Here is a 72,089-nt window from a genome sequence, read left to right as displayed (position 1 = left end):
TATTTTTCAGTGAGCCCGTGAATCGGTTTACAGCATAAAAGTCTCGACAAAGACTGGTTGGAAATGAAGTTTCTACCACTTTGTACGTTATGGTCACTTTTGGTTGCAAGTGATAAGTGGGAAAGAAGCATTGATTACCAAAAAAAAAAAAAAAAAAAAAACCCGACAGCAATTTCTGCAGACACACGACCATAAAAAAGGATATAGGGCGGTGCGTTGGCGGTGAGTTGGCTCAGTCGGTAGCGCGTCTGCCTCACGATCACGCGGCCCGGGTTCGAACCCGAGTCTGGACTGAGCAATGTTGTGTGTAAACATAACGTCCCCTCTAGCAAGAGGCAAAACACTCTGTCCCTCGGATAGGACATAAAATGGAGGTCCCGTGTATGAGAGAGTCACAGCTCATGCACGTAAAAGATCCCGCTTCATTCATTCATCGCAAAGAGCAGGGTGTTTAACCCGGTGAAGTGGTCCCCACCTCACATCCAACTGGACCCCATGGAAGACCAGCTTAGTGTAGCTGAATATGGGCTATCCAGCCATCTTCACAGATGGAAAATGAACAACAAGAACTGTAACCAACACTTTTACTTTAAACTTCTAAAGCATTAACAGAGTTTATGAAACCATAGATACCATCTATGGTCATAATGTATAATTATTAGACTAATAAGTACCGTACATGTACTGGTAATTATGTCATTTAATGCTTCAAAGCTCAAACGCTTACCCCTCTTCCAACGAGGATATAAAACTCCGTAATGACTTTATACATGAGTCACTGGGTCCCCGCTTGTAGTGGGTTAAAGATCTTGATTTCCCATTACTGTCTATATCGCAACATCTCTATGGCTGCTCTCAGGGTCCAAGTTGTATTGATTCTACCAAAGGCAGAATCATTCAGATGAATATGGTTTCGATGGAAGTCATATGAAGGAGCGATCTGGAGTATCGCAAGGTTATTAACTGGAAAGGGCTTGAAGCCCTTTTTACACTTGTGTTTCTTAACCCCGGACTTTCTCTGACCCAGGACTATCGTTAGTCCCGTACCAATTTTTTCAGCTTTTTACACTGGCCAATTAGTCCTGTACTATCTCTTGTCCGGGGCTAAGGAGAAAACTGACCCTTTTACACTCGTATTTCTTAGTCCGGTACTTTCCAAACCACATAAATATTCATGATAACGCTGTGTTCTGTAAACGTACACGCACGCACCGGCAGCACTTGATTACCTCGTTTCTGATTGGTCAGTGAGGGTCGGACTTCGTCTCCGTCGCTTAGCCCACGATTATTTTTTCGCTCTGTTTACACTCACTTGCTTGGCACCGCAATTGCGGTGCTAACCCTGCTATTTTGAGGGCTTTTTACACTTGTAAATTTTGGCTTAGTCCCGTACCAACGGTGGGGCTAAGGGGGGGGGGGGGGGCCTTAGCCCCACCGTTGGTACGGGACTATCCTTAGCCCACTTTCTGTTTACACTCGTTTTTGCCAAAGTGGGCTAGCCCCACCGACAGTCCGGTACTATCTGGCCTTGCAAAATAGCAGGGTTAGCACCGCAATTGCGGTGCCAAGCAAGTGAGTGTAAACAGAACGAAAAAATAATCCTGGGCTAAGCGACGGAGACGAAGTCCGACCCTCACTGACCAATCAGAAACGAGGTAATCAAGTGCTGCCGGTGCGTGCGTGTACGTGTACAGTACACAGCGTAATCATGAATATTCATGTGGTTTGGAAAGTCTGGGGCTAAGAAATACGAGTGTAAAAAGGTCAGTTTTCTCCTTAGCCCCGGACAAGAGATTGTACGGGACTAATTGGCCAGTGTAAAAAGCTGAAAAAATTGGTACGGGACTAACGATAGTCCTGGGTCAGAGAAAGTCCGGGGTTAAGGAACACAAGTGTAAAAAGGGCTTTGCAGTGCCAGATAGTACCGGACTATCGGTGGGGCTAGCCCACTTTGGCAAAAACCAGTGTAAACAGAAAGTGGGCTAAGGATAGTCCCGTACAAACGGTGGGGCTAAGGGGGGGGGGGGGCTTAGCCCGTTGGTACGGGACTAAGCAAAAATTTACAAGTGTAAAAAGCCCTTTAGTGTGCTTCTTGAGTTCAAGGGGTTCATGTGCCTGGCATGTGTCAGGGTGCATCATCAACACGTGATCGATCAATGGAATGTCAAATTTTGACTCCTGTATAGTGATCCGATATCATGAATACCTATTCATTGCGTTTAAGACCTCGCAATGACTATGATTTTTTTTCTCTCATTTTATTGTTCTTCTCCTCCAAAGTATATTCTCTTTCCTATAGTTTTTTCTGTTTTCTGGTCTTTTTTTCCATCTAATCCTTTCTTCTTTTTTTCCTTTCTCTCTCTCCATCCGCTTCTACTTATTGCGATTCTAACTGTTCTTCCTTTTGTGTTCTTCCCTTTACAACCGATATTCTTGTTTCCTTCGTCTTCTTTTTCCTGTTTTGACATCATTTCTAACACGCATGTGATATAGAAATCATGTACGTGGCCTTTCATCCATTTGAAAATGACCTCGTCAATAGCTGTTATGACACAAGTGCGCTATTGGCATTTACCTGTATTACCATCCATTCATCGCTACTCACAAAATACCCGCAAGGTGACTCTTTGTATTTCGATATAGCTTTCTCTACTCCTTGGGAAAAGAAAAAAAACAGGGTTGCAAAAGGCGACTGGTAATCGGCCAAATAATATTGTACATGTACTGTGTAAAGTCATGAATCGGCGTCGCCGTCTCTGTGATGTCATTGATATACTTAGCCTATCTCATCATCCACGCAGGACAATATCTATATTGCCACGGAGCCGATATCATCATACAAAGTTGCTGCTGGGTGGAGTCACGATTCTCCGGAGGAAGAGAACTGAAGTATCTTGAGCATTTCAGACATTACTGATCTCTACTGACTTCATGTAGAAGAGGACGAAAAAGAAGAAAGGTTACAACATTAAAAGAGATGATTTTGCTGAATTCTTTGCTGGTCGCATATGTTCAAATTCAGATTCAAATTCAAATTCAAATAATTCTATTTCCATGGTAATGCAAAGAATCATACATAATGCTTACATGAGTAAATATCTTCTTTTTTTGTGCAGAATTTCAAATAACATGAGCTTTAACAATTACCAATCATCTTTGTATTTGGATAAATTAACAGATAAGAAACTACAATTTTATCTTTAACTGTATACAATCAACAGAAATTAACAATTAAAGAACAGAGTGTAAATTTTGTAAATTACTCTAGGAGAAAAGGACATCTCAATATCCGCCAAGGAATCCGTGTATGAAAACGTGATATTCTTCTCCACACCTTTGACTCTGATAATAATAATGACAACAACAGCAATAACAATAATTATAATAATGACGTGCCTCCTCTTCGTGATAACGACTTGGAAACGTGGAAATAATGTTATAACTTATTATAGAAAAACTTTTGATTCCAGTTTATCATTGTTTTTATCATTATAATTATTGTTATTGTTGTTATTAATAGTATTATCATTATTATCATTATTATCACTATTATCACTCTTATTATCATCATCATCATTATCATTATTGACGATAGGGGATCAAATTAATCTTTTAATTGTCTCGCGAAGAACATCGTGGTAAGGTGTACGACGTTTCGCTCATTACTGGTCACTGGCTATACTACTGAGCTTCGTCAGGTACAAAGCTCAGCAGCAGCAAACGAAAAGTTGTGCACCTTACTACGATTTTCTTCGCGAGACAAAAGTTGTTCCCCCTATCGTCGTAGAATTCACCGCGATGATCAATCTTTTCCTCACAAGAATCATCATTATTGTTATTTTTTTAATTATCTTACCATTCGGCGCTCCCAAAGAGCAATATGACAATAATCATAAAATACCACCAAAAAAGATATACCAAAGCAGTACAAGATCAGGCCTCCCCATTGTTTCATGGCCCCTGGGCCTTTTCAACCAACATAAATGTTCCCTGAAATACAAATGCATCTTAATTTGTGTTGATTTACTATAACAGCAGTGCGATTCCTTTTTTTTTTTTTTTTGGCAATTCAAATGTCGCATAGTCAAATAAGTATCCAAATGATTGGAGCAATGTCCCGCAAGGGAGATCAAATGTGGCATAACGATATTAAATATCCATAGTCTTTAATAGTGTTTACTTGAACCACATAAAACCGTAACTTGCACACATAGACACGTTCTTCAGTAATTTCTTCAAAACTGATGTTCAGGGTATCATAAATCAGAGATCAGTATGCAAAACTTTGTATTTCAGGGAGCCTTTAAGGAAGCACATCAGGGAATATCTAAAACATAGAAAACTGTTTGAATGTTCTCATAACCACAGTTTCTATTGTATCTTGTACGATAATACCTCAAATATGGTTATATTGCCAAAATGAGTGAACTACCGGGAAAAAAAAATCGCTCAACCGTAACAATTATAATTGTCGTAATCATTATTCGGTCTGTCACTGTAGAGTGGTGCCGATGACGTCATCCGAAGTGCGCGGCTGCTTTGAGCTTATAATCATTCGTCTCCTACTTCCAAAGCTGACTATCTCTGGCACGGATTTTTTTTTTAACGACTACTACTACTAGTGAGGTCATTACCCTACAAGTTCCCTGTCCTTGGTACCATTGATTGAATTGAATTGAATTGAATTGAATTGAATTAAATTGAATTGAATTGAATTGAATTGAATTGAATTGAATTGAATTGAATTGAATTAAATTGAATTGAATTGAATTGAATTGAATTGAATTGAATTGAATTGAATTGAATTTATTTGTTCAGCATTAAAAAAAAAATCAAACAATGACAATGACAAAGAATCATGACAAAGCACAATGCATAGACGGATTATATGGAATACATAATAATAATCTGAAGGAAAACGGCCGATGAGGAATTAAAGTTTCCTTAAGATCATGCCGACCCAGGTAAGCAGTGAAAAAAAAAAACACATTGGCGGTAATCATTTTCACGTTGTTTTGTTTTTTAAACAAAGAGATGAACCAATATACAGATAGAAGAACAGAACAACAACAGCAAATGATATACAGCCTACACAAGTACTGCATTTACATTACAGAGACAGTACAAAAACAAAGTGATTTATAATCATTACATGAAATACATGTAATGCTAGCAACAACAACAAAAACAAAAATAAAATGTCGAGAAGTTATGAATGATAATTAATTTTTGTTACGGGCAAACCAGTGTTCTCTATCCAGGATGACTTGTACAGACTGAGGTGACACGGGCTAAGCTCGCTTAAAGTCCGCCACAAATTGTTTTCATTGTATTCCAATAAACTGTATACAGCATTGTTTAGAGGAAGCCCTGAGAAGGATTCATGACTGTGGTCCAACGTAGAGAAAAAAAAATGATAAAAAAGTGAAAGCTCACAAACCCTCTCCTAAAGGAGGGCAACCAAATCAGAATATTATAAAATGCCCTGACACTTAACTTGTTTCAAAACCACCGGAAAACTGCACTGTTAAGTTGCGTGTGATATCAAAAGTATTATAAACTATTTTGGTCTGAAAGCATGTGATTACTTATAAACAACCAATACAGATTGATAAGAATAAAAGAGCAAACATTTAAGATTTTCCCCTCTGCTGACAAATTATATGGAAACTCACGTAATAGCTTAAATCAGCCTGTAAGACCTGTAACATTAAGGCTCTCAAATGAAGAAAGAATAACAGGTCTTTATAAACATCAATCGGTGATTGGCCACAATGTAATCACGTGATTAATGTAGCGAGGATCGAAATCGTTTTGCAGCGAGCAGTCACATCACGTCAGGTAATGATTATAACTCCAGAATGCGACTGACTGCAGACGGGGCTGGAATGAAAATGACGTGTATTAAGGTAGACCATACAACAGATATTGCCTTAGTTGTCTCCCATAATAATGTAATACATGTACTCGACAATCCCTTGTGAGTTTCGTTTCTCCTAAACAGAATTTTCTCTCCATTCTTAGCTTCTGGGACTCATATAAAATCTCTTGTGAGTAATAATATAATTCCCCGAATGTGTCAAGTGATATAATCATTATACCTCTGACGAGGCAATATCTGTTAAAGGTATTTTCATCCTTCATGCATACCTCCACCTTTTCATTATACAGGATAGTAACCAATATAAAAGGTGTTTTAAACCATCATTAGTGTCAATCAAACAGCTCGAGTAAAACCGTGAAAGTTATACCTTCTGGTCTTTCAAAGTAACACTGCATAAAAGACTTAAGAACAAAAGCAAAAGCAAAGAACCGAGTAAAATCTTGGGAATGTTTTCATGTACACGTAAGTACGAACCTAAGGAAAAGTTGCATCCTGGTAGAGTCTTGGATGGGCTACTTTGGGGCATTTTGAGAAATAATTGACAAATGCCAAATCACCCCGCAGTTAGATTATAAAATTGTCAAATTTTCAAACCAACCCTGAAGAATGCAATACGGATAATCGCAAGGTCAATGTCGTCTCAATAACATATGGTAGATCGATCACATTTGCGCTGATAAAATTGCATCCTTGAAAAGGTCACAATTAAAAATTAATTTCTTTTTCAGTTCATACTTTTCTGATGATGATTAATCTTATCTCTGATTTTTGTTTTTGTTATTTTTTTTTCTGATGAAAGACTATTGTCCATGATGAAATATTATTATTGGTTAGGGTATTTTCTCGGACAGCGAAATGGCGTATGATCTATCCCTCACCCCGTGCTGACATGCATCTTTCAAGGAATGTTGATTGAACAAGGTTTTATCATCTATACGCTGTGACGAATAAAAGATTCATAGTATTAATGATAGTTGTGTGTTGTTGACCATTAACTCAAGTGTGCGTGCGGTGCTTTATTCTTAATAATGATGATGATAATGATAATACTAATAATGATAATGGTTATTATTATTATTATTACCATCATTATTATTATCACTATTATATTTTATTATATTATATTGTTATATTATATCATATTATATTATATTACATCATATTATATCATATAATATTATATCATATTATATTATATTATATTATATTATATTATATTATATTATATTATATTATACAAACAGTGAATGGTCACGAGTGCAGTGGTACGAGATTTCGCACGAGGTGAAAGATAGAGGCGCTCTATTCAACGAGGCGAAGCCGAGTTGAATAGTGCGCCTCATCTTTCACCGAGTGCGAAATCTTGTTCCATTGCACGAGTAAAGACCATACACTATTTGTTTTATACAACGTCCAAGTAGATCTTTATTTGGTTGGAGGATTGTTGGGTAGGTCTAAGTAGGCCTAGAAGTCTATATATGTATGAAAAATAAAGCCATACTTACATGTGGATCCACTGCGATTCTCTTTCTGGCTTGTGCTAGATACAGGTCACAGCTAGCGATCATACACGTACACTAGCACTACGTAGGCCTACATACGCGCATGCATGTACCGCACACGTACACTGCGCTAGCTGCATGCGATCCTCAATATGCAACACACACAGTACATTCAGTACCGTACAATTTCTCGAACCGTGGAATAGAACGAAAAAATCGACCCAAGTTACACGCAAAAATAGAACCAAAATTGCACGGCGCGTTGAATGGAGTACTTATTGAATATCACGTCACCAACAATCCTCCAATCAAATTACAAGGATCTACCTGGACGTTGTATAATATACAAATAGTGAATGGTCACGAGTGCAATGGTACGAGATTTCGCACGAGGTGAAAGATAGAGGTGCTCAAGATATTCAACGAGGCGAAGCCGAGTTGAATAGTGCGTAGATACAGGTCGTGTAGATACAGGTCACAGCTAGTGCTATAGTGTGTAGATACAGGTCACAGCTAGCGCTCATACACGTACACTAGCACTATACGCGCATGCATGTACCGCACACGTACACTACGCTAGCTGCATGCGATCCTTTTATACAACGTCCAAGTAGATCCTTGTAATTCGATTGGAGGATTGTTGGTGACGTAACATTCAATAAGTACTCCATTCAACGCGCCGTGCAATTCTGGTGCTATTTTTGCGTGCAACTTGGTTCGATTTTTTCGTTCTATTCCACGGTTCGAGAAATTGTACAGTATACTGCATGTACTGTGTGTTGCATATTGAGGATCGCATGCAGCTAACGCAGTGTACGTGTGCGGTACATGCACACGCGTATGTAGTCCTATGTAGTGCTAGTGTACGTGTATGACTGTATTAGCGCTAGTGTAGCTGTGACCTGCATTTACACTGATTGCACAAGCCAGAAAGAGAATCGCAGTGGATCCACATGTAAGTATGGCTATATTTTTCATACATATATAGACTTCTAGGCCTACTTAGACCTACCCAACAATCCTCCAACCAAATAAAGATCTACTTGGACGTTGTATAAAACAAATAGTGTATGGCCTTTACTCGTGCAATGGAACGAGATTTCGCACTCGGTGAAAGATGAGGCGCACTATTCAACTCGGCTTCGCCTCGTTGAATAGAGCGCCTCTATCTTTCACCTCGTGCGAAATCTCGTACCATTGCACTCGTGACCATTCACTATTTGTATAATAATGCAACACACACAGTACATGCAGTACCGTACAATTTCTCGAACCGTGGAATAGAACGAAAAAATCGAACCACGTTGCACGCAAAAATAGAACCAAAATTGCACGGCGCGTTGAATGGAGTGCTTATTGAATATCACGTCACCAACAATCCTCCAATCAAATTACAAGGATCTGCTTGGACGTTGTATAACATACTATACTATATTACATTATATTATATTATATTATATTATATTATATTATATTATATTACATCATATCATATTATATTATATTATATTATATCATAATATACTATATTATATTACGCTAAATCCACTCTGTAGAGTGCTCAAAACGCATGCATACTATCATTACTTCAGTCACTGGATACCTTATTTCCCGCCAGCACTGACAGTGCTCACTCTCCACTCCATGTGAAGCATTCCAGCCAGTCGCCATTTTACAGGCTCGCACATGCGGATCAACCAACATAAACATTCTCATCCTACCGGGTACTCAATTATACTCCTGCAGTGGAGAGCAGCAATGTTGATAAATTACCTTGGTGAATAGCAAACGTAACCGTGTCGGGCTTCGTGAGGTTCGAACCCACGAACCTAGATTACGCTTATGTGATTCAGAAACGTGCATTCTTATCCACTCGACACGACACCTCCATATTCTTACGATAACCGTATATAATAATATGTTGCCATCATATAGGCATTGATACTTCACTGTCGACGGATATCTGCAATTCATCTTGACCTTTCCACCAAATGGCACTGAATAGGATCTCCTTTTAACTCAAATCTAATAATCATCTTTAAAGAATTGTCCAATCTCTGCCACTTTTCTGTTTCCATTGATGCTGCATCATACGCAAGTTTCCGTCTACGAAAGGAAAAGTCTCTGACACTAAACTGTTCAAACAAGATAAGTCTCCATCAAACTTAAATTTAACGTATTGTGAACCTCTAGCAATCATTTTCTTATCTGTATAGACGAGAGACATTCGTGCATATTATTATGCCATATCGGCATATCGTCTATCCATAAAGCATGGCACTGCACTGCACTGCAGTGCGTATGACTGGAGCATGCTAGGGAAACCAAAGGTATTTGACATCACACAATGCAAGCTCTCCCTGTCTTTGAGTATGTCCCTGTAAGCCTCTACTTTAACTGGTTACAGTTCGTTGTTTCGACTGTTTGTCAATCAGAAAGTACTGGAATTATATCGAAGGTTCGTTGATCCGATGGTTCATTATTCCAAAGGTTCGTTGTAACGAAAGTTCATTAATCAGAAAACGAAGTTGGATTTTCGGATTCATGGCTCTTATTTCTTTTTCGGACTAAGGAAGCTGCAGAATAACAAACGTATTTCATTGTCGGAATTACAAACCTTCAGAATAACGAGCCTTCAGGATAACGCCACGAAATGTTCGAAATATATAAGCATGTTTGTCAAGGGAATTTGCGTTTCGGAATAACCAACCTCATTTTGTTTCGGATTTACGAATCTTCTTGATAACGAACATCACCCGTTAAACTAGGTTAAATTTCACAGTCAGAATATGTGGTGATCTTTTGTTTTTTAATTTGCCTTATGTTTTGTATAACTGATCTTGGAGATACACCTATCGGAAACAGTTACAAGGGTTTATTTGTTAAATTACCTTATCGAAAGTTACATAACACATTGAACATATTTTTACATTGATTAGTCTACATTTTTGTTTTTCATATGATGGCTTTTATCATCATTTGCATTTCGCATGTTGGGAGAGAGTGGTTTGCATAGCCTGGTTCCTCCGGTGTAATTTATGTCCAAACATCTGTTGTTGTGCTGTTAATCAAGTAAACATCTAGAATTGGAGAGGCGGTTACGCACAGGCTTGTGGGTGTTAAAAACATGTGATAGTTATGATATTGTGCGTCGAGAAGCATGCAGGTAAAAAGCGTATCAGGGCAATTACCCACGAGGAAAATTACCCCCGGCAAAATACTGGTTAGTGAAAAGGATAGAGTAAAGATTAGGATTAGGTTAGGTTTAGGGTCTAGAGTTTAGATTAGAGTTAGGATAAGGTTCAGGATTAGGTTAGGGTCAAGGGAAGGGTCTGGGGTAATTGCACAGGGGGTAATTGCCATAGACCCGCAAAAAGAAGTCATAGAATGAAGAAGAAACTATATCACAGTTGTGCAGAGATCTGACAGGACAAAATATCTTCGGTATTTGGTCGAGATTGGGTGAAAAAAAGTTTTTTATTTTGGTCTGTTTCTTTATCTATTCGTTCATTACTTATATAGGCGTAAGGCTATTCTAGTTATTACAAATGAGATTGATTCTAGGTTGAAGGTTTGCTTCGATCGATTTGTTTAAACAACGCAAAACGTTACCTCTTCAAAAAGTTTCTGAGTGTAATTTAAAAAGCTAATACAACAACTGAACAAGGTATTAATTTATGTAATATAAATAGTACACAGTGAAACATCACAAAGAATATAAAGCGATTCAAAACAACGCAAAAGAAAATCAACACGAACACCCCCCCCCCCCACACACACACACAAGAATTTGATAATCAAGGTCTCCGCGATTTCCTGTATGGTACGTAGCAGCAGGCGACGAGATGGCTAAGTCAGCAAGACCAGCAATTGCATCTGAATTTGGGATATTCAGCCATCTTGTCATATTGAAAAATGAAACATTTAGTTCAAACAAACAAGTGTAACGCCTATAGAGTTATATGTTTATTGACGTTTTCCGACGTCTAGTCTGATATACATTGTATGGCATATTGTTTGAGGAGTCTCCTATATGTTGTCTGTCCGGTGTCACATGGCCCAAGCAGGAAATTCTACACTCAAACTGCGTAAGGATGCAATTAAACGGGTTTGACAAGTAGCTGTCCAAACAGCGCATCCATGGTGGTTCATGAGCGTAGGGTTTTCGTCCGGGATTCTATACCTCAATTTATCAATTTTAGTGAAAATGAGTTGTTTAGTCAAGTCTTGTGTTCGTGGTACGTGGGGACAGACCCCCTGATCTCTGTAGTCTGTCGACGGACGTGATCGTATAGTGTTTTGGAGTGTTTCGTAGCGCAGTATGGACAATTCTTTAAGGCCTGTATCGCGTCTCGCAGAATACGGTTACCAACGTACTTTTCGTATAAGGTCCTATTCCTGACCTTTAAGCACGAACTTGTCTTCCCTAACATCGTAACGATACGTTACCATAGATGAATTCGTAACGTCAATGTCTTATTAATCAGCACAGCAAAACAAGTGCTGAGAACCTAAAATTTGGGACTTTTACAAAATATCCAGCAATTGATTTATAATCAATCGCAACTTTTCAAAGTTTTGCCATTAATTCAGTCCTATAAAGTTGCCATCAATATCAATCGCAAAGTTAAGAATGACTGGGGAACTTCGATTGATCGCAACTCTTTAAATACGGGGCCCAGAATGCATGTGTATACATAATTATCATATGGAAAACTTTCGCACGATTTCGCGCATTTAGGGTTGACAGACCAGAGTGCACGTAGTCGCCGAGAGCCAACAGCCGAGTGCACTCGAGCATAACATAGGAAGGAGCGGACTCGTCCATTGTACGGGAATCGGGAGAACCGTGCGTGTGCTTACTGGAGGGACAGAATACGCCTTAGAAGAAATGCATGCATGAACATGGAAGCCATTTTTTTTTTTTTAGCTGACAGATAATAATGAAATGATATTAGTATTTTTAGTACCGGGAATCTAGATTTCCTACAACGGCATTTCCATTTCACCACACAAGTTGATCATTCACGAGCACACACACCAACGCGTACAGTATCTACATAATGTATGGGTTCACTAACCCCTGTTGATTTAATGGGACTGAACCACGGTCTGTTCAAGCACGGCTTGTTGCAACCTCAAGTCATCTCTGCAGAGCAAAATACGCATGATGATCCTTGAATTTGGCAATATTTAGCTCTGAAAGAAGTGGTAATACACTCTGCAGGATTGTCAGAATATTAATAAAGACTAATCTGTTATAATGTGGACGAAAGACGATTCCAAAGGCATGATATCCAGCGAAAATTGTGAATAACTTGAACTCTCCCGCCTTCGTTTCACAGCACAAACACAATTGTTTGTTTACGCACACTCGTCCGTTGTCCGTAAGCATTAGGGGAATTATGTACAATGGACAGCACAAAAGCTCGCACGCTTTAGCAAAGTCACAAGCAGTTTTGTAAAACATTCTTTGATTTGACAAGAAAAGTGCCCTAATTTCTCTCTGACCAATCAAAACAAGTTATACATCACTGAAGAGCCCAAACATTCTACTTCATTTTGAAGTGCGAGGGTAAACAATTCCACTAAGCTTCCGTGGTACAGCCTGTGATTTATATGGGCATGTCCGAAAATTATGGCTTATTTTGGGTACGCCGCCATAGACAAACTCAAGATTTGGTGATTTGAAGCAGAATTTCAGGGGAAAAGTGCCCTAATTTCCCCAAACCTATTTTTGGGGAAATACACAGAGTAGAAAGAGAGTACATTCTAGTTTCATTTGGAGTGCGAGGGTTTTGAATTTATAGCCATGTTTTTTGTGCAGAGCTATTTTTGTCCCAAAGGAGGGGGATATGACGCGTCTTTTCACGTGTTATAAGCACCGGTGCTCTCGCTCCGGAGCAAATGCGCGCAAGTTTTCCATATGAACATATAATAGACTTGATAGACATTTATTTAAGAGACGGATAGATAGATAGAGAGGTAGATAGGTAGATAGATAGATAAACAGACAGATTACAAATAAACAAATTAAACTGAACAGTGATGATGACGTAGGAGCCCCACATTAGTTTAGTAACGTAGCAATGGAATACCATTACAATACAAAGCGCTTAAAGCAGAAATTTATAGAGAATCTAGAAATATGACAAGTTTGATATCTACGGAAAGCTAAGAAGCTAGTTAACAAAACTGGATATCTTTTAGACGATGTAACTTTACCCCCAAACTGTTTTTGAGATTGAAAAAACACCCAATTTCCATGACCACGTAGCTCCGTTCGCTACAAGAAACATCGGATTTGAGCGACGTCACCAAATGTGTATGAGCTGATTTGCCGTATACGGCTATATGAGACCCGCTCTGGTAAAACCCGAAACTTCTCGGCAAATGTGATTTCGCGCTACAGCCCGAAAAAGGTCAAAAATATGACCTACCTCAGGGACCAAATTGACATTTTGGTATCATGTTGTAGGGTAAATTTTCTAGTTTCTGATTGATATCAACAACATTTCGAAATACATCTACAAAATGTGGAATTTCGAAGAGAAAAGTGGGATGTTAATCTCAAAAGTTGGCCAAAATCTTACGTCTAAGGAACCAAATCGCCTTCGCTTACGGCGAAAATGACTGCTCTTTTGGCGATCGTGTCTTAGATATTCTGCGTTGAACCCTGACACATTTGGTAACTACAGAAAGCTCTACCTCTGCTTATTCCAAATATTGTCATGGCATGATGTCATGCTACTCACTATCATTCATAAATTTGTCTGAAACATGCGTAAGTTTATGCAAATCGTCTCCCAGACGCGTAAACAGCCTTGTTGCTTACCAAGACACGTGATCGAAATACGTGTTCACGATTGGTCAACTGCGCCGAGGACCCCCTTGTTTACAAGCAACCTACGTGTTATACTATGGGAATCGCTGCAGCAGCGGTGCATGCTTGCATGCAACACGTGTATCGTGACTGCTGCTCAGCACGGAAATGTTGCAGTTTCCCGCTTTGTTAGACTGTTTTTTTTTTTAGCAAGTTGAGGTAGAAATTAGAATTTAAACCAACACACAAGAGGAGAAGAAGGTCACATTTATCTAACAAACCTTCATCATGCCATTTCGAAGAAGAATCAAGCTGAAATCACGGCATCAAGGAACACCTCTTCACTGCCGATTCTGCTGGTACTGTTGTGCGTACACCTGATCACGGCAATCGCGAATCTTGAGCTGATTACGGTGGGTTTTGTGCTTTTCAAACGTCGTATTTCCGTAAATTTATGGGCGTAAAAATGATTTCCAATCAATTACAGCTCTTTGACTTAGTTATCATCCTTCATGAGTATGTAAGATTACCTCAGCTATACGCAATTCCCCCACAATGATCGATTTGTTGTGTCAATAATAACAGCAAATTGTGGCTGTACGAAGGAACAGCTGATCACGACAATCGTGAATCTTGAGCTGACGATAGGTTTTGTGCTTTTAAAACTTTGTTTTTCCGTAAATTTATGGGTGTAAAAAATGATTCCAATGAACACAAACAAACAATTTCACGACGTGAATATATGGTTTTGGCGGACGATTTATTCTAGATTGACAACAAATTACACACCAATTTCCTGAAAAGTGCTCACAGTTTGCCTATAGATACGTAAATCCCACTGGGTTGCATACACATTTGGTGACGTCGCAGATTTGGCACTTCTCGTAGCCGCATCGAACTTTTTCCAGTGCTCAAATTTGGTAAAAATAAAGATTCTTATATTCAAAACAAATTAATCAAAATAACATTAAATGATGGAAAACAGTCAATTTATATGATATTATTTCCTATAAATTTCTTCTTTAACAAGTTCAACTGTGTAAAATTTATGCATGCTTCCTTCTTTTGTTCTGCTTCCTTGAGTCTCAACTCATACATTCTTGTAGTGAGGCTGCCATGTCATCATCCTTGCTCATTGCAAATTGTAATGAATTTCAAAAACATTCTTATTCTCTATCCCAATCACTATAAATTTTGAAACTCTGTACCAAGTATACCCAACTTGTAATTGTCCATATGTAAAAATCTGAAAATCATTCGGAGGTCTCCTTTAATGTTAGCATAATGTGATGTCATTTGAGTGAAACTTCCTATGTCAATGGCATTCCCATAACGAATGTTCGGGGTCGCGTATAAGTAAGGAAAGAGTCGTCGATAGCAGCTTTAACATATTTTCGTCACTGCCCACACGAACGAAGAGTGATATTAATGGTGTGATCAGATGTTACTGAAGTCCGTTCTTTGTGAGTAAGGCAGTTTAAATACATCATTTGCCTAAAGAGCGACGATATTTTACTCGCTCATTCAAGTGATTCTGATGTCGTTTCAAACTTTTGTCTCCAGTCCCATTGCGAATTCAAAATGTCCGCAAAGAAAGAGCAAAGCACGGAAACACGAAATTCGTCATCCCACAAACAAAAGAGTAATGCAAGCGAGTCTCTAATAGAATTACGCCTATGCTAATGTACATGTGCGGGGCAGACCGACAGTTGGTGGGATTTCCGTTGTTGACAAACCTGAGCACTGGAGTCCAGGCAAATATGTCGCCCTCACTTGTATCTACACGTGCCTGCGTGTCAAAGAATCAGTTGTCTGAAAATAGTTAGTGCCTATTCATTACTTGTAGCAGAAACTAGTATCTTGCATTATATCGCACAAAGCGATTTATGTTATAATGATTTTGTATTTATATCATAATATTATGCATATTAAACTGTTTTTCTGCTCAGAGTTTTCAGAGAGAACGCCAAGAGACAAGAACGAATGAAACTTCGCGCGAGGTTGATATTTAACGAATTTTCTCCCATCGGGCTGTCAAAATAAATGAATAAATAAATAAATAAATACATATTATGTATATATTACATATATATATATATATTTATTTATTTATTCATTCATAGTAATATAACTATGGTTTTCTGCTCGGAGTTTTGAAAAGACTACAAGCAAACAATCGAGTGAATGAAACTCCTCGTTGTGCTGCTGTGACTTGAATATAAATGAATTTTACGGTCAATAATGTAGGTGGCGTAGGAGCACTTGACGAAACCATCTATGGGCATATGTTCGTTAAATCTCAACCTCACACGGATTTCCATGTACTCTTCTCCCCCCCCCCCCCTCTCTCTCTCTTTCTCTATGTACCTATTGTCAGTCTACCCATATCCATCTATCGACTGATTATCTTCCAGCTATCTATCCATTGTCCGAAGTATTCATAATCAATCTATTTATTCATCTATCTATCTTGTCAATCTGCAATATTCATATTTACCCATCTATAACCTGACAATCAATCGATACATGTATCTACCTATGCATATATACATCTATCTAGCTAACTAGCTAGCTCGGTTGCTATCTATCTGTCTGTAATGTCTCTGGACATAAATATTCATTTGCTCTTCCTGGTGTCCGTGACACATTCTCGGCACAAAATGCGAGAAATCGTGAGCTGCAAAGGTCAGTAAGGACATTAACATGACAACTTTCACAGTAGCCTTGCTTCATATTCTGCTAATTTTATCCATTCAAATTTCACTGTAATCAAAAGATAAAAACTGAAAGAAGACTAGACATATCGCTGATGGCGAATGCTATGCCTCCGCCATATCGCATCGTACTTCCAATAGGTCTACAGAACATATTGCTTTATCTATGATCATCACTATTATGGTACAACTGTAATGATACACCTGTTTTTTCATCTAACCCCCCCCCCCCATTTTCAGCCACTTTCAAAATATTATGGAAAACATGTGAGATTTAAATATTTTCACTTGGCCTTTGATCCCATGTCCCAATAAACTTGCCCAACATAATCACCGTATGCGGTAATGCAAGTATACAAATTATAACTACGCTGCAAGTGTACATATTCGGTCATTTCCATGGTTTGGGGAAGCATGAAATAGACTCAGTGTATATGCAGTTTTAGCATTTCCACCTAACCTTTGGCCTCATTACCCGAAACTTCCAAGACGAATCAACGTCAGGCAATACATGTACATGAAGTACGTTTCATGAAGATACATTGTATTGAGTCATATTTGAGGTATGGATCGGATCGAGGAAAAAGTAACCTAAAAATGTTCGCATTTTCACTTGACCTTTGATCTCATGACCCAAATCTTTTCCTAGAGAATCTTAATCTATTGATAAACGTTTACAATGTATATAAATTCTATGGAAATACATTCATGCATGGCAGAGATATAAGGAGAAATAACGAACTTTTAGCCACTGACCTATGAACTTTGACTTTTTTGATACGCGCGGGCGTCCAAACATTGACAGGCACAGCTTTGTCCACTCATACATACATAATTATGCCAAGTTTCATTTGCGTACCTCAAACGGTTGTTCAAGGAAAACAAAGCCCAAATATCAACGCGGATTGAATAAAAGAAGCAATAACAAGTAGAACACATGAGCGAAAGATTTTAGGTAATGGGACAATTGATAGTTTTGGTTCTGTCATTGCTAGATCAGAAGACTACTACAGTTCATGCCAATTTGGACAACAATATGACGAAACTATAAGGAGAATTCTGTATCCGTATCCATCTGTCCATACATATTTATCAATTCATATATCTATTTATCTATCTATCTATCTATCTATCTATCCATCTATCTCATTCTATCTATCTATCTATATATATATATATATATATATATATATATATATATTTATCTATCTATCCATCTATCTATCTATATCAATCTATTTATCTCTTTATCTATCTATCTATCTATCTATCTATCCATCTATATCAATCAATCTATCTATCTATCTATCTATCATGGCTCAGCACACACTATTACACGTGTCTTGTTTTCCGACTGACCGTGAAACGTTCTCTTTTATCCTACTCAAACGCAAGAAATCGTGAGACAAAAAAAAAGAGCATCAAGGACGTCAACATGGAAATTTTCATAGTTACATTGCTTCTCACTGCTAATTGTATGCAATTCAAATGTCACTCTTATCACAAGACAAGATATGAAGGAAAACAAAATATACATGCATTATATATCCCGGAAACATCCTGTAAGGACACCGGAGAACAGAAAATTTAAAAAAAAAACCAAAAATAGCAAACAAAAATCCCGCGAAAACATATTTTTCACGAAAAGTACATATTTCATTGACTTGTTTGTGACATAATGTATTCCCCCTACATTTTGAAAGAGGTAAGTCATGTGCTCTTTCATTATGCTAGAAGAAATTATTTTAAGTTTTCCTGATATTTTATTCATATTGTAATCCATAATGACGCAATGCAGTGAGGTAGTCTCCTAATACAGCAATGACGGCAAAGAAATTTAAAAATTCATAACTTTTGTATCAATTATCCAATTTTCCTCAAACTTTCAATGATGTGTCTGTTCTACAATATGTTCTATTCCAGTACAAACATAACTACGGTGTATAGTATTTCATAAAAAGTACACATCCATTCAACTTGTTACTGGAATTATGTTAAGGAGTAATATTATTCCCTCTGCTTTCTGAAAGATGTAAGAAAATGCTCTCTCAATATGCTGGAAAACAGAAAACATCTCTGATTTTCTTTATATTTTCTTCATTGTTCACAATGACGCCATGAAGTGATATTGTCAAATTGTTAAATTAATGTGAAATTGTCTCCTAATGCAGCGATGACGTAAAAATTCATAACTTTTGCATCGCAGATTTGTCAATGATTTGTTTATTCATAATTTTCCTATCCAGCAATTTTTATAGTATCCCTAGATCGATCTATTTATCTACCTTTTTATGTATAATCATGCATCTACATATATTCTCTATCTACTCAGTAGCTATCTATCTCTCTATATCTATCTATCTATCTATCTATCTATCTATCTATCTATCTATCTATCTATTTGATAATGGCTCTGCACACAAATAATCATTTCCCTTTCCTGGTGTCCATGAAACATTTTCTTTTATCCTACACAAATGCAAGAAATTGCGTGACAAAAAGGGCACCAAGGACACTAACATGTGAACTTGCTTTCGCACTGCTAAAAATGAATACAATTCAAATGTCACTCTAATTAAAAAACAGTACATGAAGGATCAAAATGAATATCCCGAAAATATCCTGTACGGACCTAGAAGAGCACAAAAAAAATAAACCGAAAATGGTATTTTTTTAAAAGAGGGATTCCATTAAAACAAAAACGACCAAAAATCGAACTACTGGAAAATGTAGCAGTGTGTTTGTCACACAGTTTCATGGAACTTTCTATAGACTATCTACTGACCTAAAATCTTCCTATCTATCCATCAATCGATCGAACTATCTAATTGTCTATCTATTCATCTTTTTATTCATTTATCTATCCCATCTATCTATTTATCAATCTATCAATCTATCTATCTATCCATCTATCTATCTATCTATTTATCTATCTATATCTATCTATCCGTCTATCTATCTATTTATCTATCTATCTATCTATCCATCCATCCATCTATCTATCTATCTATCTATCTATCTATCTATCTATCTATCTATCTATCAATCTATCTATCTATCTACTCATCTATCTATCCACTAGTATCTAATCTTTCTGTCGATCGATCTACAATCTTCCTAATAGCCATATTCCTATAAAAACCGAACGAGCTATCTACCTATTCCTCTTTCAATACTAATGGCTCTGCTCACAAATATTCATTTCCATTTGTGGTGTCCGTGAAACATTCTCTTTTTATCCTACTCAAGCGCAAGAAATGGTGAGGCAAAAAGGACACTAAGGGCATTAAAGAGAAAACATGCTAACTCTCACGTTATCCTGCTTCCAGCCGCTAATTTTATGCAACTCAAATGTCACTGTTATCAAAAGATTAAAAATGAAGGGGCAAAGATAAATCCGGCAGACATTCTCTAGAGTCCTAGACAGCAGAAAATGCGAACAATAGCACAGAATTACCAAACACAGGGATGACATAAAAGCCTCAGACTGCCCCAAGATGTAGTTAAGTGCATGCATATTCTTAAGTCTATAATCCTGTATCCAATGGCTTCCCCCTTTTTTTTTTCGTTGAACAACTTGTATGTATTCTTTTTTCTCTCCTCACACTGGATACATCTTTCTTAACATTAAACATGTAGGATGGTGCTATTTTCCTGTCTTTATTTTTCCTTTCCCTTTTTCTATTTTCTTGTTACTTTTATTCTATTTTCTATTTCTTGAGTTTCACTGCAAAGTGGTTAAGCATCACACATCTTGAAATCATGTCCATCATCAAATAGAGCAAACATTTCCAGCTGTACCTCACTTGATACATGTACAGTCAAACCTGTCTATAGCGGCTACCCAAGGGAAACTATAAAAAGTGGCCGCTATAGCCAGGTGACCGCTATAGACAGGTTGATGGCCATTTTGTATTTCAATACTTGCATTTTATAATAGCAGAAAATACCCGCATGTTATTCTTAAAAAACAACAACCAGCAAATAAGTTTTCATGAGCATCCGTATTATGGGGATTTTTGTTGTACAATGATATACTTCATTTTAGATTTCATTTTTTTTTTTTTTGGCCTACTTTTGTTCTTTTGATTTTAAAAATAACATTTCGGGCATGGAGGAAACTGGTCTAGTTCGTTCCAGTTTGCATGAATGGGGTTCACGAGTCAAGTTTGAGGGGATTGATAATGTGCGAAGCTGACGAAAACAACAAACAATACCCAGACAAGTACCATATTGTCCTTATTCGAAGGGATTTAAACACTAATTAGACGGCATTTTGGTAACAATTCTAACTAGAACTCGGTAGAATTCACGCAATGAACGTAAAAGGCAACTTGTATCATCATGTATTAACGGCTAATTCAACGGTTCAGCTAAATTTATGTGGCCGCTATACGCAGGTATACAGAGTGATATTCACCACGGGATACAAAATAAGTGACCGCTGGCCGCGTTAGGCAAGTGGCTGCTATATAAAGGGTCTATAATACAGCAATTTTTTTTTTTTTTTTTTTTTTTTTTTTTTTTGGGGGGGGGGATTTTTCAGTGGCCGCTATAAGCAGGTGGCCGCTATAGACAGGTTTGACTGTACATAAGAAGAATAATACCGGTACTTGTAGTTCTGATTGAAAATATCCCAAATTTTCTTATCAATTTCTGTTTGTTTGTTTAAGCAGCTTCAATCAAAAATATCTCACATAAACGAGAATAAAGTTACCATGTTTTGTGATCAAACTCATTCAGATGGATGTAGGGTGGGGGAGGGGGTGGGGGAAGAATAAGAAACACAGAGTTGGCAGAGATTGAGTAATTCTTACATCAAGAATATCTCCTGTAATTTGATTTGATATAAATATAGATAATACATAATCATATATAGTGTGTGTGTGTGTGTGTGTGTATGTGTGTGTGTGTGTGTGCGTGTGTGTGTGTGTGTGTGTGTGTGTGTGTGTGTGTGTGTATAAATATCTGGGCTCAACAATAACTTCTTTCTCTGATGGTCTGTTTGGGCCATTAAAACCTATGAATGTAGAATAATGGTGGCTCATAGAAAGAAATGTGGCGGCCTAAAATAATTGGAAATACATTGTATAAAAATTCATTTTGAATATCAGCTACCTGATCATGCAACCAAAAGATAGCCCTTTTGGAAATTTCATGGCCCAACATACATTTTTTAGTGGGCCCCGCTCCACCGGGCCACTGCTAATGTTGTGCCCTGTGAGAAATAGAAATAGGGAAAGAAAAGATAAACTGTATGTTCGCATACTATACACAAGCCACTGACCATCAATTCACTATCCTATGAAATACTATCAGCAACCGGATATTTGCACATTTTCATATTTCACATGTACGTGTAAAATGATATGAGATATGAGTAAAAAAAAAATATCCATTGTTGTGCATCTTCCTTTCTTTAAGTACACTCACAAAGTCAATTAAACCTGGGAGGTATCCCCTTCTCTCTCTCTCTCTCTCTCTCTCTCTCCCCATCTCTAATATCAGACCAGAAGATGAGCAGCATACCTTTTCTTTTCAAACACAGCATTGTCAGTGGTATGAATATACACCTTATCACGGTGATTAGTATTCATTTTTTTTTGTCTAGTATTTGATAATTGTAAGAGGATTGATGCTTTGTGATTGGTTTTACTTGCATATGCCACACTAAAAATGCAACAAAATCATGTCCCAGGCCATGTCCAGACAACAGAGAGGTCTAAAATATAGAGGGCCTGATATTTGATGTCAGAATATCTACATATACAATGATACATGACAGTATACATATAGATAGGAATAAAACAGATTATAATACTCTACTTTTAGGTCACATAGGAGCTAATTTATTGAGTTTCATAAAAAGTATTGATACAAAGACTGTCAGTATGATATATACAGCATATACAATCTCACAGGAAGTAGAAAATGTCTATTTCTACTCCTTGCCCTGTCATGACTGGTTGAAACATTGATTTCTATTTCCCTCTGATACATGGTATACTTACTCTTTGGATCACATCTCACAATCAATCCATTCTTGGTGATCTCTTGAATGGGATTCATGATAACCAGCAAACGTATTGTTTTTGCTTGTTGTGGGTTTCTTTTCAAAAAAAAAACACAAAAACATGCACAAATGGGGCAAGTGGAAAGGAATTTTAGAGCTGAGAAACATGAAACACCTAATCACACACTCTTCTCCAACTTCTCCTGAAATGTGGCCAAATAACTTAACCCGTTCCTCCCACAATTCTCTGAGAGTTTTCAATGCCCTCCAAAAAGATTCTTCTTGCCCCGTCGACAGAGGATGGACAGAAAGGTAAATATGGTATCAGCCTGTGCGAAAGCAGTTGCATGTATCCCGTTTCCACGTTCGGCTACATGTACCATCACACAAAGCAAAATATCAATTGGAAAAGGGGTATGAGTTTTATAGCAAAACAAGCACACTGCTACGTTAGAAAAGGGTAAATTAGACAAGAATATAAGCAATTTTGATACAGAAAGAGAACAAATACTGATTGAAGAAACTCTAATCTTTCAATCAAAGTAATTTTTTTCTGGTCAACATTACACAAATAACATTAATTTAGGCTACAAATACAGACATTTTTGCCTACATTTTGGGGACTACCAGCTTCCCCTATGCGGGTCGACGCCATGGGGAAACTGGTATTCCAAGTTCTCGTAAGGAATGGGCTAAACAATAAAATGTGCTTGTGCCATACAAAAAAGAAGAAGGAAAAAAAAGCCTTCGTGATATTCAAGATGTGGGAGACAACATGATAACATTTCAGTGCTAAACTTTGAATCTGTCCTTCATCTTCATATCAGAATTTGAATTTGAATTTGAATTTGAATTTGAATTTGAATTTGAATTTGAATTTGAATTTGAATTTGAATTTGAGACATTCTGGTTGCAGAGTCAAACCAATGACCTACATTATCACAATACGTAATATGCTGATGCATTGATAGCAGTGCCACTGAAGTAAAAAATAAATAAACAAGAGACCTGGGGGTCTCGTGCTCACCTGAGTATTGTAAGTTCACCTTCAATACATTCTTGTAGACAATCACTGAAGAGGAACATGACAAACCTGGGGAGCTTTCAGGGGGTCTCCAGGATGGCATGGTGTTCATTTGTGACCCACCACGACAAAAGGATCGAAAGTTGCTGACAGCTGAGCCGAGAAAATCGAGTGTGAAGTCAGGTCAAAATCAAAATCTGTCAACACCATCGAATTTCTGTTTTTGACGTAATTACTAGAGTCTTATGTTTCATTTATCATCCGCCGAAATTTCGAAGCTTAATGATCAATGGAAAAGGCAAGAAATTAGAATTTTTCTGAGCCGTGATTTTCTGACTTAATGGAACAGAAACGTGTCCGAAGATTTGGATGTAGCGCTACAGATAAACTCTGCCCCTAGCAACAAGGTAGTGATCTTATTGGTTAGTGCGTAGCATCCTGGTTTCATACTAATTGGTTGTGCATAGATCGCTGGTGCTAAGCTTGAATGAACATTGTGGAGGTTGCTAAGAGCATACCTTCTATTGTCAAGATATGAAAACTGTCTTACCTCCCCCTGATCATGATTGCGTCGGAAAGAAAACTTAAAAAGGCAGTTTTCTTGAAACGCTGATTTCCTAGACCACTCGACATGCTTTAATAAAGTCATTGATATTTCCGCAACCTAATAATTTTAGGAGTCATGTTTGAAATCAAAGTGGAAGAGTATTAAAGGGAATAATGTCATGTAATTTTCAAAAAATTGACCGCCCGTGACGTTCGGATCCTTTTGTTGTAGCGAATCACATTTGTATATCCCATCACACTGGCAATAATACTGCTTAATTTGTAGAATTATTGACTAAGCGTTTTCAAAATGAAGACCAAAATGTGAAAATTGGCCCCAAATTTGGTCCGGGCCTTCTCCGCATCTGCCATAAACAAACTCAATAGTACATTCATTAATGTACAGGAAAGTTTGGTGAAAATTTGAGAATGGATTTTTATGGAGAAGATGACAATGTGAAAATAGGGCCACACCTTTGGCTGAAAAGGAAAAAAAAATCGATGCACGGCCCAGGACGCATAGACAGATGACGCACGATGAATAACAGGCGATGAATTATCACTATAGCTCACTTGAGCCTTTGGCTCAGGTGAGCTAAAAAAAAACTAGATATATCGCTACGGCGACTGATATGCCTCCGCCATAATGCATGGTTCTCCTAATAGGTCTATAGTACAATGTCTTGACAATGTGTGATGACAGTTTCACACAATTGGCAAAATATTAAAATGACAGGTTTGACACAAATGTGCTGAATTTTCACTTTCCTAGAACTAGATTCAATTGGATGAATGATTAAAATGTCAGAGTGCAGGTATTTGGGGAACTGATGATTTTTACTTGACTTTTGACCCTTTTATAAATTTATGCATTGAGTAATTTTCAAGGTATTGAGAGAAAGTATAATTTCAGTATCAAATGGGAAAATAGCATTATCTAAACCTGGCCTTTGACCTCACAGTTCCAAAGAGAATCACTGTTAGGTTGAACATGCATAAATATGTAAGTTTCAGGATGATACCTTGAGTTACTTTTGAGATATGGAGGAAAAAGTGCAATTCAGCACTTTCCCTTGACCTTTGACCTTTTGACCTTTGACCTTTTGGCAAGAAACTTCCCATAGAATATATATTGGGTAATACATGTATACATCAACTTTAAAAAAAAAAACTTCAGGCATTGCATAAATATAAGGAAAGCGTATCAGGACAACTCCCCCTGAGGACTACTCCCCCGGGGACTACTCCCACCTGACACCTCCCCCGGAGGACCACTCCCCCGGAGGACGTCTCCCCCGGAGGACTACTCACCCGGAGGACGTCTCCCCCGGGGGACAACTCCCCCGGGGGACTACTCCCCCGGGGGACAACTGCCCCGGGGGACAACTCCCCTGGAGGACCACTCCCCCGGGGGGCCACTCCCCCGGAGGACAACTCCCCCGGAGGACAACTCCCCCGGGGGGCAACTCCCCCGGAGGATAACTCCCCCGGAGGACAACTCCCCCGGGGGCAACTCCCCCGCAGGACAACTCCCCCGGAGGACAACTCCCCCGGGGGAAAACTCCCCCGAGGACAACTCCCACCTGACAACTGCCCCAGAGATGTTTCTTTTTCGTGTCCTAGAAATTAAAATTAAATTCATCTGTGTAAAAACAGTATTCTTTTTATATAAAATTTAAATTAAAGTTAGCATTACCTAAGACACGTCCATCTTTATAACAAAGTTTTTGAAATCTCAGCACAAAGTTTTTACCATTGTTCACGCTACATGTAATGTCGAAAAAGGTAGAAACGCAGGTCCATTTTATCACTGAAAATTGGTCAAGAGATAAACACATTGACGGAAACACGCTTTTGAGGGGAGAGTTCATTCCCTAGCATGTACCTGTTATTCTTCATTATTTTATAATGTTTTAAGAAGTCAATTCTTTGATGATTTTCTTTTTCCTTTTGCAATTCATGATTATGATAAGGAATACTAGTATGTTAAATGAAAGAAAGATATCATTCAGAGGGGTGAAGGCTCAAGTTTTGAGTTTTTTTCAGTTTGTCTCCCTCTACAAAAGAATATGTTGTTAGAAATATCCTTTTAATGGGGTTATGATTTTAATCTTAGATTCTTATGATAGTAACTATCCTGTATGTCACTGTCAGTAATACTTTATTGTGCAATTTTCGTTTGTTATGTTGACTGTGAATTTATCTGAACATCATTACAATTCTTAATGTCGGAGAAATAATTGACAGAAAAAATATGAATATTCTGTGCCTGAAAAGACTTGAACGTGTAAAAAGTTAATATCTTCAAACAGCCCTGGAAAAGCACACCCGCACGACCAACACAAATCTCTCAACCACAAAGATGGTATGATTCGAGTTTCAATTAATTGAAAATTGAGTTTTGTTTCACACAATTTTATTTGACAACGTTTGAACATGGAAAACAAAACAAAAAAAAATGTCTAGCGTAAGAGTAATTGAAGTATGCAAACAACACTTTTGCACGTAATGGTATACCGGAGATTGTGGTATCAGTATAACGGTACACAGTTTACAAGCGACCAATTCAAAGAGTTTGCTTGTCAGTACCAATTCATGCATGTCACGTCTTCATAACTTTCTACATAGCAATTAGGCCTGCAGACGATGGCCAAAAAGTGGCTTAAAAGGCTCAACTGGCAACTATCGTATAACAAGCAAATGTTAACTTTTTAAAAAAGTATACATCCTGACAATATCCCACATGAAATTTACCGCAAAAAATCTAATCGGAACATGCTCAAATGACGTCATCAAAATGGCATCTCTAGAACTGCAATTTTACTAGAGTAATTGTCACTTCGACATCTCCAATAGTAAAAATGGAACATTTCGGAAAGGAAGTGATTCTAGCTGCAGTAATGCTATTTCTCATGTACCTCAGGTCATCAGCCATCAAGTATGCTCATTTTCAGTTGAGCTGGTGAGTTGTACGCATAACAATAGCGTTGCTATAGCAACCTTACACTGACGTAGTAGAAATGAACGAAAATTTTCATAATCATTTACATAATTTTCATTTAATTTGTTGAAATATAATAAGAATGTCTAAATATATATTTTTTGATGTGTCTTGTTGGTTTCAGCGAAGTGCCAAACCAATTTCAGTCTTAATCATGTGTTAATATGGGAGAAATATAGTCATTGCCATGGTAACGATTTAATGAAAAAACCCTATATGATAAAATGTAATTCTTTCTACGCAAATGGTTATAGATTAAGCTTAATAACTTTCAAATAAGTAGGTGCCCAGTAAAAGTATCCAGTCACTAGATGATTCAACTCATTGTAAGGGTAACCATGGTCACCAAATGAAATTGTTTCCATGGCAACGAGAAAGAGCTTCGGAAACAGGTTTAGGCAATGGAATGAGAGGGCATTTTCAACATACCTGTCAAGTGTCATTTTGCTTGTGTATTCTATGTCACACTTGAGGAAAAGAACTATGTGACAATCTGTATTGATTACAGTACATTGTATTTCTTGGAAACAAACGAGCCCCTGCTGTAAGGCACGACAGCATGTACGTTTGAAACATATATATTCGCGTTATCAGTTATATGTTTTCTATATTGCCAAGAGGGTACATTTTGGGGGCACACGGCATCGAGTCACCCTTCAATAAGCACCCTCTTTATCATGAAGATCTTGTAAGGTAAATCTTCTTCTATCATTTCGATGACTTTTCATTGATGTAATAGTGTATTTGCTGCATTGCCGGACCTACTTTTAAAACCATTCACCATAGAACAACTGTATTTGCGTTGCTAATATCCGTATTTTGTAATAAAGGCCGTGATGGTAGGTGTAAATTTAGATACCTCCCCAAAGATTACCTTTGAATGTTCACCTTTTTGACAATGTAGTTATTGTAGAGCAATGCTTCCTCTAGTAATTGGTTGCAATTTTGGATACAAAAGTGCCTTTGCTATACGGCATGATGGAATTTCGAAAACATGTACGTGTGGAACATATATGAATTTGCGTTATATGATATTATTATAATGTTTTCTATATTGCGGTGAGGGTGGAGTATTTTTGGCACATCTCACAGGGTTGTCGTTTAATGCGCACCCTCTTCACTGTATAGATCTTGTAAAGTTAAACCTCTTCTATCATTTACATTACTTCCCATAGATGAAAACTGTATTTGCTGTATTGCCGGGAGTACTTTTACAACCATTCACGCTAGAACAACGGTAGTTGCGTTGCTAATATTGTGTTTTGTAACAAGAGGGCGTGAGCTTATATAAGTGTGAATTTGGACACTTCCCAAGGGATTAATTTTGAATGTTCACCCTTTTGACAATATAGTTATTGTAGAGCAATGTCTCCTCTATTGATAAGTTGTATTTCTTGGACACAAAAGTGCCTTTGCTATACGGCACGATGGCATTTTGAAGACATACACGTTTGGAACATATACATATTCGCATTAAATGATTTTATATGTCTTATATCTTATATATTGCCGTGAGGGTGGACTATTTTTTGGCACATATACCACAGGGTTGCCGCTTAATGTGCACCCTCTTCACTGCATAGATCTTGTAGAGTTAAACCTCTTCTATCATTTCCATGACTTTTCATTGTTAAAAAGTGTATTTGCCATGTTGCCGGAACTACTTTTAAAACCATCCACGCTAGAACAGCAGTGTTTGCGTTGCTAATATCTATATTTTGTCTCAAGGGGGCTTGAGCGTAGGTGTACATTTGGACAATTCCCATGGGGTTGTCTTTTAATATTCACCCTCTTGACGATATGGATATTGTAGAGCAATGTCTCCTCTATTAACTACAACGTATTTTTGAAAACAAAAGTGCCCTTGATGTACGGCACGATCGAAGTTTTAAAACATGTACGTTTGGAACATATAGTGTATTCGCGTTAATAATATCCAATGTTTTCTATATTGCCATGAGGGTGGTGTACTTTGGGGGCACATCCCACAGGATTGGCATTTAATGTGCATCCTCCCACTAAATAGATATTTTGAAGCAATGCTTCTCCTATCATTTCCACGACATTCATTGATGTAAAAGTGTGTAGCTGTATTGCTGGAACTACTTCTAAAACCATGCACGAAGGAACGTCGGTATTTGCGTTCATAGTATCCGTGTGATGTAATTACGGGTCTTGAGCGGCGGTGTAATTTTGGACATTTCCCAAGAGATTGCTTTTGAATGTTCACCCTTTTTACAATGTAATTAATGTAGAGTATTTTTCTTTTTGTAATTATATTGCATTTCTTACAAACAAAGGGGCAATTGCTGTACAACGGTAACGATCGGGACGATGTGAATGGAAAATTGAAACATTTTCTTGTGCTATATGCTAGGATATGTTTCTTATATTGCCCTGGGGTTAGATGATTTTGAACACATCCCACTCAGTTGCCGTTGAATGTGCGACCCTTTGACTATGTGATGATAGTAAAGCAGTGTCTCTACCATTTTAAAATCATGAAAAGTAAAGTGTCTTTATTTACCACTCGGCAAAACGACTTTACATGCATGTACAAGTGAGTTTGCTTTGGCATAATTATAATGCATGTTTTGTTAATCTGTTTTGGGACCACGACGGTCAGGGTAGGGGTAATGTGAGTACTTCCCAATGGCTTGACAAAATAGATATTGTAAAGCAACGTCTCCTATATCACCTTAACTGCATCTTACGAAAATAAAAGCGTATGTGCTACACAGGCGGAACAGCTTTTCAGAGGTATGTAACCATGGAACAGTTTTCGCGGACAAAAATCGCGGTTGTATACTGCATGTTTTTCATCGCCTTTAGGATGCATGGAGTTACTTTGAGCACCTCCCACAAGGTGGTCTCTGCAAGTGAACCCTTTGGACTTCATAGATATTGTAAGTCAATGTTGTTTTTTAATCTCTACCCCGGCAATTTTTATAGAAAAAAAAGGTGTCTTGATATGGCAGGAATCCAATTCAATACAATTCAATTTAATTTTTATTCCATTTTTCGACAAAAACAGATAGACATCACTTTCTTTGTAACAGAAAATGAGGTGCGTAAAACTTTGTCGAATGAAAAGAATTTACAATGATAGCACCATACGACAATTATACATAATCATAAAACTCAAGTGATAGTCATAAAACTCTAGGAACGACCTTTTTTGAGACATGCACTTTTGGAACGAATGTAATTGCGCTGATATTTGCGTTACAAAGGGTCATGTATAGAGGCAATTAATGTGGGCACCTCACATATAGTAGGCTCCCTTCCAATGATAACCACTTTAACTATAATGCCAGTGTAAGTCAAAATTGCAGAGCAATATATCGTCTGTTGACTCCATTGAATTTCATTAAATAAAAGTTTCTTTGCTAGAGGACCAGAAGGACTGTTTAAAGGCATGTACCCATAGAACATTACTATGTATTTGCGTTGGTATACATGATTATTGCCTGTTTTAGACTGCCTTTGGGTGTGGTAATTTTGGGAACCCTCCACATGGTTGTCTTCGTATGTAAACCATTTTAATCCTTATACATATTGTAGAACAAAAATTTTTCTATAACTTCCACTGAATATTAATGGAAATGAAACGAAAAGGACGTTATGCACAGTTTTTTAGCTTCAAACATCTGTATTCACGTGTGTATAATTATTATTATTATTTTTTTTTTTTGTACCGGGCCGTGAGGGTATAGGGATGACTTCGGGTACCTCCCCACGAGTCGCTTTGACTGTGCACCACTTTTTAAAGATAATTATACACATTGTAGAAAAATGTCTCTGTCAATGCCAATTCTATTTCATGGAAATAAAAGAGTCTTTGCTAGACGGCCAAACGACTTAAAAATAAAATCTTGTACGCTTAGAACAACGGAAATCGCGTTGGTTGATGCATGTTGTGTATGGTCGTGGGGATAATAATCGACTTGGATGACTTTGGGCCTACCCACAGGGTTTCCTTTGACTCTGCCATCTTCAATATTTCAAAACCCTCAAGGATGCAAGAGATGAATCATCAAGATTAGAGCAAACCACCCTCCAAATAGAGTTTATTCATTACAAAATTAGACAAATTATAGATGTGACACTTTGATTCTACGTAATTAATGGATAAGCTATCATTATCTGTCTGATAACAAACTCTAATTGTATGATATTATTCATGCTAGTTCTGCTAAGGCTGTAAAGTTTGTTTTTGGTGAAGAAAAACTGAAATTTCATATTTGAACACTCTTGATATGCTCATATCGGGCACTTTGATGCATTAGAATATTCCGCTGGCTTGGAACCCTTTGCGTATTATGCAAGAGGCCCAGATTATCGATACGTGGAAATGTTTGCATCGCACTAACTCACATTGTAAACATAGGTTTCAACATTTTCGATGTTCCAATCTGAAACCTTGAAGCATTGTTTTCAGGGAAACACTGTATAATTTTTATCATTATGGGAGCTAATTTGCATACTATGCAAATGAGGCCCAGATTATGTACATGGAAATGTTTGCATCGCACTAACTGACATCGTATTAAACATAGATTTCAACACTTTCGGTGTTCCAGTCTCAATCCTAGAAGCATTGCTTTCATGGAAACACTGTATTGTTTTATCATTAGGCCTATGGGAGCTAATTTGCATATTATGCAAATGAGGCCCAGACTATGTACATGGTGAATGTTTGCATCGCACTAACTGACATTGTAAACATAGGTTTCAACACTTTCGGTGTTCCAATCTAAAACCTAGAAGTATAGTTTTCATGGATTTCAAAAACTTTGTTATAAAGATGGACGTGTCTTTAATAGGCAACGCCAACTTTAATTTAAATTTTATATAAAAAGAATACTGTTTTTACACAGATGAATTTAATTCTAATTTCTAGGACACACAAAAAACCCCATCTCTGTTCAGTATGGGATTGTCCCCCAGGAGACGTCCCCGGGGCAGACGTCCTCCGTGGGAGTGGTCCCCCGGGGGAGTGGTCCCCCGGGGGAGTGGTCCCCCGGGGGAGTGGTCCCCCGGGGGAGTGGTCCCCCGGGGGAGTGGTCCCCCGGGGGAGTGGTCCCCCGGGGGAGTCGTCCCCCGGGGGAGTCGTCCCCCGGGGGAGTCGTCCCCCGGGGGAGACATCCCCCGGGGGAGTAATCCTCCGGGGGAGACGTCCTCCGGGGGAGTTGTCAGGTGGGAGTAGTCCCCGGGGGAGTTGTCCTCCGGGGGACAAGTCCTAGACCCTAAGGAAAGTAGTGATATTTTGAGGAGTTGACCTTGACCTTTGACCCCTGACCTTTGAATCATGACCCCCAACTTCCCTAGATAATCACTGCCCATTGGAACAAGCATATATACTAAGTTCCGAAGATACCTTGAACCATTTGCGAGATATGGAGAAAAACATGAATTTTCAACCTTTTTTTTTACAAAATAACCTGTGACATTTGACCTTTGACCCCGTGACCCTAAAATCCAAACAAAGTATTATCCCCCCAGGATATACCCTCATACCAAGTTTGATATAAAACCACCACACGGTTCTTGAGATATCGACAAAAACAAAACGGGACGGACGGACGGACGGACGACCCAAAAAACATAATGCCTCCGGCCACTTCGTTGGCGGAGGCATAAAAAGAAATGAAAAAACGATGCATTGAGTGAGTATCTTTTGGATTCAACTTGCTCTTCATTGCAGAAACTCTGAAGTTCTCTATCAAATAAGACTCGATCACAGACTGTGAGATGAAACTTTGATAGAACTCGTCGGCCTCCACAGTCAACATTTGCTCACTGCTCTCACAAAGAGTCATCCAGGCTAATCTCCCATTGGACAAATAATATCGACCAGCAGTTCCTCCTCTGATGTGGAATGTGAAAATCTCAGCTGACAGGTCAGAGGTCAGAGGTCAAAGGTCAGGTTGGTGATAGGCAGAACTGCCTCTGACCCTCTGGATTCCGTGATGGTGAAGGTAAGGCTCAGCCTTTCGGTGAACTCCTGTCATCAACAGTCTGTCATCCAAGGCTGTGCCGTCTTTCTTTGTTTTTTGATCAGAGACGCTGGCAAAAAGCTGAGCCGCTCACTGTTCTGTGACTAAGCCTGGATATCAGGTCCTCTCTTTTGTCATTGTGTCGCCACTAAAGACGAAAACATGATATAAATAATAATTTATCAGGGATTCACAAATGCTATTGTATAACAAACAATACACTGCTCTGGCTGGGATTCAACTAAAGAAGCGTTCTGTGACTCGATTTCTAAACTGCTTCAAATAGTACCACATTGTACACCAAAAACTCATTACAGTACGCATTGGTCTAAAAATTCTGGTTTTCACAAAATATCTCTCTTTTGGCCACAAGCTCAGAGTTCCTTTGTAGTATATCGTAAATCAAGAAATGCCCATATGATAATTCCACTGGTTGCACAGAGTTTCTTATAATGACAGCCCAATATACTGAAACACTGTCATGAACAAGCACATGAACTGTTATCTGGATGTAAACTACAAGTAGATTACTTTTAGCTGATTTGACCAAACAAACTCTCAACAGGAATGCAGTGGGGAGTATAAGGTCACTCATAATGATGAAAACTGTATATTTTCTTTTGATTTATAAGTGGAATTCATTGTCTATCACTACCATATGTGACCGTGCACCACAAAACTAACAAAAAGTCGCACCCCTTGATTTTACATGAGGACTCAAAAAAAGATGTAACGGGTCAACTAAGTCAATATTGAGTTTTTTATATTTTCAGAAAGAACTACCTTTCTTCTACATTATTCTTAAGTTTGGGATCATAAAATAAATGGGAAAGTTAATTTTCAGCAGTTTTTCTACAACTCTTTTTTGTAGAGTAGTGATATCAGGTTATGTCTTAGAGGCCCCTTTTCATTTCTTGATAACCCTTTGCAAACTCTTCACTTTCAAGTCTCATAACTTTTGAAGGGATAAGGCTACTGCTTTGAAAGTTGGCATTATCGTGGACAGAATGTGTTAGTAGAGCATGTTTAACTTCAACTTAATCTGATAATACCTTCATTGTAGTTGCCCCAGTGGTTTACATCCTGTATTTTTGTCCCATTCATTGCACAGCTAGCATGGTTTGGTAAAGATTAAGCGCTTGAATAGACAGATAGACCCTGTACTTCAGAGCCTCTTTTCTCGGTTCACACTTTTCCAGAGTGTGTGCTTTCTTTCCAATATTCAGATAGGTTAGGAGAGTCAATTTCAATTGAGTTATACATCATTTTAAAGCTTAGAGTCTGCTCTTTCAGAATTTGCCCTTAACTAAAAATATATGTCTGGCAACTTTTTGTTTGTTTTGTGATGCAGGGTCACATATATACTTACACTAACCCCTTTACCCCGAGTCAAGCTTTGCTAATTAAAAGCACTTTGAAAAATGAAAAAGGGTAATATCACTATTATGCATTGGTTAAAGAAGTTGGTAGCAGGCATGGCTGCCATGAAATCTACAGCATTTATTTAGATGATCCCTTCACCAATATTGTTTTGGTACATTGGAAATAAAACTCTACAGTAATTACATTTATTATCTCTACTTATTGAATCATTTGTGTCTTTAACCTGGGTCCTGAACAGTATATAAGTAAGAAATACATGTATGTAGTGATTAATGTACTGTATTCTTCAATAAAGAGCATTTAAACACCCTTCAATGATAGCCGCATTTGTTGAAATACCAGCACATGAGCACTATGAAGTTCACATTATCTATCTATATGTAGATGATCCCGTAGATGGTCGCTTTGGTACATTTGGAAATTAAATTCCACAATTTCAACTGGTTTTGGTCCCACATCATTCAGTATCAGCATCTCACTACTGCAGCCTTCACTTTAGAGACTGCGTCTATATGTATCACAGGGAAACCCTGTTATAACGAGCTGGTCGTAACCAATGAAATGTCCCCATCATATTGGGTATCTTGCTATATCAGGTATCAAAAGAAAAGGGCATAGTACAAGGAATGGAACCTCCAAAACTACTGCGCTCTATCCAACCTCTGTTTAACAAGATTCCAAAGTACGTCTATAGAACTACTGTTCACCTTCATATACATGTGGATTGAGTGGATGCAACAGTATTAGTAGAACACATCAGAGAAAGTTTGGGGAAAATCGGACAATCTGTTCAAAAGTTATGAATTTTTAAAGTATCTGCAGTCGCTGCTGGATGAGAAGACTACTACAGTGTATGATGTCATATGCGTACAACGATACAAAGAAAATAAATAGAGAATTTCACAAAACTTCACTTTTTGAATAAAGTGCACATTTTTTGGACTTATTACTGACATATGTTAAGGGTAATATTATTCCTCCTGCCTTCTGAAAGAGAGAAGTCAAGTGTTCTTTTGTTATGCGAGAAAAGTGAAAATATGGTGAATTTTCTTTATTCTTTCTTATCGTTGTACTCATGTGACATCACAAGCTATAGTAGTCTTCTCATCCAGCCTTGAGTGAGGAGAAACTTCAAAAATTCATAACTTTTGAACGGATTGTCCAATTTTCCTCAAACTCTCACTGATGTGCTCTACTAATATTGCTGCATTGACTCAACCCACATGTCTATGAAGGTGAACTTGTCCTTTAATTCTAACCAATGCGCATCCAACACAAATGCACCAACCAATGAATGCACCAATTATTTTCAGAAACTCACTTTTCATTTTCCTTATTCAGGTTTGGGTAGAGGTCTGCCGTGGCCCCTGTTGATTCTGCTCTGCCAGAAAATTCCCTCTGGCTCCTGGAGTGGAGACTAGCGATTCTGGTCTTCCACAGCGACAGCAGTGACTCGGGAGATCCTGTGAAAAGGGATGACAAATGCAAAGACAAAATGAAACATCAAATAAGAAGAAAGCAAGAAAAAGGTAAAGTGTGTCTCCATGGAATTAGCCATGATAGAGATTATCAAAAGACAGGACGAGACAACACAAATAAAACTGAAAACTTCACACAGAAACGACAAAAAAAGAGCAAAACATCTAAATGTGACCTTGCATCACAAAACCATCAAAAAGTCGTCAGACTTGGATTTTTATCTACAGGCAAATTAAATTCTGCAACAGCAGCTTCTATGTTTTCAAATAATGTTTACTGGTAACAATACAAACAAACTTTCTGCACTAATGTAAATAATGGGAAGAAAGTACACATTCTGGAAGAGGTGTTCACTGAGAAAAGAGGCTATGAAGTTTAGGGTCTATTCGATTCAGCAATCGCAACCTGTATTATTTCAGCTTGTTAAACACTAAGTAAAAGTCAATTACGATGGGAAACCAAAATTCACACAAAATTAAATACATTAATCTATTCAAACATTTGTTTGTGTAAACTTGACAGAATAAAAAATAATAGTATATTATATTACTGTTCACTTACTTATTCTTTTTATTATTAAAGGGAATGCAAACCCAAAGAGCAATGTGGATTGAGTAAAAGCATCAACATTAGTAAAACACTTCAGTAAAAGTTTGAGGAATATCGGACAATCGATGCAAAAGTTATGAATTTTTAAAGTTTTGGTGTTGGAACCGCGGGATGAGGAGACTACTAGAGGTTATGACGTATGAGTGGACAACAATATAAAGAAAATATAAATTAAAGGAATTCCACAAAAATTCACATTTCTAGCAAAATGAAAGAGTACTTGACTAACCGCTTTCAGAAAGCAGGGGGAATAAGTCCTACCACTAACATATGTCAGTATCAAGTTGATGAAATGTGTAATTTTCATGAAAAATTAATTTTTATTGAATTCCCTTTATATTTTCTTTATATCGTAGTCCAATCATACATCATAACCTCTAGTAATCTCCTTACCCAGCAGTTCCAACACCAAAACTTTAAAAAATCATAACTTTTGCATCGATTGCCCAATTTTCCTCAAACGTTCACTGATGTGTTCTACTGATGTTACTGCTTTCACTCAATCCACATTGCTCTTTGGGTTTGCATTCCCTTTAAGGCATATAACATACATCAACTAACATGTATCGGAAGCAAAAATTGTCTGTTTGCGATTGGATTTTTGTGCTTTCTCTGTACAAGCAGGTCATATGCCTGGTTCCAGCTGAAACCTTTTCAAATTAAAGACATACCGTAAATAACAGTGAATTAACTGCACTTTTTCCCGCTGAAACGGGTCAAAATTCAGGGTGTGGTTTATGCACCATTACAGCCAATATAGTGTGCAGATGACGTTCACTCAAAAGTGTACAATCTACCATTCTCAGCTTGCTTGTGGATTGTTAGGGTAGTTGAATGTTCAAATAATGATACATTAGAGACATTTTAATCATAGGAAATTTAATGGCGCATCGCAGAATTGATGTCAGCAAATGCAGCTTGGAAAATTCATGATGGCAAGCCATTCTGTCTACATGTAGGTAGAGTTTACGGACGAAACATTGCACCAGTGGCATCGATATTCTTTCATACTCGCTACCATATAGAGCCTTATCTCATATAATGACTGTATGTCGCTTATGCATCACTACCAGGTACATATATCTCTTTGTTCAAATGTTTTTGGGTTCCGTGGGGACAAAGTCAAGTATTTTGGCAGTAAAAGTAGCTGTAGCAGAAGAAACTTTTTCGCTAGGCAGTCTACTGTTTCTTTCCTTTTCTTTTTTAAGGCACAAAAATCAATACATTCTCCCCCAAACATTTCACTCAATTCAACCAACATGTCAGCAGTATCTCTGTCCATTGCATGGCAGTATACGCACTCGCTGGCGGGCTGTCATTTTTTTCCCCTTCGGTGGCCGCAAAAAAAAAAGAAAGTGCAGTTAACTCACCATTATTTAATGGTAGCAGATACTGCACTGAACTTTAAAACATTTGTTTGTGTAAATTTGACTGGACAGAAATAAAGGTAATAGCAGGTTATATCAGGTCATACAAGGTTGTATTATTGTTCACTTATCATTTCTTTTTATTCAATGTTTGTCATCCAACACATACAATGTATGTGAAGCAGAAAATATCCGTTTGTTTTTGTGTAATTGGGATTCTAGTGCTTCCTCTGTACGTCATATGTCTCATTGTAGCTGAAACCTTATCAAATTGAGGACATGGTATATACTGCTTCCTAGATAAAATGGCAGTCATTATTTAAAGGGTACAAGGAACGGTACATTTGATAACATTGGCTTGGCTCAGAATCTAACTTTACTCTGATTTGTTAACCCATTGAAGACAGACTGACATTCCTATAATGTGTATTTCCCATTTACTCCAGCCCGCGAATACTCGGGACTAGTCTTCAACGGGTTAACACTCCCAGGAAACAAGTGGGACCTACAGCTACAGTGCTTCCCTACCCAGAAATGCTACAGGAAACACGGTTGTATTATAAACTGGAATTCTTGCAATCTGATTGGTCCACTGCCACGTAATCATATCTCATCCGCAATGTGTATATTTTCCTTTCAGCCACGCCATTATTGCATAACCATGCATCAGGTAACTACTGGGCATATGATTTTTCCATGCATTCAGGAAACTATAGTCAGTGCAAAGTTTAGCCATATTTTGTCAGGAATTTTGAGCCATTTTATAACACAGAAGACTCATAGAGATACATATAATTCTTTCTTTGTGGGTCTGTAGGAATTGCGCACTCACAGTATCCCTGAAATATCAAAACCTACTCGGCGATGCCCCACGGGTTCATACAATTCGGAGGTACAATGATACCTTGAGTATTCTATTTCTACCAACCCACACAAACCTGTAGGTCATTTGTACAGTGTATATTACTTAAATTCACATTCTTTGTGCCAGGACATTGATTTGGATCATGCTACCCATTGGTATGCCTTTGGTGATGACTACATCCTCATATAGGGCCTACGGTCATCATAATCAATATAATATGGCACGTGTGTGAGTTTGCCATGCATCATGACGGCCTGTTTTCACACACATTCCATGCCAAATGTCTGCCAAAAAGAAGTGTGGACGAAACTGGCTGGGCTTAAAGAGGAAATCCAGTCCAAATTGGTGTAAGTTAGTCTGATAAAAAACAGTAAAATCTTGCGAGTTCAGTGGTAAAAATGTGACTGAAATCAGATGAAAATAAGGAAGTTATGACATTTTGAAGATTTGCTAATTTCTGCAAAACAGTTCTTGTACAGTAAATATGAATATGCAAATGAGTGAGGTAACCATGTCAATTTTCCATTAATCATGTTCAAAACAAAAAAAAATTGTGAAAATTCAATGCTTCTGTCATTGTAGTGTGAAATATGACGTTATTCCTGGTTGAATAACTTCAGAATAGTGATCAGTTAGATATACAAGGATTTGAGCCTCAGGCATACTTGTGGTTTGAATGAAAAAATGGAAATTTCACAATTTTATGTACAAACTATAATGGTAAGTTGTGAGGGGATGACATGCTCACTATGCCATTTGCATATTCATATCGACTGTTCAAGAACTGTTTCCGAGTCTACAAGAGTAATCCAGCCCAAGAAATAGTTCAAAAGTGTGAGTTCATACAAGTTGTACTTGATAAAAAACATTTGGAAACCAAAAATATAAATTTTTATTATACAACACCTAAAAAAAATGTAGCTATTTGATTAGTCAATTGCCTATCACATGACACCTAAAAGTTCCATTGTGCGCTGTGGCTGTCAGCCATGCAATTTTGTTTGAGCAAACAAAGAGGATATTTTTGTCATTCATTTTTGTAAACAACTTTAAAGAGATTGGTTTAGCGTATGTACGTACACCGTGACTGTGACTGTGCAGCTACTCATTCATCTTTTACGCATAATGGTTGTCATTTCTTTGCTAGATTCAAGAATCTGTGTGGGCCACATCTGTTGACGTTTGAGGTGTTGGTGAAAGAGGAGGCGCACTATTCAACTCCGCTTCGCCTCGTTGAATAGAGCGCCTCTATCTTTCACCTCGTGCAAAATCTTGTACCATCGCACTCATGACCATTCACTATTTGTATACCATCATTACTGTGCTGATAATGTCATCCTCACCTTTGGCCTTTCCTATTGCATCTCCAACGTTCATCTTCTGCTTCTTGACTGGTGGCGGATCCAGTGGGTTTCGTGACAAAAGCCCTCCACCATTGGATTCAACCACAGCTACTGTTGGAGTCCTGTAGATCACATTGAATGACTGGCACAAATAATATACATGCAGATATATAGCTTTCACAGTACACTTCAAAACTTGACTTTTTATTTATTGTTAAGTGTTATATGGTTCCCCTATATTCCCCTTATTTTGTTTGGTAGTTTCTTTCTGCAAGGTCCTATGGGGAACACGCCATTCTCATGAAATGTGTTTTTACTGTGATTCAATACAGAAACATTGAACTGCCTTTAGTGTCTTTCTGCAGGGCCTTTTGGGAGACAAACCATTCTAATTACATGTGATTTTGCTGTGAATCTATACACAAACATTTAATTGTATTTATTCTCCTTCCATGGAAAATAGTATGCAGTTAATGACTGAATGTAGAGTAGATTAATTACGTGTGTAAAGTTAGTTAAGGATTTGATCTTGACCTGTCACCTTTGACCTTGAGCTCATGCACCTATAAGTTGATAGGGGCAGCTTTGTCTACTCACACATTATATACATATGCCAAGTTTTCTTTGGATACCTCAAACGGTTCTTAAGTTAATATTACCATTGTCCACAAAATCAATTACGGACGGAAATACGGATGTACAGACGGATGGACGGACAGTTGGGCAACCTGAAAAAAATAATGCCTTCAGTGACACTTTGTGGCAATGGAATAAAAATAGATTTTAAAGCCTAACTTCTGACCTTGTTTACGCTTTCTGATCCCAGCGTCAGGAAGCCTTAGGCCATGGCATTATGATTTCCTCTCCTCATATTTCTTAAGAAGTTTTTTGGAAGACTTCTATGCATCCTACATGACTTTGTATGGCTTCAGCCACACCCAATTTGTCCATTTCTAGAAACAGTCCCATCCTGTCAACAACTTTGTGACATGGGTTTTGAAGGTTTCATGTATCAGCAGTCGAAAAAACAGATTCGCTTTGTTGTTGCACTCTGTCTGTATGTCAATGAATTTCCTGTTGAGAAAACACATGCCATGTGGTTCTTTGGTGTAGAAACCAGCAAAGTACTGCCAAGGCAAGGCAGCCACTTATCATACCTCACAGAGTATAATCTCGTCAAGGGGTACATCAGATTGGCTACTCCAAACTATAGGCCCTTTGAAAGAAGAAATTGAGTCTGCTTCCCCCCCCCCCCCCCAAAAAAAAAGAGAAAGAAAATAAAAATGTGACAATGACAACTTTGTCACTGTAAAACCAAAGCAACAAACTGTGACAAGGTGGAATTAGACATTGCCTGGACCAACAATTTGTGCTTGTTTTTATTCTTAATCTAAGATATTGCATGGACCGCAAAGCCAGGAGGGGGGACTGCAGCTCCCCTCTCCCCTCCCCCAACACATTTTAGGTTCGTTAGAAAAAAAAGGGGGAAGGGAAAAAAAAAATTTGAAAAAAAAAACCATAAAAAATCACAACATACATGAATTTCCTTTCCAAAGGAACCATTGACCTTCCCCACCCACCCCCACCCCCAAACGTTCCGTATTACCAGTTTTCAATTGTCAATTTTGGGGTATTGGAGCCGATGGCCTTTGTCGCGGCATGAAATTTTCAGGAATTGTCACTGGCATTCAATGCATACAGAGTAGACAAAAAAATACTTTCATGTGCATTTTCCTTTCGCGAATCTTGGCTCTTGCGAAAGTTGCAAAATTAAAATGCACAGGATAATTCCTGGTTTCACAGTAAACAGCTGGGGGGACTCACACTTCAGCCCTGACAACAGAGGGAGCCGTTTCCATTTTCTCCGGCTCCTGTCTCTCAGCCTTGGCACCGCCGCCTTTCTCGACTGACTTGCGCCCCCTGGGCGGGGACGAGTCGTCCGGTTTCCTGCAGGCCAGGAGGCACTCCAAGACCTCCTCGTGAGAGGGCGACGTCGTACTGGCAGCCCGGACGAAAGTCTCCAGCTCCGACCACATCTGCCGGTACTGCTCATCTCTGATGGAAGTTTGGGGTGAAAGCAGAAGACCAGCAGAATGCTTGGTGAAATTATCAAAACATAAAGAACTTAATGCCGGGATCACAGAGAGCTACTGGAGCTCTTCACTCTGTCTCTTAGAAAAACTTGAGAAAATTAAAAAGAATTTAAGGCACACAAAAAGAAAAAAAAACTTACTAAAAACATCTTTGTGCATCAACCTACAGCTTTTTTTTTTTTCAGCGAGTAATCAGAATCACAAAAATAAAAAAAAGAGAAAAAATGTTGCTGTGTTTTAAATGCAGCCATTCTTCTTCTATACACGGCTAGTAAAAGTGAGTGTATTAACCCACTGAGGACAAGTCCTGAGTATACTCGGGCAGGGGTCTATGGGAAATGCGTGCAGAGACTCCAACCCCAATCACCTTTTGATCTGGAGATTCTCCCGCCTGAAACCCCTAGCAAACGGGAGACTCCAAGTTGATGTGCGCAAAGCGCAAAGTTCCTAGGGTTCTAGATGTTCTCTGGTGCTATCTAAGGCTTATTTTTTCAACATACGGTAGCAATAAGTAAGAAATCCTTTCCACCGGGAGACACAGAGCCAGGGCAGGAGAAATCAAATCTCAAGCGGGAGAACGGCAGATTTTGCAAAAATGGGCTTTCGGCGGGAGATCTCCCGTCGAAAACGGGAGAGTTGGAGTCTCTGTGCATGTTGTAGCAAAATCAGTCTGTCCTCAAAGGGTTAATGGATAGAGTTATAACTTAAGAAGTATTCAATGTGCAGTATGTGTCATGGTGGAAGAACAAAGTTCTTGCTAGGGAGACTATAAAGAACAAACAACTTGATAAACCATTGATGATTCCATTGCAAACATTAACCCGTTGAGGACGAGTCCCAAGTATACTCGGGCAAGTGTCTATGGGAACCCTAGCAAAATCAGTCCGTCCTCAATGGGTTAACCATTTACACAATACACACCTGTATATATATATTTAAAAAAAAAATGAGCTACCACTTTCTGCTTAACTTTTGTGATGCAGTGATTGCCACTGGCCATAACCATTCTGGCTGACTGGAAAATTGGTGACTCATTTCAGCCTGAAGATTTACATCTCGGGAAGATATGTCACTCTGTGACAGGAAAATTTCTGTCTTGGATGTGATTTAATAATATTGTGAACGTGCATCACAAAACCAACAAAAAGTCACACCCCTTGATTTTACGTGAAGACTCAAAAAAGGTGAAATGGGCCAACCGAGTCAATCTTAAGTTTTTCATATTTTCTGAAAGAGCTATAGTTCTTTTTCTACATTATTCCTAAGTTTGGGATCATAAAATGAATGGGAAAGTGTGGTTTCAGCAGTTTTTCTACAACCCCCCCCCCTTTTTTTTTAGTGTGATTAGGTATGACTTAGAGGCCCCTTTTTATTTCTTGTAAATTCTTTGCACACTCTTCATTTTCAACTCTCATCACTTTTGAAAGGATAATGCTACTGCTCTGAAAGTTGGTGTTAATCATGGACAGAATGTATTGATAGAGCATGCTCAATTTCAATTTAATTTGATAATCCCTTCATTGTTGTTGCTCCTGTGGTTTACAGTACATCCTGTTTTTTTGTCTCTTTCATCGCACAGCATAAAGCGGCTTGGTAAAGATTAAGCGCTTGAATAGACCCTGTACTTCATGAGCCTCTTTTCTCAGTTCACACTTTTCCAAAGTGTGTGCTTTCTTTCCAATATTTAGATAGGTTAAACAGGAGAGTCCATTTGAATTGAGTTATACATCATTTTAAAGCTTAGAGTCTTCTCTTTCAGAATCTGCCCTTAACTCAAAATCCATGTCTGGCGACTTTTTGTTGGTTTTGTGATGCAGGGTCATGTATGAAAATCTTTCTGCCACAATTATAATTCTAATTCGCAAATCAGCAAACTTGCTCTCTGAATCCAGTCACCTTTTGGCACCCTTCCCCCTGGTTGTCACACTGGGCACCGGTAGGGCTTCGTTCTTGGTTTCCATGCCGACGAGGTAGAGAATGGCCTTCTTGCACTCCAGAACTTCATCTTCGCTGAGGAGTGGCTTGGCCAGGAGGGAGGGTAAAGGGTCTATATGCTGAAATCAAGGGGAGATGAATGTGAATGTGAACGTAACACATAAGAAAATTAGGTCCATTCCACATGTCAACAACATTATGAATGAAAGGTACTTACAGTCCAATCATTTCTATGTGACCCTGCACCTCAAAACAAACAAAAAGTCGCCAGACATGAATTTTTATTAAGACCATATTCTGAAAGAACAGACTTTAAGCTTTAAAATGATGTATAACTCAAATCAAATGGACTCTCCTAACCTATGTAAATATTGGAAAGAAAGCACAAACTCAGGAAAAGTATGAACTGAGAAAAGGGGCTCTGAAGTACAGTGTCTATTCAAGCGCTTAATCTTTACCAAACCGTGCTGGCTGTGCGATGAATGGGACAAAAAACAGGAAGTAAACCACTAGAGTAACAACAATGACGGGATTATCAGATTAAACTAAAATTAAGCATGCCTCATTAACACATTCTGTCCATGATTAATGCCAACTTTCAAAGCAGTAGCACTATCCTTTCAAAAGTTATTAGAGTTGAGAGTGAAGAGTGTGGACAAGATTTTTCAGAAATGAAAAAGGGATTCTAAAGACACACCTAATCACACTATTCTACCAAAAAAATGTTCGAGATAAACTGCTAAAAAAAAATACTTTCCTCTCTGTTTTATGATATCAAATTTTAGCATTATGTAAAAAAAGACCTGCTCTTTCAGACAATATGAAAAGTCATGTTCGGCTGGGTTGACCCATTTCACTTATTTTCAGTCCTCATGCAAAATCAGTGTGTGCGACTTTATGTTCTTTTTGAGGTGCACGGTCACATATATCCATATATTTATGCAGGTATATCATTCGTCCTGCATGGTATCTACTGTATAGAGCAACAATTTCTCTTATTAGGAGAAATACTTATCATTTTATTTTTCCCCAACATGAATGTCTTTCTAGAGCTTAATGGAGCAAAGAAGACTGAAGATCATTCTTGTTTTCCACTGGAGGGAAAAGGCTGAGAGTGGACAAGTCTTGCTAAAAGGAACACTCTAGCCTCTCTGAGAGATTTGACCTAATGCTTCCAAACTTCCTTTTGGCAGGTGAACATACATGTAAGCAATCTTTACATGTTTCATGATGCTTTTGGATAGGGATATCAACAATTGAGAAAGCACAATTTCATTACGAGCACTATATGTGATCAACAACCTTGTGTAAATCTTGTCATCTGTACAGTGTGAAAGAAAAAAAAATGGAGGCTGAAAGCAAGTAGGAAGGGTTGTGAATCTTTTATTAGTGCAAACACGGCCTCTTTCTGGGTGGTTACATGTTCTGTTTGTTACAAAGGAAACATCTTGTTGCATGCCTGAGAATCAATTTGGTTGGTTGTCCACATAATATGTTTGGAGGGTAATTGTCTCAGCATAGCTCCTGTTAAAGCATATCAGCACTGTCCATGCAAAACTAAAACATACAGTAGTTCTCAGAAGCCCTTAAAGTTCATCTTCCACCAGTTGGAATTTGTGTGCAAATATATCAAAAGGATCTACTTTGTTTCACTGAATAGCAATTTGCCTGGAAAACAAGTTGTTTTGGAGTATTTTGAGATCAAAACTGTAAAATGATTCCAATCACAGTAAACAACTTTAAATTCATGAAGCGCCCTCCCCATTCAGCAGTGCATTGGCAGAACATTCTAGTATGTGATGATCAAAACTAACCCTAGCAAGTAGAACTGTATTGCATGCAGCAGCTAACAAGCTGCTGCATGCTAATCACTCTCACACAATGGACACTGCTATGACCCGATATATAGAAATTGCTGTAATCAAATAAGATATAAAGGCTGTGTCACACCATTCCGGGTAAGCTACGCGGGCTTGTGGCGAGGAGGTAGTTTCCAGCACGTAGAAGATTTTCAGCGGGCGAGCAAGAATGTTTGCAATTTTCATTCATGCCTTGTCATACCGTACAGGGGAACTTCTGCGGCTTGACTTGCGGGGAAACAAATTTACTCCCCGGAGCTCTCCGCAGTTGGTCGCACCTGACAGTATCTAGCGCGTAGTTGCCCGGAGGTGCTCACGCAAGTCCGATTTAACCGCAGCCAAGTTTTTAGCATGACCAAAACTTTTTCAGGGTGAGTCGCGGGAATGCCCATAGAGGTCCACGCAGAACGCCAGTAGGAGACCCTCAGCGGCAGTACTTCCCAGGCAATTCCCACGCAGGTACTTCGCAGTCCCGTATGCAGCCAAGATAATGAAATTCTGTGAGATTTCAGCCATTCCATTAGAGGAATTCCTTCACTGAGTTGTCAGCCCCCACGCGACTGGTACAAAGGTCACACAGTATACTCGCAAGTATAACGCGTCCAGCAAGTAAGACACATGCGCTGACTCGCACAAATCCTTTTCCGCCCTCAGGAATGTCCAGTATGCTAGAAAATCCCTACATGTAACAAGTCCGAGTAGCTTGCCCGGAAAGGTGTGACAGGGCCTAAACACGGTTGCGGGTAAAAAAAATATGCGTAGGCACCTCGGGGCGACTACTTTTGAGATACATGCTAGGTACTGTCATGTGCGGATCATCTACGGGGACCTCCGGGTAGTCAAAATTGTTCTTTGCAAGTCGCACGCAAGGCTGGTGTGACACTGCCTTAAAGCATCATGTAGCAACTACAATCAGGACTACGCCTTGCCTTTAAAAACAATTTCTTTTCATTGCTTCCCATTCTCTCTTCCTATTCAAAAAAAAAAAAAAACTAAAAAGAAAAACAAAGATTCCACTCATATGCAGATGCAAGCATGCAATGGTCACTTCACTTACCGAGGACATATTGAATATGATGGTGTCACTGATGACCAGCGGCCAGTGTCTGGTCATTCTCTCCAGCTGTGCTTTGGCTGTTGGAGACAAACAAACAAACAAACAAACACAAATACACACACACAAATATAAACTGTGTATTTAAAGTTGTTATTTTCGCAAGGGTTTAATTTTCATGAATTTCATGGACCGCAAATTTAGCAGCACATGGAATATGTGACCGTGCATCACAAAACGAACAAAAAGTCGCACCCCTTGATTTTATGTGAGGACTCAAAAAAAGTGAAATGGGTCAGCCAAGTCAATCTTGAGTTTTTCATATTTTCTGAAAGAGCTATCCTTCTTCTACATCATTCTTAAGTTTGGGATCTTAACATGAATGGGAAAGTGTGTTTTCACCAGTTTTTCTGCAACCCATTTGGGGGGAGAATAGAATGACCAAGAAATGAAAAGGGGACTCTAAGATTTACCTGGGGGCGTTTCATCAACGAGTTCGTTGGAGGTTTTCACCGACAAATTTGCTATCAGCCAATCAGACGTAAGGATTTCAGTAGCTTTTAACAGTTGTCGGTGTAAATCACCGACAAAAAGTTTCATGAAACACCCCCCCAGGGGGGTGTTTCATGAACCCATGTACAACGTGTAGTGCCCTGTGAAGTGTACAGAACAATATCCTTTGATATAAACCCCAAAAACAGAGTTGCCCCGAAATAGAGTTGCTTGAAATTGAAAAGCTATATTCGTAGCAACAGCTCCGCAAACTCTGAATAAATCTGTACACTCTGGTCAGTACATACTATTAAGGGCAAACTCTACATATATATATCCATCCACCTTGGTTACGAAACATAAATGTCAACTGCTCAGAAGTCCTATGTTCTTGGTAAAGAAAGACAAAACTACACAAGAAAAAAATGAAAACACCTATGTCGTTGATGAAATTGGTATGAGCAGAAACAATGTCCTTGATATACATATCAGATGGTATATAGGGCATGATATCCCCCCAAAAAAGGTATTTTTCATTAATAGGTAATGACTGACATTTCACAAAGTAAGAAATTAACAAGGATGATGTAGAGTTTTTGTTTTTATGTGTTGTTTGAGAGGAGTATTTCAAGTCACTTGATTTAGACCGCTATTTTGGGATGCATAAGAGTTTGTTTGCAAAAACCGATAAGTCCATATTTGCCAAATGGAGATATTTGCGATTAAAGGTCAAGAAAAATAAAGAGAATAATAAGAAAATTTTTGCTTCTTTTGACCACAACTTCAAAAATGTCCCTTTATATGTAGTGACCAATATATCATTTCAAAGGTATCATTTTGTACTTTATGACAGAGACCGTACTTAAAAATCTTCAAAAATGGACTTCAAACTCTTCATATATTGGCATCATTTTTGATGACATACAACATATAGTTTCGGGAAACTTGCTTTTGTATGGGTTCTTGCCATTAAACATTAAATTATCATTTTTGTTGTTGTTGGTGTTTCACTACAGTCATCCGATATACATATCTGTCTAAATTGTAAAAATATGGTGAGTACTGGGGGGAAAAAAGTCTTATTCCGTTTTGAAGACACACACTAATACAACTTACTAATTGCTAAAATCTAGTCTGCCAACCAAAGGTTTCTTTTCTTTATTTCAATCAGGATATCTCACATGTTCTGATTATGGTTTGAATAAAAAGTTGATACAGTAGTTGTTTTCAGTCACATGTCACATCGGCGATGCCCGCACCGAAACTTTAAAAATTCATAACTTTTGAATCGACAGTCCCATTTTTCTCAAACTTTCACTGATGTGTTCTACTAATATCGCTGCATTCACTAAACCTAAATGTATATTTGGGTTACATTCCCCTCCAATCAATCATAATCATCACAGGTAAATCTCATTTTTCAACATTCCTGACTCCTACCTCTCTCAATCGGCAACTCTGCCTCACTGTTGGCCTCAGGCTGGCAGGGGGCCAGCCGGTTCTCCTTCATGAACTCGCCGAAGTCGTTGATGCGGTAGTTGGTGACGCGCCCACCACACCCCTCGCTGATGGAGGGTGGGTCTTCCAGCGGGGAGCGGGTGGTGGACAGGACATGGAGGAAGATCTCGCCCCCGTGGCTGGCCAGCATGTGGGACAGACACTTGGTGCTCTGCTTGCGCGGCTGTTCCAGCATGACCTGGCGACCGTTGAGCAGGAAGTTGGTCAGGCAGAGCGAGGGCCGGCTGTTCACCTGACAGAGAGTCCAATGCAAAATCTGCAATCAGCGTCAGTTGCTCTATTCCAGCAACAAGTGTCCTTGTGAATTCAATTTTACAAAGTTCAGAAAATTATTCCTTAAATCAGGGGTATGAGAGTATTTAAAGAATGAAAACAAAATCCGAAACTTCTGCTATAAAAGTCTGAAGTGCAATAAACTGTGAACATTTCAATCCAAATGAATTGCCCAAAAGTCTGAAAAATGGGTTCTGGGCTGAGTGAAAAATCTGAAATCAGACTGAACTCTGAATTCTCTCATCCCTGCTACATGTACAGGAGAGAATTCACTTGGAACCCTGACACTAAGACAGGATTGGTAATGAAGACTGGTTGTCATTAATACAACACTTCAAATATATTTTGATTGATTTGAGTGTTCAGGGAAGTATCCAAAACAAAGTCTCAAAATAAATTCTAGTCATATGCTTTGTCAAACTGTTGGAGACAAGTTGGCTTTGTCTGGACAAATATGAGTACAGGTCTACAATGTCACTCCCTTTCTGCACTGATTTCACAAATTCCATACAAAGACAGAGCCGTCTTGGAACACCTTAATTTTAATATCTGATTGTGTCACACTTACAATGTATTACTAAACAGTCACTTGATACATTTTGCCTTATTCTACAAAGAATGACCACAGGTCTTTAGAATTCCTTGGAGAGTTTGGGAATGCCCCCCCCCCCCCCCCCAAAAAAAAAAAGAAAAAGAAAGAAATGCAGCCCTATAGTTTCAGCAAATCACTCTGGGAGTGACTAATAGTGTGTCAGGAAAAGCACTTATCCATCAGTGGTTTGGTTCTGTCAAAATACGCCTTTAGCAGAATAGGATTAACGCATTTATCCCTTACTGTGCTTTGTTCACTAATTGGCAGGCACACTGGAGAGCTTCCTTTGACGCCTGGCATATACAATTTGTATGTTTGATAACTTATTGCATTTGTTGGTTGACTCTTACTCTCATTTTGTTGCCTCTTCTTGGTACACAAGGTTAGGGCTCACTGCTTGCTCAGCCCCCCCCCCCCCCCCCTCTTGCTGTTGCTCTTTCACTCTTTTCCTTTCTTTATCCCTCTGTTGTTCCTCATCTTGTTTGATGTTGCCTCCCTTTTCATTATTATCCTTCAAAGGTTGCCCCCATGGTCCTCCAGATCTGACCCTCCTCTGCCTTTTGTCTGTGCTACCTCCTTAATCCCCCTCCCTTTACCTGTTGGGCTCCTTACCTGTGACCTCCAACCCTCCCCTTTTGTTTCCTTTGTTCTGTGTCCCTAGCCCTCCCCTTATTGTTCTTGTTATGTGTAGTCCTTATATGTGACTGCTGTCCATGTCTGTTTGTCATTTTGCCTCTGACAAAGATTCTGCTAGGATCAAAAGTTCAGGCCCCTTTTGACTCCACCTGGTGCAGGTGTCTGGAATCCAATTGTCAGTCAATAGAGGCTAACTGTACCTAGTCCCTCTGATCCCTATTGTGCCCCACCATGGCCTTCCTGTGGAATTAAGGCACACTGCTTCACCTGAGTGGGCTTGCTATTAACTCTTTATGTGCCACGTTCGCACGTCCGACTCAGTCGACAGCGTGCCAACTTCGCATACTGTTAAATGAGAAATGTTTGCGTGCATTTTAATTTCGCGAATTTCGCGAGCGCCAAGATTTGCGAAATTAAAATGCACGCGAAATTTCTTATCTACACTATATGCATTGAACGCAAGAGGCAATTCGCGAAAATTTCTTGCCACAAAAAAGGCCGTCGGCTCCAATTCGCGAAAATTTCATGCCGCGAATATATCATGTTTTACAGTATTCTGCTCAAACCCACAAAGCCGCCCAAACCGATCGACAAATCGCCAAATGCTGCAGTACAATGAAAACTTTCCTCGCGCTTCCGTTCGTCTCATAGTAGTTTACATTCTATGTGGTGATTTATTATCAAGTGGTGTTTCCTACTGAATTTGCAGAAAATTCTAAGTTTCTGTCACTGTTATGTGTGCAAAAGTCCTGCCCTTACACTAATGTAGCTACTGGTCATTTGAAAGAAAAAAAAAAATCATTGATTTGTCATACAATTTACATAAAAGCAAAGCTTGGCATTTTCTCTACAACTTTGCTCACTACATGACCAACTTAAAAAAAATCCATGGAGGTTACACAGATATGAAAAACAGAATGTTTTCTCAAAGTATGACTATGTTGGTGTCTCAGAATAATGTGGCACACAGGGGGTTTCTACCATGGTACATAAAGAGTTAAAAAACTCTCCAACTAGGTCGAGTGTGGCTGGATTGCTGAATGCTGGTGACAAAGCTTGGTGAGTGCCAGGGGCACATAGGTTGAATCCTGATTTTCTTCTGAGATAGACTGTTGGCATGATGAGTACATTTTCATCGGCATACTGCAGTAATCTATCCAAACTCGACCTAGTTGTAGACTCAGCAAGCCCACTCCGTTGTACTAGTCGTGTGCCTCAGTCCAACAAAGAGGCCATGGTGACACAATAGGTATTAGAGGGATTAGGTAACCTGTATTCATTGACCAATTAGTTTCCAGACATCTGGGCCATTTGGCACATGTTATATTGTGCCAGCTGACCCCCCCCCCCCCAAAAAAAAAAAACCAACAACAACAACAACAACAACAACAACAACAACAACAACAACAACAACAAACCAGCAGCGTACAAGCACTGATACATACATACGTACAAAATAGATAAATGGATGGATAAATAGATGGATAGATAGACAGATAGATAGGTAAATACTGAAACAAACAAACAAAAAATAAATGAAATGAATTAATAAATGAATGAAAGAATAAATAAATAAATATATAAATAAATAATAAATAATAAATAAATGAATAAAAACACTACAGTTGAACCTCTCATATCCGGACAAGTCGGGACCGGGGCTCATCCGGATAAGGGATTTGGCCGGATACGGGAGACTCAATGCTTTATACATGTACATATACATACACATGTACTGATGTAGCCCATTGTAGTACCACATGTAGTAATGTGTATACTGCAACCTTTTCATTGTTACATTTGGGGATGTTTGGGGATGTTAAAATGTCTGAAGGTAAGCAATTTGGAAGGAAATTTGATGTAATGTATGTTAATCATGTTGGAAGTAATATGTAATTCATGTGTGTTTGTGTAGGAGTTCTCAAGGAGTTGGGAATCCCCCTTACCTCCCGTAATTATTTTTAAAAAAAATCACGGCGAGATTGCGTCCGTATAATAGAGAGATCCGGATAAAGGGAGGCCGGATAAGAGAGGTTCAACTGTATATAAATCAAATAGAATGAATGAATAAATCAGCATGACTACTCACATCTACTGTTGACACTCTGTGTGCAGCTGTACAGTACAGGATTTCTGAAGGGATGATAAATGATCAATCAAAACCATATTAGTACAAACATGACCAAATGGCATGTTTAGAATGGACATGTCTGACTGGAATATCAAGGGGTATATTGACACTCAGAATAAGTCAGTGAACATTACAGGCATAAAATTTAAACATTACTTTTATACTATTATGGGGCACTCAGGGGCAGGTTTCATTGTCACATGGGGGAGGGGGGGACACATGATACTGAAAAAACACAAACACATGAAATGTGACGACAAGCACAACAAAACTACACCAAGGAAATACGTGCATAGATCATTAAGAAAAGGATTTTACACTTTGTAATTACAGAAATACTAAGAAAAAAGATGAACCTTGCAATGCGCTCCATGCATAATAATACTACTACTACTACGATCATGACTAGGACTAGACTAGGACTACTACTATTACTATTTGTGCTACTACTATTGAGGTACATTGTACCTGTACTACTACTACTGATAATAATGGTACTATTACTTCTGAGCAGCTACTACTACTACTACTATTCACCATCATCATCATTACCATCATCATCATGAACAGTAACGCCAACAATAAACATACCTGAGTAATCAATAATTGCCAGCATATGATATGGGTTTGCTCATAGCAAATTGGCAACCTTCTTCAGTTCTTAAAATGCACTCACCTGAACTGGCTGCTCTTGGTTGGCACCACTTCAGCAGGACCTTGCTTCCGCCTTGCTTACCCCCGCCATCAGTGCCTCCTCCGCCCCCTCCTCCTCCTCCTCCGCCTCCTCCACCACCGCCCCCTCCACTCCCGCTGGCACCCGCCCCTGCCCCGCCCTTCCCCTCCCCTTCAGACTTGAGCTCCTGGGCGGCCACGATGTGCTCCATCTTGTGGATCTCCTCGTGGGCCTGTCGGTGGTGGAGAAGCTCTACGTCGTAGTTGGCTGAACTTCCCGCATTTTGCTCTTCCTGTTAATAGCGAGATCATTATTTTTTGTTTGGTTTGTTTATTCATTTAATTACTTGTGTAAATTGTTTTGTTTGTTTAAGTCCATTACCAAACAGGAGAAAAACCATGTTCATCGATGACGGAAAGAGAGAGAGGACAAAAAGATTTCCCAGGCACTTCTTATATTCACTCATGATGACACAGATATCTACAACGTTCCAATGTAGAATTGCCCTGGTCTTTTTGTTTGAATACTTGAAAGTTTGGCAGCCTAATCTTCTATCGGATTAATTTTTTGGATGTTTTTCTTTGCTCATCAGCCAAGGTGTGTGAAAGTCCAGTGAAGGTGACTATCAATAACTTGAACTTATGTACTATAAGAAATGCAAAAAACATTGTATTTCACTGGGTACTTATTTTCTGATGAGCTGTTTTGGAGTGTTTTGAGATCAAAAGTGTAGAACAATTTTGATTGTAGTACATGACTTTTATTCCAGAAGAGCCCTCCCCATTAACCCGGTATTCAGCATTGTGGGAACGTAGGGTATAATGTGATGATAGATTGTGCCCTTGGAATCGTATTTTCCACCAAACTGCATGTGATTCAATCTAGCGTGGAAGATCGATGGATATCGCTGTGGCCCAATTTGTCAATTACTGATAATCCATAATGAAAAATTACACAGCAACAATGATGGGGTAAACTCCGAGATTGTGGAATTCCAGCAAGCCTTTTTCGGCTGATATTTCACACTTTGTTGTTACCAAAGTGAAATCGTGCCATTACAGTGTTATTTCACACATATCCTATGCGTATAGTTCTGCAGGCATATGGGAACTATGTTTGGGCTTAAATTTTTTGTTTCTCCATTCCACTCAAACACACCATTGTGCACAAATCTGAAAGTAACTGGTTAGGGGGTGGGGGAGGGTTAGATGTAAGTAGGTTGCATCAGATTACTTACATGTAGACAATTTTGGAGACTAAGTTGGAAGAGTGTGGGAATTTCAACAGATCTCTTCACAACTTACCTTCATTGGTATACCAGTCACCGTTGTGACGACGAGGTCAAAATGATCCTGCACCAAATAAAAGAGTTTTGTTGCCAGGTGGCGGCCCGCTTTAGTCGTGGTCGCACGACACGCCAGACATGGGGAGGCGTCCCAGAGATCTCGGTTGGCATTCACCACGGGGGATTCGTCTACAGGGTGAGTATTCACGATCACCAACTCGCAGTGGTCGATGGCAAGGAGGCTGTGGGGAGTGTAGTGAAACTTGTAAGAAGGTCAGGTGAGAAAAAAAAATCTAAAATGCTCTATGGTAGATGGCGCTATTAACTCTTATAAACCCCCTGTGTGCCACATTATTGTGAGACAGGAACGTAGTCATGTTTTGGGAAAACAATTCTGTTTTTCAAATCTATGTACCAGTAATCTTTATTGATTTTAGTCACCCTTGACATATTGTGAGCAAAATTGTTGAGAAAATACCAAGCTTTGCCTTGATGTAAACTGCATGACAAATCTATTACTGTCTTTCTTTCTTGAATTTAGAACGTGTGACCGAGAGATGTTTTTCTCCCAACATCCACACCATGGTACTATCACATATCATGTGATATACTTTTTCGTTAGCACTTTTTACATACCCACAATTGGAATCAATAAAGGTATCACTCACGTGTCTCGGCCACACAAGTAGCTACATGTAGCAAGTTCTACATCCGTGCACATCCCACAATTATCGATACATCAGTATCACTTTTTATCATCTTAGATCTAACATTAGTCTCATTCTTTGGACTGCTGTGGACCGCAGCTGTACCATCTGTGTTGTAATATTCAGTACCATTATACAATGCTGTACACTGGCATTGGTCCAACGGTAAAAAAATCAATGTCGGACCTGTTAGTTTTTCAGGAATGGACCAGTAAAACATGGAAAAACTGGGTATCTACTGGTCTGACCTGTCTGTCGGACCAGTAGAAAAAATGGGTTAGTGTGTAGCCCTGCATTATGAAATAAAAATCTGCTTGGCTGATGGAATACATTTCTATAAAATCTCAAGTTTGTCAATCGATGTGGGATACATATATTAAAAGCAAATAATCATGCTTATTTCTTGGGCAATGGATACAATCTAACATCACCCTCACAGTCAATGATTATTTGCTTAATACACTATTCATTGTTAGTATTTGATACAGCAAAGTAAATAACATTTTTCACTGAGCCTTTTGCAGTTCATATTCAACTGCTTGTTTTGGTTTGTTGAATTTCACAAAGCCTCCTTACTGCTATAAATATCAATGATTATGAAAATGGCATTTTGTTGTGAAGAATATTACGGCTTCTCTTTCCGTCTCAAAATGCCAAATTGTTGGTTAAATTTCTGGTTGATTTTCTGCAGATTAAATGAAGTGAAACTAATTCCAGGTAATATTTCATCAATGTAAAATATGCATTAAAATTAAAAGTTGCCAATTCAAGGATGATAACATGAATATATTTATGCAGCAAAATTTTCTTCTCAAGGACTTGATGGATTTTGAAGGATGGTGTTAAAGGGATGTTATAGTTTTGGTTGAGATGGAGTTTCCAGTTTCCAACTTTTTTTTTTTTTTTTTTTTGGTGAGATAATGAGAAATCTCCTATGAAAGAGCATGCAAGTCTAAGAGGAATTCAAAGTTTATTTGATGAACATTGGTTTTGAAATGGCTGAGATATCCAAAACAGAGCAATCCTAATGAAAGGTGGGGCCCACCTTTTATTAGGATAGTTTTGTTTTACTTTGTTTTTGGATGTCTCTGCTATTCGAAAACTGATTTTTATCAAATAAACATTGAATTCCTCATAGCACTGTATACTCTCTAGTATTTTATAAGCAGTTTCTAATTATAGCGCAAAAAATTTAAAATCTGAATCCGCATCTAAGCCAAAATTATACCATCCATTTAAAGTGTTGATCGAGGAGGAGTTGATTTTGCTATACCAAACGTTTCCCGTAGACATATGCCCAAGTATACTCTGGACTAGTCTTCAACGGGTTAACACTCACTCTTCAGAGCCCGAGACCACTTTGTTCTGATGTTGGATGGTGTCCCTCACAAAGTCAACCAGCTGATCCATCTGCCTCTTTCTGTAAAAGGGAATAGGCAGCATAAATTACCTGGTTTTAATTTCATGAGGTATAACAGGTGGCAGCTACTTTCAAGGCTTCTGTCCGGTTTGTTTGAATATGGTAAGAGATTATTATCAGAACATAACAAAAACATGTGTTATGGTTATATTCACATATAAATAACTGTGTATAATCATATTAAGCATGTCATTTATTATATTATATCATATCATTACATCAGGCATAGGAATAATGCACTTGAGGTACATTGTATATTCTCTCTTCCAGCAAATCAAAACCTCCAAACCGTTTGGCTTTCAAGAACATACTATTACTGGCTGGCGCATACTTTACTACAAACTGCAACCTTCTACACGACATTAAGCTAAAAAACTCTCTACTGTCAAGGAATATCTTCTCAGATAAAATATGCCTAATGCAAGACAGCAGTTTAGGGGAAAAAAGGTTTCTTTTGAGAGGAAACAAAAGAAAATACATAATTTACATTTTCAACATCATAGAGGCAGAACAAAACATGTAAATGTGGAGGCTATTTCTAGATGCTTGTTGGATGTGTGACATTCATCAACTTGGTCACTTTGTTGCTGTGCCTGGTCTGACTTAAATTTGGCTTCTATTCTCGGTATCACCAAAGAGCTCTGTAACAGATGCACCCTGGGATTCCTTGGTGCCATTATCGCTTCGGATGTCTCACGCACATCACAGTTCCTACACAATTCAATGGAGTTATTTGGCTGCTTTTCCATTGTCACTCTTTTTTTCTTCAATAGCTATAATTCGGCTTTAAAAAGGTTGAAAGCTTCTAAATTTTACCAATTTATGGTCACTAGAATCATGGTTCTCTACTGCAGGGCTTCAGTGTGCTGGTCATATGATGGAAAGCGAAGAAAACGAAAAATACCCCTGGATAAAGACAGAACATGACCTGAGTGCATATATGCAGCCAAAACCAGGGCAAGTTTGTGCCCTGAGCTATCCCATAATGCAACTAAAATGCTGCTCTGCACATGACACTTAGGTATTGGCGATACCAAGAATTTCACCTGAACTGCTTGTTGAAATGAATACATATGTTACTGCATACATCTACACATGCTTCTTGGAGTATTATCTTTCCTATACTTACTCCTGGAGTGAAGTGATGCAGATAATCCGTCCCCTGTTGTTGCCATAGTAACTGTCTCCAGTGGAGAGATCCTGCTGTATGTCCGTCTTCTCACAAAGCATCTCCACAGCACCCTCCAGGCCATTGGTTATATTGGATTCTTCTGAGCTTTCGTCAGTTGAAGGTGCACCAAGTTGGGCCAATGCAGTCATCATCTGTAATACACAGACAGATAATAATTGCAGTTAACACGTGACTTACTGTCAGCTAACGCTTTCATAACCAGACTGAAACTCTCGTGTACAATACCAAGGCATTCAGGAGGATTGGTAATGAAAAGGTTAGTCAACAGAAATCCACACCATAACACTATGATTTTGCTTCAGAAATCTCACCATTTGATCTGGGCATAGACAACATTATCTTTTGTATTGAACAAGCAGTTTTGTCTTTTTTTCTCTATGACTGCTTACCACTTCAAGCATGCATACCAAAGGCATTCAGGAGGATTGGTAATGGAAAAGTTAGTCAACAGAAATCCACACCATAACACTATGATTTTGCTTCAGAAATCTCACCATTTGATCTGGGCATAGACAACATTATCTTTTGTATTGAACAAGCAGTTTTGTCTTTTTTTCTCTATGACTGCTTACTACTTTAAGCATGCAAGTTTAGAGGATATCGTGGCATCATGCATGTCAGTGATGAGGTTGATTCTTTCATACACTTTAAAGGGATAAGTCAATTTTTAAATTCCTTTTGCACATAATGCCATAATGACCAGTCACAGTCAAGAGGTCAAGAAAAATAAACCTCTTTAAATCAAGTTTTGTTTGTTGGATAAAATGTTAGTTGATTTACTAGTAATTCCAAACTTGGCTTTACCAATAAGACCCTGCACCACAAAACCAACAAAAAGTTGCCAGACATGGATTTTTAGTAATGATGTATAACTCAATTCAAATGGACTAACCTCCTAACCTATCCTAATATTGGAAAGAAAGCGCTCACTCCGGATTAGTGTGAACTGAGAAAAGAGGCTCTGAAGTAAAGGGTCTATTCAAGCATTAAGTCTTAACCAAGCCATCCTAGCTGTGTGATGGATTGGACAAAAGACAGGATGTATTAAGACCACTGGAGAAACAACAATGAAGGGATTATGGTTTATTAACACATTCTGTCCGTGATTAATGCCAACTTTCAAAGCAGAAGCATCATCCTTTCTAAAGTTATTAGAGTTGAAAGTGAAGAGTATGTACAGTGTTTTTAAAAAAAAAATTAAAAAGTGGACTTTATAAGACAAACCTAATCACACTAACATCAAACAATAAAATTGTCATAGAAAAATAGCATAATGAAGAAGACATGTATGCTATTTCAGAAAATATGAAAAACACAAGATTGGCTAGGTTGACCCATTTCATCTAGTTTAAGTCCTCACACAAAATCAGTGCGTGTGCGACTTTGTGTTGGTTTTGTGATGCACGGTCACATGCGGAGACATACTCACATGAGCTGTATTCTGCTCCTCACCCCTCCAGCCATTGATAACATGTCCTTGTGAATCACTGGCGATCAGGCATATCTGAATAGGGAATACATGTAGGCATTACCAATACATAATAATAAAGTGTGAGTTCAACAAATAGCAATCAAAACAAAGGAAAATCATAAAAGAAGTAGCAACACTCAGAAGACTCACTGATTTTATAGCAAAAATGTATTCAAGATGTGTATAACATAAACACCAAAATTTGTATAATGCCCCATGGAGAGATTGTTTAAAATTTCATGTCTTGATTTGATGATAAGAAAATATTTCATACTGGTAGACATGTATTTATCAAAATCATTACAATCACTATCACTGCTATCAATCAATGTGATTATCTTATCACTTTATCCTGATGTAGGGAGTCAAAAGGGACCGGAGCTTTTGATCCTAGCCAAATCTTTGTCAGAGGCAAATGACAAACATGTAGGAAAAGCAATCACATACATGTGTATGGACTACACACAACAATTCAGTCTGAGAAGGGCTAGGGACACAGAACAATGAAAAGAAAAGGGTGGGTTAGAAGTCAACGGCAGGGAGCCACACAGTTAAAGGGAGGGGGATTAAAGCAAGGGGGTGAACAGACAAAACTAAAGGCAGAGGTGGCCCAGTGATGATCACAAGGATCATTAGGGGCAACCTCTGTGGAGGATAAAGATGAATAGGGAGGCAAAATCAAACAAGATAAGGAACAATGCAAGGCTAAAGAATAAGAGTGAAACACAATGAGTGAAGGGGAGGAAGGATGAACAAGCATCAAGCTCTATACTTGGTGTACAAAGATGTGGCAACAACAACAACAACAACAACAAAAATGAAAGTGAGAGGCAACCAACACAACCAACAAAGTTATAATCAGGTGTGAGTTTCTTCAAATCGTCTCCCTCTACGAATAAAATTTGTTAAGATCGCAACTGCTGATCTGTAATTAACAACCGGGGGGTTGTTTCATCAATTTAGTCAGCGCTGACAAGTTGTTAGTCACTGTCAGTCACTGACAATTTCAGCAAAATCCTTGGTTTTGATTGACTGAGATGCTCTGGTCACTGACTTACAGTGTACCATGGTGATTGTCAGAGACTGACAACTTGTCAGCGCTAACTAACTCGATGAAACACCCCCCTGAACCTTCACCCCTCTGAATAATATCTTTCTTTCATCAAAGTTATAATCGTTATGTCTCGAGGTGATACACATGCATTGAGTGTTTGAATTGAGCTTACGTATCTCCTCTGTGGGAAGATATCATAGACGACCCTGCAGTACTCCATGATGGCCTCTATGGAGCACGTCCACAGGGACTTGCAGAGCGGAGCGAGAGGGATGATGCCGGGGGTACGAGACTTGCTGACCAGGTCAAACTCAAAGAGCTGGCTGCAGGACTCCGCAAAGAGGTGACTGTGGTCAATCACAAACACTGTCTTCATGCTCTCTGGGAACGCCATGTTCTTTGATGAGAGCAGTCAGTCCTCGGTCTTAGACAATGTTGTTACAAACCAAGAGTATAAAGTGCATCAATCCTGAACAGGCATACAAAGAAGAAAAAATCAAGATGTTTTTCCATGAAGCATACAAAATGTACCAGGTACCTTGTATTTCTAAGACTAAAGAGGCCCAGATTCAAGTACTGTAGTGTAGATAGCCTAGATGTGCATGTATCATGAATGTTACATTATCAAAATTGACATTTTACCATCAAGAGATAGAGATAACTGTTTTTGACCTGCTCATGACATGCTTAATTGGTATGTGTATGTAGGTAGTGCATCAACCACCCTAAAATAGTCCAAACAATCTTCAAAACTGTCTGCCACTTATCTACAGAGGTCTAGTATAGTAGTAGTAGTAGCTGATAAAGTCTATCCTGCCTCAATACTGCACAGATCTACATTACAGTGTGAGCCCACAGCATTTTAGACATCAAGTCAAGGAGCATCTTGTTATCAAAACAATTCGGGTCATCTCGTGTTCGGTTCCGTTCATAAACTCAGATCAGATGGTCGATTTGTATTGGTAGGTAGGCCGAACTTCGAAGGTGAAACAAAACATGATTATGAAAGTATAAATTTTCAAGCAAATCATGAGGACAAGCCAACATTTTGTTGAGGTAAGAAGCGAATGACGAGAACCACTCCTTTCGGACCACCTTCCGCTTAGAAGAGACCCTCATCATCATCATCATCATCATCATCATCATCATGCATCATCATCGGTCATATTCACCGAATTCAGCTCAGTGTTATTGTATAAAATATCGTGACACGTAGACGCACGAGTGGGACTGCAATACGGAGCAACAGGAAGATTCTTCGCGCAAAACGTTGTATTTCTCACAAGTCAGGTCAACAGGGGATCAGTAAAATACTGAACGATGCATTGGTATAGCCATTATTGAAAGCAACGAAGCAAAGTCAAAAAATTGTTTTTCAGGGCATTTTTACTCACATTTACAGATTCACAGAACCTCACAAGACGGGCAGCATTATTGGCTTGTAGTTAGCGTCTTTGACCGCAAGAGGGCGGGCAGCGTCTTTACAGACATTTATTGTTGTTGTTGTTGTTGTTGTTGTTATTTGAATTTATTTGGCGTTTATCATTCCCCAATGAATATTTACGCCAAATCTTTATTCATAAAATTACTTTAAATTTCAAATTTTACCCTATACTGTTTTCATTTTGTTAGAAATAATTCAAAAAATAATCTATTATATCAAATAAATCTCCCTGAAACAACACCAGCCAGCCGCGCTGGGAAGGAGTATTCCCAAAAGCACTGAATTATTTTAGGTTTTCCCTCTTAATTTTGTATTTTTGTCATTCGATTTTACACTAAATGCTATCAAATTCATGATAGTTGTGATCACCTCGGTAACTCGTCATTCAAATATTTATTCATATTTCGTTTATTCAAATTCGTCATTCGTGCAACAGACAATGAAACGAACTTTGAAATATACAACAGTGCAATATACAGTAACAGGGGAAAAAAAAAAAAAAAAACCTTAATATAATCATATCACATTATTGTACTGCCTGTGTCATTGATGGTGTATTCAAATGTTTCACTGTAATTACATTTTTTTTTTTTAAGATGAAATGTATAAGCGAAACGACCGAAACGAAACAAAAGGGATCAAGTGACTTTTAGGAGCTGCGTAGATTAAAGGTTTCAAAAATTCAAATTCATTCCATATCATGCAAATTTCTTATCCTTGCAAAAGCATCTCACCGAAAGTTAAACAGAATTACAAAGGAATGAGTCTTGATATTCACTTACCTTCATTTGAAATTGAGTATCTGAATATAAAAACGACCCAAGTCCATGGGAGGTCATTTCGAGTAAACTTTAAAAAAAAATCTTCATAATTATCTTTTTTTATTTGTCCAATAATATTCGATTTAACTGTGATGGGAAGGCAACATTGTAAATGCAAATTAATACATGAATTATTATCATAATTAACATTTTCTTTATAGCCAATTTGAATGCTCTGACGATTAAATCGAATATGCGATGGATGAACAAAAATGGAATACCATTAAATTATACTGAAAAATATTGTCGACAAATATATTTTTACGTTCATAGGCAAATTCGCGTTTCAAAATGAATTTCAGTGGCTTTGTTTGTGTTAGACGATTATTATAGTGTTTGAATTTAGACGCATCGAAATGAATTTGAGTGACACAAATAAATTATCATGAAATTGAGCTATAACACCTAAAAAATGCCATTGGGAAATTCCATTTGTTTGAAGAAAAAATTCAATCAGATATCAATTATACCCATTGCAATCATACAGCATTTCTGAAACTAGTACCCCATAAAGGTTACTAAGGTGGGCACCACCTGGTTCCCGTATTCAAGTGAAATATACAAAATGTCATGAAAATGATTAGTTGATGATTTCCACATGACAATAACCCAATAGTTGCCCTTCTATTGTAGAATAGGGCCTAAATACATTTCTTTTTTTTATTGACACATTTCTAGATATGTGTATGTGTGTTTGTGTGTGTGTGGGGGGGGGGGGGAGGGGGTACTCCCTCCCACTCTATCCCCTTGTTCCCCCACCCCCTCCATAGACTAAGTAGGGCCTATACATTTTGGGGATTGACAATATTTCCAAGTGTACAAAAACACGCACATCAAATCAGGAGTCTAAAAATGCCAAAGCTCATTCGTGTGTGTGTGTGTGTGTGTGTGTGTGTGTGTGTGTGGAAGGGGGGGAGGGGGTTACCCCTTCGTTTTACCCTCCCCCACTTTCGTAAACTTTCATAGCCATTGTAATAATGCTATATGTGATGACGCTCACGAGGAATAACCTGAGTTGACATACATTGCGATTTAGCTATTCACATTTCCCTTGAATATTCTTCTATTTTTTCACCAAGAGTGTGCACCAGCAGATCGTTGAATTTCATTTCTGACAATGCAAAATCTCCCTCTGTAGTGTGTGTGTGTGTGTGTGTGTGTGTCGGGGGGGGGGGGGGTGGTTACCCCCCTCGTGCCCCCGCCCCCAAATCCGTCGCTCCCTCGCATCCGCCGCGCACTCCGCAGAGTAAAGCCTACAGTCCGACCTCTCGTATCCGGCCTCCCTTTACCCGGATCTCTCTTTATCCGGATGGGATGCGATCTCGGCGTGTTTTTTTTTTTTTTTTTTTCAATCTAATTATTACGGGGGAAAGGAGGATTTCAAACTCAAATCAAATTCAGACGAAATTCATATGAATTGTTATAATCATTCGCTATACATAATTAACATACTTTAACATCTAATTTTCATCTAATATTATGCATTCAGACATTGGCTATACCCCGAAGTCACCGCAGTGTACGCTGCCTGCAACAGTCATTGATTATACCATTGGGTAGGCAGCTGCATGTATCAAACATTGAGTCTGCCATAACCGGCCATATCCGGATGAGCGCCGGTCCCGACATGTCCGGACAGCCTGAGAGGCGGGACTAGGAGAGGCGGGACTAGAGTCAAAGTTTTGCCCCCCCCCCCCCCCCTGCCCCCACCCACCCTGAAACGGATCGATGGCCCTCTCCAGGAATAAAACAGTTTCTGGATCATCCTAAACTTTTGAAAATAGGCCTATAATAGCAGGAGCCGATCCAGGAATTCCGTAGGGGAGGCGCCTTTACAAAACAAACAAACAAACAAACAAACAAAGCAAAACAAAAACAAACAAACAAACCACAAAAAAAAAAAAGGGGGGAGGGGCTCACGCGCCCCCTCCCCCATTTTTTCTTTTTTATTTCTTTTGTTTAAAAAAAATAGAATAAAGAGGGGCGCGCGCCCGGACCGTGCGCCACCCTCTTGATCCTCTTGATTATACGTACAAAGGATCGGATACTTCGGCAAAAGGAGGAGACACAGCCTTGTTGACGCATAATGGACTAGATCGAGACTCCAACTCTCCCGTTTTCGACGGGAGATCTCCCGCCGAAAACCCATTTTTGCAAAATCTCCCGTTCTCCCGCCTATGATTTAATTTCTCCAGCCCTGGCTCTGTGTCTCCCGTTGGAAAGGATTTCTTACTTATTGCTATCGTATGTTGAAAAAAATAAGCCTTAGATAACACTAGAGAGCATCTAGAACCTGGGAATTTCGCGCTTCGCACACATCAACTTGGAACCTCCCGTTTAGTGCTAGGGGTTTCAGGCGGGAGAATCTCCAGATCAGAAGGTGCTTTGGGTTGGAGTCTCGGTAGATATACTCATTGAATTCTACGTTCTGAACTACTCATTGCAAGAGTGTTGTTGCAGCAGTTCCTGAAAAGTGTGCCTATCAACAAAATAATGGAAAAAAAAAGAGAGAAAAGACATTTTTCCAATAGGCCTATATTGCGATTTCAAAAAATCTATAGATATGATATCAAAAAGATAAAAACTGTATTAAAGAAACGTGGCTTGAGTCATTGACCATTAAGATTTTCGTTGTTAAGGATTTTGAACATGTTCAAACCCAGTTTGAATGTATTTAATGACGAATTTTCAATTTGACAATACATATTGCAACGACAAAACAACAAACAAACAAAAAACAAACAAAACACAAAACAAGAACTGAAGACTGTTGTTATAGCACTTATATTTGCACTTGTAGATCCATCCGTTCTGCTGCAAACTTCGTTCCAAACGCAAATGCACAAAATTACATTTTTTTTTGGGGGGGGGGGGGAGGGGGATTTAAAGGGATGGTATCATTAATGGAGATGAGAGGTACTGTATTGGGCTTTTAACTTCTTGAGAGACGCCGAGTAACCACTTGAGAAATAGTACAGAGCATGCCATTCTATAATAAGAATTCAAAGTATATTTGATGAAAATTGCTTTTGGAATGGCTGAGTCGTCCAGAAACAAAGTAAAACAAAGTGATTGTAATGAAAGGTGGGCCCCACGTAGCACCTTTTATTAGGATTGCTCTGTTTTAGATATTTCAGCCATTTCAAAACCGATTTTCATCAAATAAACGTTGAATCCCCCTTGGAATTGCATGTTCTTTCTGATTTCATACTCTCTAAAAAAAATCGAGTGAAAATTTTCACTCTAAAAAGAGTGAATACAAAAAAGAGTGAATTTCGAGTGAAATTGGAGTGAATTTTGAGTGAAAATGCTCATTTTCACTCATTTTGGAGTGACGTCAGGGATCACTCGAAGATTTTGGAGTGATCCCTGACGTCACTCCAAAATGAGTGAAAGTGAACATTTTCACTCAAAATTCACTCCAATTTCACTCGAAATTCACTCTTTTTTGTATTCACTCTTTTCAGAGTGAAAATTTTCACTCGATTTTTTTTAGAGAGTAAGAGGTTGCTCAATATCTCACAAAAAAATGTTATTAAACATGAAATTAGGTCTTAACTTAAACGGTCCCTTTAATGTTAACAAATTTCAATGAATATGTATTCAACAGTAGGCCTAAAACGTGAGGTGCTGGTTTGTCGTCTTTTCTAAAAGTTATGTCTGTGAAACGCGTGCGTCTTTTTGTATGCGTATAAATAGCAGCTAGGTCATGAGTAGCTATATTGTTGTCATTATCCTATCATCATTTCGCAATCTTTAGGCCTACCCCTATTCTTTATTTCATTTCCAACTCAAATTAGAAATTCCTTGCTCTTTTTTAATGTTTTGAAAGAGTGGTTCAATAATGAAAATGATAAGATTTCTCTGACTCTGGAAAGCTGGACAGAAAACAAAATGGACTTAAAACATGACTCCAATTGGCCCCTCTCTTCCATTATGATGATTATGATACTTTTTATTACAGAATGTATATTTTACCAGGGCGTGTTGCTTTTTTTGGTATGTTTTCTTGAATAAATAACATCACGAACATATACGAACAAAGATAATCAGTGATCGTGAAAGTTACAAGATACAACATAGGCCTAAGCAAGAACTGCTGTAAGTGTACACAATAACCTATACAAGGTACATGACAACGTAGAAATGTATGAATACGTATATACTGCAACCAGAGTGTGGTACAATCTACAACCTATGTTGTGTTGGCAGTCATCTTAGGGCCCCTATATTATAATCATTATCTCCTTAACAAAATAGAACATTATTATAAGGGGCCCAAAATAAGAATGACAGTATTTCAATTTAAATTTCTATTTTCAGAAATAAGCTAACTTTGTTTTTTTTTTAACATACTAATGCAGTCTTTTAACAAGTTCCTGTGTAATCAGTGTGTCACCTCATACGTTCTTACAGATAATACATTCAATAAGTAACGCAGTACACCCGAGTATCTCTATCCCTGCGCGAGTAATTATCCCTATACAAAAGGGTCAATCTCACAATATATCAATCTCCATTTTTTTTTAATGAGCTGAATGCACTACCTATGGTAGCAACAAAAGCTTTGTATCCACCAAAATTTGGAGATTTATTCTGAAATTTACAAAAATATATATCTTTTTAACAAAAGGAATACGAAGGTAAGAAATTTATCCTGATCACAGCCAAATATTTTTGTTTCAAATGTTGTAATATTCAATGGTTTATCGATTTTTTTATTGATAACATCAATTGTGTTGCCCCAAATAGGTTTCCAACAGAGCAATCAATAAAGATATGTACATAATTTTCTGGAGCACAATTACAACTTAGAAGAACAATATTATTATAGGAGAGTCTTTAATTTCTATTTTGAATAGAAACTAGTTCAAACCTACATATGGCCCTGTCACAAAATGAAAAATTAGGGGAGTCTTTTCTTTTCATTTCGAATAGAAACTCGTTCAAACCATGGATGGCCCTGTGAAAAGGTTTGAAATAAAAAGAACGGATTCGAGTATTTATATTACTATATTAGGCCTATGGCACCCGGTTCGGTGTAAAAATGGCAGAGGTAAAAATGGCAGAGGTCAAAATGGCAGGGGTAAAAATGGCAGGGGTAAAAATGGCAGAGGTAAAAATGGCAGAGGTAAAAATGGCAGGGGTAAAAATGGCAGGGGTAAAAATGGCAGGGGTAAAAATGGCAGAGGTAAAAATGGCAGAGGTAATAATGGCAGGGATAAAAATGGCAGGGGTAAAAATGGCAGGGGTAAAAATGGCAGAGGTAAAAATGGCAGGGGTAAAAATGGCAGAGGTAAAAATGGCAGAGGTAAAAATGGCAGAGGTAAAAATGGCAGAGGTAAAAATGGCAGCGGTAAAAATGGCAGAGGTAAATAATTATGTGGTAAAAATGTCAGAGGTAAAGTTGTCAGTGGTCGAAATGTCAGTGGTCAAAATGCTAGAGATAAAATTGCCATTGATAAAAATTTAGTCGTTGAAATGCAAGAGGACGAGGTAAAAGTGACAGAGATTTTTTTTTCTTCTTCATGTTTCTGACACCTTTCTCGCAATACGCGCTTTTCGTGCCTTCTCCTGAAATAAAGCACTGGGGAGACCGGGGGAAAATGGGACACGGGGAGAATGGGACACTCATGTAACTTGAAAAATGCTCGGCCAGTCAACAATCCAATTATATCAGTAAAAAGATGAGCCTCGGTACACCTGAAAATGGACATATATTAACCACTATACAGCTCTACAGGTATCATGTCAGTAAAATATCAAACTTAGATCTGGTAGGTCCTATACTATGTTAAAGGGGTACTACAGTATTGGTAGAGATGAGAATTGGGCTTTTATCTTTTTGTGAGATACCAAGAAAACACTTGTGAAATAATACAAAAAATACCATTTTAAGAGGAATTCAAAGTTTATTTGAAGAAAATTGGGTTTGGAATGACTGAAACATTCAAAAACAAAGTAAAACAGAGCGATCGTAATAAAAGGTGGGTCCCACACTTTATTAGAATCGCTCTGTTTTGGATATCTCAGCCATTTCAAAACCAATTTCCATCAGTACAGTAGTACAAACTACAGTATTGGTAGAGATGAGAATTGGGCTTTTATCTTTTTGTGAGATACCAAGAAAACACTTGTGAAATAATACAAAACATACCATTTTAAGAGGAATTCAAAGTTTATTTGAAGAAAATTGGGTTTGGAATGACTGAAACATTCAAAAACAAAGTAAAACAGAGCGATCGTAATAAAAGGTGGGTCCCACACTTTATTAGAATCGCTCTGTTTTGGATATCTCAGCCATTTCAAAACCAATTTCCATCAAATAAGTAAACATTGAATTCCTCATGGAATTACATGTTCTTTCATATTTCATAAGAGCTTTCTCATTATCTCACCAAAAAATGTTAGAATCCTGAAATTAGGTCCCAACCAAAACTATATGATCCCTTTAATACGTATTTTAAAAAGTGTGCACACTTCTGAAAATAAAATTGCTTGATAACAGACATGCAGGTATGAAAAATTAGCAGGGATCTTTTACTGTTTCTGTTACCACTGGGAGAAATTTAATAGGGCAGTGTTACATTTCTCCCCGCGGCACATGTAAAGAGAGTCTAACCCTTGCAGAGCTTCAGCGATCCCTGTGTAAATTGAATCGCTATCATATGGTAGTCATAGGCGGTGATTTCAATCTACCTGGATGGGATTGGGGTGGATTTTCTTACTGTTGTTGTACAACGAGGGAACAGCGTCATTTTCGGTGGCTGAATCTACCAATCTTTAGCAGCACACCATGATGATAACAATAATAATGGAATCTGACTTTGGAGCAACAGCTAAGTTTGAAAGGCATCAAACATTTACATTTTTTTTTTCGCCTGCGGATTCGTTCAACAATGATTGAAAGAAATCCCATGGCAAACTATCAGTTTTTACTCTCACTATAACAGTTTATTGCTAAAGTTCGTCTCCAGTCTTAATATATAGGCATAAGTTTGTAAAGTGACCACAAAGTGTTCAATAAACTTCGAGATATTTGTTTTTGCGCCATGTGATACTTGAACAATGTAATGAAATATTTTGCGAGAGCTTATTTGTTTTTGCGCCATGTGATACTTGAACAATGTATAATAAAATATTTTGCAAGAGCTTACTTATGTCTGCCGATACATCTGCTGTAGTTTGTTTTTTTCCGTTTTGTATTTTTACTTCTACATTATGTCGTGATCAGGCCTTGTGAGATAAATAGGCTCCTACGAAACCTGAATGTGAGAAAATAATATTGAACTCCCTCGGATAGGACATAAAATGGAGGTCCCGTGTATGAGAGCATGGAGCTACCAACAGAGCGCTGTTAGTAGCTCCATGATGAGAGAGTCACAACTCATGCACGTAAAAGATCCCGCTTCATTCATCCATCGCAAAGAGCAGGGTGTTTAACCCGGTGAAGTGGTCCCACCTCACATCCAACTGGACCCCATGGAAGACCAGCTTAACGTAGCTGAATATGGGCTATCCAGCCATCTTCTTAGATGGAAATGAACAAAAAAAAAACAAACAAACAAACAGGTGAAAAATTAGCGGTTTGCTTCGACTATGTCTCCTTCACTTCTTTACACTAAACAGTTCAAAAAATGAAAAATAATGACAATATACTAGCCTGGACGTGAGCGGAATTCGTTTGTGTAAGAGTGTGTATGTGAGAGTATGTATATCTGCGTATATGTTTATACCAAAAGTGGGTTCGTGTGTGTGTGTGTGTGTGTGTGTGTGTGTGTGTGTGTGTGTGTGTGTGATAACTTCATTGGGCGAAACAACGTAGGATTATACTGTTTAAGGGCTTTGCAGCATTGTTGGAACCCCCTTATAATGATAGATACTAATAATAATAGTAATGGTAATAATAATAATAATAATGAATAATAAAAATAATTTCCCATAGGCCTACTAGGCTCATAGCTGGTTTATTATTTCTCAGGCTGCACACAGACAGATTACGCCACTGCACTTTCAAGAATCAAACTCAGAATAATGAGAGTGCCCTAATCTTTTTAAAACATAATTCAATCAATATTCTTCAAATCTGCAATTTGGATTTGATGATTCGATAAATACAGTATGCTCTGGCTAGGTTATCATTCACAACCTCTTCATACGTTTATATCTGACGAAATCGCTCTCATTACTTCTGACATTTTACTTCTGCCATTTTTTATACCTCTGCCATTTTTACCCCTGCCATTATTACCTCTGCCATTTTTACCTCTGCCATTTTTACCTCTGCCATTTTTACCCCTGCCATTTTTACCTCTGCCATATTTCCCCCTGCCATTATTTACCCATGCCATTTTTACCCCTGCCATTTTTACCCCTGCCATTTTTACCCCTGCCATTTTTACCTCTGCCATTTTTACCTCTGCCATTTTTACCCCTGCCATTTTTACCTCTGCCATTTTTACCTCTGCCATTTTTACCTCTACCATTTTTACCCCTGCCACTTTTACCTCTGCCATTTTTACCTCTGCCATTTTACCTCTACCATTTTTACCCCTGCCATTTTTACTTCTGCCATTTTTACCTCTGCCATTTTTACCTCTGCCATTTTTACCTGGCACCTGGCACCCTAGGCCTAATAAATTGCGTAAATAAATTGATCGACCTCGTCAGAAATAATTCCAAAATCCCCTTGCCTTTTCTTGAGTTATCAAATCAAACATGATCATTATAAGCATATTTGGGAATCTTTTACGGGCCCTATGTAATCTCTGAGAAAGTCTTCTGAGATTTGGATGTGAATTCGAAAGTCAAGCGGGTAACGGATATACTTGATTTAGCACCCAGTGAGCAAGTGCAGAGTGCAGCTAGGATTGTCCAGATCCGGAGC

General features: G+C 38.4%; 1 protein-coding gene across 1 annotated transcript; it reads right to left on the bottom strand.

The window, feature by feature from the left end:
• Positions 1-36,206: 36,206 nt before the first annotated feature.
• LOC139723863 (integrator complex subunit 13-like) lies at positions 36,207-61,408 on the bottom strand. The gene is made up of 13 exons (XM_071635069.1): positions 61,110-61,408; positions 59,842-59,916; positions 58,350-58,543; positions 57,140-57,220; positions 55,113-55,335; positions 53,812-54,100; positions 53,094-53,137; positions 49,426-49,735; positions 47,497-47,573; positions 44,542-44,699; positions 42,377-42,607; positions 40,553-40,674; positions 36,207-36,352 (listed from the first exon to the last, which is right to left on the bottom strand). The coding sequence occupies exons 1-13, from the start codon at positions 61,329-61,331 to the stop codon at positions 36,207-36,209; spliced, it is 2,172 nt and encodes a 723-aa protein (XP_071491170.1). The 5' UTR covers positions 61,332-61,408.
• Positions 61,409-72,089: the final 10,681 nt, after the last annotated feature.

The sequence above is a fragment of the Diadema antillarum genome, unplaced genomic scaffold, assembly GCF_040938485.1.
Source record: "Diadema antillarum isolate AM-2024a unplaced genomic scaffold, OU_Dant_1.0 scf00000201, whole genome shotgun sequence".
Classification (NCBI taxonomy): domain Eukaryota; kingdom Metazoa; phylum Echinodermata; class Echinoidea; order Diadematoida; family Diadematidae; genus Diadema; species Diadema antillarum.
This window is presented reverse-complemented; position numbering and strand designations above follow the sequence as displayed.

What these genes read in the sequence shown, in the direction of transcription:
- LOC139723863 (XM_071635069.1), bottom strand. Translation starts at nt 61,331, where the DNA reads ATGGCGTTCCCAGAGAGCATGAAGACAGTGTTTGTGATTGACCACAGT. An exon ending in TCTTCCCACAGAGGAGATAC is followed by an intron (nt 59,917 to 61,109) that starts GTAAGCTCAATT and finishes TTCCCTATTCAG; the next exon opens with ATATGCCTGATCGCCAGTGA. An exon ending in GTGGTCTCGGGCTCTGAAGA is followed by an intron (nt 55,336 to 57,139) that starts GTGAGTGTTAAC and finishes CACTCCCCACAG; the next exon opens with CCTCCTTGCCATCGACCACT.